We start from the raw sequence: 64,624 nt of genomic DNA, 5'->3' as shown, positions 1-64,624 counted from the left end.
TTTTACAAATTTGAAAATACTGTAAGAATGTCACTTTTATAGAATTGGCTTCTTTATTTTATAATGTATGATTAATGTCTACATCAACAAATGTTAACCATAGAATTGTATCGAATCGTATCGTTCCTACACTGTATCGAATCGTTCTGTATTAAAAATATATCGTTTTTGAATCGTATCGTAACCTGTGTATCTAGATACGTATCAAATCGTCTATCACAGAGAGATTCCCAACCCTAGTTAACAGCCAGTCGACGCTCCAATTTCAGACCGTTCATATCCGATGATATTTATTTTTAGTTGAAGACCTTTTTCTAATACGTTTCCGAGAATAATTTATTATTCTGCTCTCTTCTCGTCTTACTTTGAATGTTCGATAGTCCAACACTAACATTTTCATCCAGTCTCGGCTCGTTAACAAAAATGAAGTACAGATTTTGTCATACTTTTTATTATCAAAATCTATTTTTTCATTCTTCGTCATAGTTTTTGTTCAGGAAATTAACACTCAACTGTAAGGGAATTTTTTTTTTCTGAGAGCAAGCCTTCTAAAGTTTAGGGGAGATTTGTTGGTACCTATAGAACCCAGTTTCATTCAGATAGCGACCCCTTTAAAAATAGTCATGCCAATATTTCGCCTAAATTTGGAGTGTTACAGTATGCCTGAGGTTGACTAAGTTTACAAGACAGCACCACCTTTGCTCATTAAAATATGAGCATGTCATAGACTCTTAAAGACAGCACTGTCAGGCTCAAATTATTTTTGTTAGGGGTGGCCACTGGGTGGCCGCAGCCCACCCTGCCCCCACCTTTGAGGGTGCCATTGAGCCAAAGATAAAAGGATTATATGTCAGAATCTCAGAAAAACTGCAGCTACATTCCTCTTTTCCTTAATTTAAAACTGAAATGTGCAGAACCCCATGCATCCTAACAAGAAGATATCTGAGAGGCAGAAGGCATGAGTCTATCCTGTCAATCACTCCTAGCCTATTAGCTACCCAGCGGGGGGCTGGGAGGTGTAGGAAGCGTACCATTTCTTGTGTTGGTTTGAATTTCTGTAAATTGAAATTCCTTTCCCCCAAACATTCCTTAAGCAGCTTTGAGATGGAAAAAACGATTAAAAGATGGAATCCAAGGGTTAAATCTAGTCAAATCCATCCTTTCTTAATAGCAGGAGCTCTTTTTGTCCTATTATATCAACTTTAATGCCATATAAATTGGAGCATGTCAGATTTGTTTTAAAAGGGCAGGAAAATGCTGGCATTCTTTCAAGTGCTGGGTGTGGCTGGAACAGCTTGTCAGTCTGAAAAGGTCAAAATGACTTTTGTTATGCATCATGGATATTAAACCTACAGTGACTGTGGTTTTTAAAACAACCCTAATTAGCTTTTCAAAGAGAGCAAAAGTGCTTTGCAAAGTGTGAGTAAAGAAAATAATTGTGTTTACACATGTAACTACGTCTCAATGCACAAATGGACCACATGTGCAAGTTTGTGTATGCCTACATGCACGCATGCTGTGTGCACACACTGAGCAAAGTCTTTAAATGACCCAGAGTTAGTCATGCCTGGCACTGGTCCCCCAGTATGAGGGAAATACAATCCTCCTTCCTCTCTAACTTTAAAGCTTAATAAAGGAAAATTGCAGTGCCCCTGTAGGAAAAGTCTTTATGAAAACAGGTCCTGTTCAGTGCCTCACTCTGGAGTGTGTAATCACAGGTTACAGGGGACAAGCAAAATGACATTTCATACACCAGTAGGTACAGCTTGGAGATTTTTTTATCCTTGTGTGTCACTTCTTACTCAAACTCAGCTCATGGTGTGTGGAGAGAAATGTGTCTCCTTTAGACACAAGTTTATAACCATCATTACACATCAACATCAAATAAAATAGAAAATGATGAACTGAAGTCTGTAAAACTAAATGTTAGTGATGGTAGTTAAATATAATCTACTTGACTCTAAAAATGAGACTAGAGGACTTTGAGAGGGTAGTTTTATTACAGTTTTAGTGGCACAGCTTTATGGATAGAATCAGTGTGACTTAGATGATCCCAACTTTCCCTTTTGTGCCACCATGAGGCTGACATTTGTTTATTTAGGAAAATATCTCATCGTTATTTGATTGATTGCAATGAAATGTGATACTGGCATTCATGTTCCCCTCAGAATGAATAACAACTTTGGTAATCATTTAACTTTCACTTTCATGTCATATTCAGGACAAAATTCCAATTTGCCTAAAACTTCGATTAATAACCACATTTATAACATTCCCATCAGCCCTGTGGCCCTTTGCTGCATGCCATGCCCTTCTCTCCCACCTTTCCTAATAAAGGCAAAAAAAACCCAAAATAATAATGAAAAAAGAGGTTTGATTTGGGACTTGGGATTGGATTTCGGATTGGTGAGATTTCAAGATAGCTACCTCACATCCGTTACCAAAACAACATGTATGGACCAGTCTGAAGAAAGGCTAGCGAAGCAAGTAAGAACATCCTCACTTTTATGATCCCTCCTCTAGAGATTATATATATTAATTTAAAAAAAAAAAATCATAATTCCTGGAAGGAGAGGGCAGAGGAGATGGAGAGTGTACCCAAAAATGAAAGCTTCTATGTCTTCTATACAGTGCTGTCCCGGCTTCTCCCTTTCATCAAGCAAATGGGAGCGGAGGGCAATGGAGCTGCAGTGGAAGTAAGTTGTGCAAATGTCAATAGCAAGTCCCAACGCATGACTGAAATTACAAAACACTATATGTGAAATATATTTCAAATATATGTGAAATGGACATGACCTCTTAATAACCTCCTAATGTTATATGTGATATATGGGAGCACAGTGATACAGTGGTTAGCACTGTTGCCTCACAGCAAAAGGGTTCCTGGTTCAGAGAAGAAAGTTCAAACCCCAAGGTGGGGGAACCCTTCTGTGTGGAGTTTGCATGTTCTCCCAGTGTCAGCGTAGGTTTTCTCCGAGTACTCCAGCTTCCTCTCACAGTCCAAAGACATGCAGGTTAATCGCTGACTCTAAATTGGCCGTAGGTGTAAATGTGAACATGAATGGTTGTCTGTCTCTGTGTCAGCCCTGTGATAGTCTGGCAACCTGTCCAGGGTGTATCCCGCCTCTCGCCCACTGCCAGCTGGGAATGGCTCCAGCCCCAACGCAACCCCTAACAGGATAAGCGGTTATGGAAAATGAATGAATGAATGAATAAACACGAAAACAACTCCAATTCAAAGTCTGCTACAAACAGTGACTGTTTAGTTAGATTTAGCGAACAAAAAACAAGATTGTGGTTTCAGTCAGAGTAAGTACGTAGGTTACAGTAAATATGTAATGTAAACTTAAATACTTTTCATAGTTAGATTAAGTCCATACAGTCACTTAACTACGTTTAATTGGTTTCACACAAGACAAGAACAGCGGTCTCCTGGTTGAAAGTCCATGTTTGTTTGACCCGCCCACCCTACGCGGACTTTGTCACTCTTTATACTTAATTTGTGTGACGTTGCATTAGCATTGGTTTTATGATGTCAGCATGTAGTTTTAACACATTTAATGCCTAGGACCACATAATGGATTGTTAAGGGTTCATACACATGCTATGAGACTGGGCTGAAAATAACACGCTATGCCCAATCACAGAGTGATTATGTGCTATGGCTGGCACAAATGAGAGATGCCCGCAACAGCCTCCACAGAATACATCGACGTACAGCTGCAGAAGTATAAACTACATTTTTGCATGCTGTTGTTAGCATTTAGCTCAAAGCACCACACACAGAGCAGCTTGCATGGGTCAATCTTGTAAATTAATATTCTATTGGTTTTACTGTATTTTTTTATTACTTTATTTGTCAGAAGTGCCATAATTTGAGATTTCTATGACACTTAGTAGCTTTAACCATGTTCTGACAGCATGGATGCCTGAACCAAATCCTCTCAAATGAGCCACTGTGTGTACGCACATCTATTCAGGGATCATCTCACAGACATTACGCATTTCATAGTCCTTATATTTGCTTATTGTGACGTTTATCTGTATCTACTCTAAAGTGGTGACACGTTCAAGCAGCTGTTGTGAGGGTCTCAGATCCAGAGGACAAGACATTGTCATGAAACACACTCGACTCAAGTGATAAGAGGAGACAGAAAGATAAGGGTTTAGACAACCAACAAACACACTCAATCAGACATCTTGAAACTGTCATACCACTACAGAGACGCTGCTGATTTTACAGACGTCCGTGTCTGCTTCATATCATTCAGAAAGATGAAAGACAGGATTGCCCCTCTTTGCAATCAAGATGCACACCAAGATTTAAAATATGTAACCTTTATGTCTCCAGGGGGGAAGTGAACTAAGCAGAGAGGTTCAATCAGCTTGGACTGTGATGAGATCATGAGTAAAAGATATGTATCTTTTGTTTTGTCTTATCGTGATGAAAACAAACATTTTGAGTGAATGCATCGGACAAGTTCTCATTTTGGATGGACGGCTCTGGGAGATGCTGGATCCAATTTACTCAAGTCTGTTTTTCACAATGGCAACAAGAGCAGCAAGAGGCACATGAGCTGCTCAGCATCACCCACACATATCACATATTACACAAAAGAGGTCATTTATGCATGAACTCTAAAAATATTTTGACGTTATTATACTTGTGTTCACATAATGCAGTTTAAGATGCCACCATGATGACATTACAGTACAACGTCATGGTTGGCTTCCATGAGGTCAGTGACATAATGTGCTTACTATGTCACATTGTTGGTGGACATAGAAATCAAAGCGAGAACCACAATGTGATTACAGAGACACAGGTACTGCTTCAACGTTCAAAACTTCTTTTATAGAGTCTATTGAGTGGGTGGTCTTTTGAAAGACATCATCATAATGCCTTGTTGTATTATGTCATTTTCACTGCTTAAGGCCACAGGTGGCAGGAATGCTACAGTTTGCACTTATACATGGTAGTTAAGAAGGCCCACTGGCACCAAAGGCCCCACATGAAGCCAGTCACAAAGAACAAGGCACCTCCAGCATGTAATGTAACTCTTAAGTATTAACAATGATCCCATGGCGGGTGATGGATGTACAGTAAGCAGTCACATGTCAGTATAGTATGAGGGAAGAATTAGTGCCCCGAGGTCAGATCACCCACTTTCTTTCAGCAGCAAGCTCAGCTGAAATAGCTGGAAACTCTTATAATTATTGGCTCATGTTACATGGAAAGATGCAGTGAAAGATTTCAGCAGCCTTAAAAGTGGGTACAGATAGATCTGAATCTTGTAGTTCAAACATATGAGGCTGTGTTACAGTCAGGTTAAATGCAGATGATACATAAAGACGTGTTAATGCAATTCAATAGCCAGAATAAATGTTGTCATTGTTCGTTTCTACAAACCATGGATAGACCTATGTTACATTTGTATGTTACTGTGTAGTAGTTCAAACTTTAGATTTCTTTACATTTCATCAACGCTGTGGAGTTAGGTTAGGCACAAAAGCCACTTGATTATGGTTTGGAAAGTTTATGTGTCGGCTTAAAATGCCTGTTCCTTGTGGCACTGTCCTGACTGGAAATGCAGCATTGTCCCGGTAAAAGACAGATACTTTTCATGGCACTATTCTTGGTGGAAAAGTGCTTTTAAAAAAAGTGCATGTTTGGTGCCTAACAAGCCGCTTGTAAAACAGCTGCAGGTCCCTAAACACATTTGGTGCCTAAGGGCGCTAACACACCAAGACGATGGTCGGCTGTTGGTCAATGCTGGGCCACAGTTGAGCATCTGCCACCCTTGTTTTTGCAGCGTGTCCTACACCATTGACGTTAGTCGGCCCTTGTCTGCTTTTATCGGCTGATTCAGCTGAGTTGACGTCACAGACAGCGGAGTCCATCAGTGAGTGACATCACTCTGAGAAATGTAAGTGAGGAAAGTTAATAAACAACTAAAGTCAAGAGGGCATGAGATTGAAACAAAATTTGTCAGATTAGACAAGATTAGAATAGAATAGATTACTACTATTCTAATCTTTTGTCTGATCTTTTGTGTTCTTGTTCACTAGTGCACAGTAAATATGCTTTGTTCTTTCAATATAGGTCTGTGTTTTTAATATGCTAACTGGCTAGCTAGTGTCTTGAATTCATCCTCTCGGTCTTCCAGTTTGCCTTTTTGAATGACAATACAGACTACAGTTATTTCCTCTCACAGAGGGGCAGAATCCAAGTGCTAGCTGGCTGTTGGCTGTCATCTTTGTGGTGTGTTCAAGTGCAACTTTTTGGCCAAGACACAGGCAACATAAGGTGACAGTTGGTTTCTGATGTCAGTTTGGTGTGTCTGGCCCTTTAAAAGCTGCTGGAAAAAAAGAACAGGTCACTAAAACACAACCAGTATTGTTGTAACTGTAACATAGGCCTATTTGTGGTTTGCAGAAACGTACAATATTGACATTTTCTTCCGGTGACTGGGCTGGTTAACTCCAAATAAAGTGATTCAGATACAGTAATGTGGTTGAACTTGTGTACAACCTGGTTGTCTGGCCCCTTTTCTTTCTCTGTTGGACTTTGTTGTAGCAATATCACCGTGTCCTCAGATAACGGCATTTTCTTTTCTGTGGTGAACACAACTGACTGAAGTGATGTCCAAAATAAGACTAAAGTTGCAAAAGAGCTTAGATTCTCTGCCCGAACCCGACCCGGACCCGACCTGATCCGTGGGCCGGGTCCCCCCTTGACGGCGCCACTGGCCGCGCGCATGTGAGTTGTCGACAGTGGAAACATGTGTGTCAGCTTCGTCGAGTGTACCAAGTGCAGCATGATGCTGGTATATGACAGCAAAAAGACGGGGACCTCGACACTTAAGAGGCACATGACGAAGGCTTGCCATGGAAAGAAAGACGAGAGTCAGCCTTCAATGTCCACGTTTGTATCCTTAAAAAAAATGTCAGGTTTAAACCGGGCTTGGCCTCATAATTACAGTTCAGGGGACAGGGTGGGCTGGGCTCGGACAGAGCATGCACAGGCTTGGGTGGGGTCGGGCTGGATTTTTTGGGCCCGATCTAAACTCTAAATTACAATCAACTTTCACCAGTAAATGTATACTGTCTCCAGATAACATGAAGCTCTTTTGTTTCTAAAGAAGTCAATAAGTGCATTTTATCCACCTGTTTTTATCCACATTTTCAATCTGTAAAAAAAAAAAAAAATCTGAGTGAATACGGGAAATTCCAAACCATTCTTATTCCCAGGTCATCAAATAGGCTACTGACACTTTGTCACACCCCTCAGCATCTGATGGTGACGCACAGGGCACCCATTAGCATCTCTATGTGACACACAGCTGATACACATTGTAACACGTGGGTAATGTTGTGAGTCGCAGTTAGGTTTAGGCAACAAAACTACTTCATTGGGTTTGGAAAAAGAGATCATGTTTTGGGTTAAAATAAGTATGTTTGCTTTGTAATGTGACATGAATCCATCACCTGAGTGACAACGACCGTACATAAATTACTTAACCTTACATTAAAACAGCACTGACTTTTGGTTTCACATGGGATACAAACTGCGGTCTAGTAAATGCATTTTTTTTTTTTTCAGAAATTATGTTGAAATGTGCATTTCATTGGGATGAAAACTGGACCAATGAGATAAAATCCATATGAATTAATGTTTAAGTTTCATGTTTTAGGTTGTGCTGCCTTGACTATCTGCTACGGACATATTTTACTTTTTTTCCCAATATTGTAAATATTGTCTTCCAGTTAAATCAGAATATGGTACATCCATCCTGTGAGCTCTTGCAAACTGCACAACTGTCATGGACTGAATGTTAGATATTAGCATTAACAGGGGAATACTAGAGTGACAAACAACTGTGCTCCTGAGACATGAGAAAAGACTGACCTCTCATGACCAAGCTGACTGACTGGTAGCCACACAGAAACATACACACTCACGCAATTTCTTAGTTCATGCAGCCACAGCATGCTGTGCTCCCTCTTTCTCTCCATCTCTGGACAATCTATTACTCACCTCTCCACCAGCACACATTCACTACCACGGCTGACATGCGTCTGGACCCCAGATCACAACCTCTGTCTTATTTATGCTCGACAGTGCTGCGAGGCCACGTGCCTGTTCAAGTTGTTTATGTGGAGGCTGCTGACAGGGCATTAGAGCTTTGACACTTAACTCTAAGTTTCACTGAACTGTGAGGTTCTGCATGGTGCAAATAAAAATTCGTTTCAGAAAAAAAGTCTGTTTTGAAAGTCTTCCAGGACAGAATGTGGAGGCCAAGTCTAATTTTTGGGTCCAGGTTGTATTGTGCTGCACAGAGACAAACTGAGGTGATGTTACTGACATTTATTAGTAAGGGAGGTGAGGACCTGCAGCATTTTAAAAGATTTCAAAGGATCCTTCCAGGGAGGAGAGAGAACAGGTCTGGAGAAACGCAGTGAGGCACTCTCATACTGCACTATAACTAATGGATGGTAGTTCTTCATGAGGCACATATCACAACTGTCATACATATCTCTGTTTTAAATCTGACTCCTGGGCGCGTAACTTTCTCTCCTTTGCTGTCTCATACTGTCTTTTCAAGAGCAATAATTGCCCCCAACAGCTGTTGAAAAACTTGGAAGATAATTTCGTGGAAAAAAATTCCCATTTTTGACGTAATTACCTGTAAACAGAGAGCAACTGGGAACCCCTTTGAGACTCACATGCTACACTTGCTGCATGAGCAAACAAGCTGTTTCTAAAAGTGCTATGTGGAGGATTTTGGCATTGAGCTGCAACACTGAGGAAGGGAGAGTGAAAAGAAAGTGACGTTAACTTTTCAATGAGTGATGTCAAAGTGAAGGATGGAAACTTAAAGGGACAGTTCATCCCTAAATCAAAAATACATTATTTACCTCTTACCTGTGGTGCTTTTTATCAGTCTGGGCTATTTTGGTGTGAGTATTGGAGATATCAGCTGTAGAGATGTCTGACTTCTCTCCAGTACTGTATAATGGACCTAGATGTCACTCGGCTTGTAGGGCTCAAAGCACCAAAAAAATACCCAGTTACTCAAGATAATCCACAGACCTTGTTGTGAGCAGTTTAATACAGGAACTATTTTCTTTTTACCAAACTACACCAACCAATTGTATCACCATGCATAAGGAGGCATGCAACTACTCATACATGAGAGGCTTGTGCTCATGACAGTGTGAGATGTAAACATTAAAGAAGCCCTCCTCGGCTGAGCTGTAATGTTAGCTAGCTCAGTGGTGCTAGGTGAGCTAGCAGTGCACGCATGCGTCCTTCGGCGCAGTAATACAGCTGGCTTTTTTTTTTCTTTTCTTCACACCAACTCACACCAAACACTCTAAATAGATAAATAGCACTAGCCTATAAAGCTGGGAATACACTGTACAATTTGAGGCAGTTTTAGAAATGTTATTGTTTAAATGCAACTCCAACTTTACGAATAAATCATCTGCGATGTAAAGCTAAACCTCATGATTTATGTGCTTGCATCATTAAGTCATGACCTGGGTGCTCACACTGCCAATTTTGACAGTTATTTTAGATATATTTTCCACTTACATTTTAGGAAGAAGCAGAAAAATAATTAAAACCTGAATTCTTTCGTAATCTGCAACATGTTAGTCTGGAGATTTAAAGGCGTGTCCTCTCAGAGTTGGTAATAAAACTAGCTCTGTCAAAGAAAACTTTGCAGAGTTTAGACTGTTTACTTACAGCACAGTTACACTCACAGATAACTGAGCCTCCTACTTGCTGTCAAACAGCATCAGACTGTAAACTGTAAAGTTTAATGCTACAGGAGGTATGGTTCACAATAATGGAGACAGAGATGTCCCAGAAAGAGCTTAAAAGTTAATTTCTGCAAAAGTACAGTAGGTCACTCCAAGTTTTGGTTTCTCTCTCTCTCTCTCTTTCTATCTCTCACACACACACACACACACACACACACACACAGTCAACGAGTTAGCAGCACCAGAAAACTAGCTGTATATTGGCTTGAATAACAAAAAAAAACACTGACCTTGGGAAATCAACTCATGGCTCTGCTTCAACTGTGGGAGATAGCCGCTGACCAAATTTTTGACATGTCAGAAATTCACTTGAACATCCAACAGCTGGTTAGGAGCAGCTGATCGGACTATGATCAGTCCTTGCTCACCCCCATACACTGCACACCCGACAAAGCTGAAATGTGGTCTGACTCTAAAATTAGACGTGCGGCTCAAAAATTGGGTAAGAAACGGGCTCAAATCGTTTTGTGGATGACCAGTCTGTGAGTAAAAATGTATATTTTTGATTTGGGGGTGAAGTATCACTTCAAATAGCGTTCAAATTAGCCTTATTTCATTTTCTTTCGTAATGCCTGATAAGCTTGGCAGAATAAAAATGACATAAACAACACATTTTTTGGACTTCTGTGACTTTCATATAGCGTACACAACAATTCACTGCTGTACACTGCTGTTTCTTTGTTAGTTTTATACCTCTTAGGAGTGACACACTGAGCTGCTGGTGACCAGGAGGATCCATCACGACTCTCGATTTAGCACCGAGTCAAGCGCCACCCTCTGTCCTTACGCACATGCATAAAGAGTGATGATATTTTCATAACCCGGTTATGGTGAGGTAATAGGCTATAAAGGAAGGCCTCCACCAACAGCTGCAGTGAGGATGACATTGGCCCCAGACCATGGGATCTAAAATGGACTGCACCCTTTTCCTCACACCTAGGCCCTGAAATCCATTTGATTTACACTGAAACCACAGAACAGGAACACAATGAAAAGGTGCCGTTCTGAAGCCAGAACATTGTAAGTATTAAAAGGTTGGATTGTCTTAAAAGGATTTCTACACACAGGATAAATATCTATCATTTGTCACCAGTCTTTTAGGTATAGTTTAGATCTAGTCCAGTGGGTGTAGCACCTGCCCATGATTACAAGTTTAAAAAGGCACAATGTCAAAAGTTGACAATTTTAAAAAAGCAGGAAAGAAGGTGTGGTGGCTCAGAACATTTGTTTTCATTTCCTCCTTAGTAATACTTTCCAGAAAGTTCCATACATGGAAAACAGCAGAGATGACAGAAAAATTAAGTACAGATTAATTATTTATTAGACTTGGGAATGGCTTTGAACTGGAAAAACAGCTGGAACAATTAACCAATGATACAGCCATAATTGAATCTGACAAACAGTGTAATGACACACTTAAGAGACTGAGAAAATAAATAACAAGACTGCTGAGGAAATCCTGCTTTAGTCTCGAGTCAGTCTTCTAAATATACATTACACGCTAGCAACGTTACAATCAGCCATCATGCATAAAATAAACACGGTTCGCCATCTTTATTTTGAAAAGTAAATGGAAACAATTAACTTGGAGCTTCACTGGCCGGAGGTTCAGCCAACATCTGTATGTTGTCGCAGCTGTCCACATGAAACATGATGAGCGCGTTTGTGTGTTTATGTAAGTGTGGAGGGGAGGAGGAGGGTGACACCAGTCATTCAGGTATTTTCCTGCCACAGATAACTTTTGCAGCAGAAGTTAAGTTAAGTAAACTTTAAATGCTTCAGTTTTTAATTTAAATAATGGGTTTTATCACTGCTGACTTAGAAAGGAGGTCTCTTTTTGTTTGGTTTATGTAAATGGTTTTCTGTTGGAAGCCTGTCTGACTGCAATGAAATACTTATTTCGAGTGACAAACTACAAATGGCGGTACATTGTGGACCACAGTGGTGTGTTTGTTGTGCTTTGCCATTCCTCTCAGTGTGTAACTGTGGTGGCTGTGGTCAGAGTGGGGGTCCTTGGGGACATTCGGGGCACTCATCCCAGACCAGAAGAGAACAGGTGGCTATTCCTGTAACCAGGCCTTTTTCTAATACCAGTGTGCAGAGTAAGCATGGTGTTAACACTTTTACAGCTCCCCTGGGCAACGTAAGACCCATGGCAGGCTTGTGTAAAAGCCTGTGGTGACAGGTCACCTTGGCAGAGGGTGGTACTGTCTGCCTGGGCGCTCCAGCAGGTCACACGGGTCAGATCTGTGGACAGACACGCAGCCACAGCATCAAGATGCTGCGAACAAACAGGTGGTGTGTGTCTTGTTATGCTTCACACAAAGGACTGCATTCTCATTATACAGATTTCCTAGCATCAAAATGACAATATTATTAATGTTTACAGAACAAAAATGCCAGAAGGTTGGCTCCTTGTTGCGAAAAACAAAAATATTCCACCATTTCAGTAAAAACAATTGTAATTTTTTGAAGACGTACAAAAGACACAATAAAAGAAATGAAGGTAACTCTTTATAATAACCATAATTAATAAATGGTAAATTAACTGTTAACTAAACTTTAGCTAATAGTTATTTTACTGTTAACAAATGATAGTTTGATAACTACTAGCAATGTTATAATTTATGGAATTTTAATTTTTTACTGTTGTACACTATATAATATTTTATATATTAAGTGTTTAGTAATGGTTAATAATTAGTTTGTAAGCTGTCTATAAATGTTACTTGGATGCTATTATAAAGTTGCAACTGCTGATTATAATAACTCTACGTACTACTATGTAGTTCATTTATCCGGTCCGTCACCACATAGCAATTTTTTTAATAGCACCCAAATAAGTTTATAGATGATTAATACACTAATTATTTACCATTAACAAATACTTAATATAAGATATAAATGTTAAACTGTTAAAATACCATAACTTATAGCATTACTTTTTTCATCTATTCATTGTTTGTCAAGGGCAAAATAACCACTAACTTAAGTTTGATTAAACATTCATTTACTATTAATTACTATTAATTATTTAATTATTAATGATGGTAATTATAATGTATTGTGAAATGAAAATCTCTATTGAGAGTCAAACATTCCCCCCAGCACTTTCCTACATGGCTGCCAATTCCTTTGTATCATAACATCTCAAGTCAAACCTTTTGTTAATATTAAACTACACATGATCTTCCAGTGCAAGGACTGTCTACATATTGATTTTCCATTTCTTCACACTAAAATGATTACGGGATGCAAACAAAATATGAGATTTTGTGTTGACTCACTGGCTCTGATTAAGATCAATATTGTGTCTCTGTTGGCTGAATGACAGCAGAGAGCCACTAAACCTTAACATATGAAAGAGCCCCAGGCAAAGGGATGAACACTTTGACCCCTCACAGCTTGATAAAGAAAATATTTCAATAAAGAACTTTGTGTTTCTGGTCAATAGAAACCTTGTGACAACTGTCCAGTGGAAAACTTATGAATCCTAAACACAAAGAATTATTACTGAGAAATACACTGAAAGACACATTACTGTGTACTTTATTGGAGGTTGTAGATAATCACCAGTAATTATACCCAGTTACATTTGGGAAAAATGGTGGATTACTACTCAGATTTCAGTTTTAAGTGTGCAGTTGATAAACGTGAATTTATTCTGTAATTGTTGTATCAAGTACCAGTGACAGCACCGTACCTTTACGATGATTCACTGTGAGTATGGCTGGGTATCATTAAAAAAAATATATGGTAGCTACCGTTTTGGTAGGTCTATATACAGATGACCCCGGCCCAAAGCCAATAGGGGCCCATGAAAAGCTCTGTGGTTGACTCTTAAATGGGATCAAGTGCAGCATTTTACTTAAATCATCAGCTATACAAGGTATATGCATATTTATATACATTTATTTACATAATAAATAAATATAATTTTATAATTAAAACACATCTTAACGTGCCATCTGATACTCCCATGTTATGTTATCTTGTCGGAAAGGGGGCCAAATAATGCTCCAAAGTTACACTAAATTTTGGCAAGGGGAAACCCCCCCACCGTAGGGTTTGGATGAGGGGCCCAATTTTGAAAATGTTGTTCCCCTGCCTGTATTTCCGGTTGGCCCACATTTTGGTACAACGTATCCTCATACAACGGTTCGTATGATATCCTCCAAAAATGCACACACAACAATTTATATGATATCCTACAAATTAGTGCCCCACGAATGATGTTACCTAAAGTAAGATGATTAACGTAATGTTATAGAGGTTAGGTTTAGGGCCAAGAAACATGGTGATGACGCACTTTAAAATGACTCAAAGTTCTGGGTTGTGGCTGCTGCTGCCAGATACAGTTGTACACATACAGTCACTGGACTATCTTTTAGCATCACACGGCTAATAATTACCTAACAGTTATAAATGGATTTAACACCAGAGTCAATGTGTTTTGATGTTAGTGTGAGTTTGTCGGGTCAGTTTAATGGCTTAGTGTTGGATGTTGGCTCCTGCTGCCCATATAAGCTTGTGCTAACCAAGTAAACGTTAAACTAGCCATTCGTCCAGGAGAGTGACTCTTGAGATGGCAGCAACAGCCAGTTTGTTGGGACCATTTAATGGCTCAGTGATGGATGTTAGCCACTACTTCTGTGTTAGCTCATGCTAACCAAACAGATGTTGAACTGACCATTCACCGAGGAAAATGGCTCCAGAGTTGGCAGCAACAGAAAGTTTGCTGATCCAGCAAGGAGTCAGGATGGTCCGTGATCAGACCCTGGTGTAAAAAGGATCAAATGCAGGTATCTTTTGACTGGAAATGTTTTGATTCTTGGTACTGGAGCTATTTTGGTAAATACCTGAAAGGTATCAGGTACGGATACCCAGCCCTTAGTGTAAGGCAGTGTAAAACAGTAAAAAATAACATCATCTTCACAGTTTCTTACCTTACCTTAGAACACATGCAGACCCCCTACGACCCAGCCCCGGATAAGCACATGAAACTGGATGGATGGACATGCAGATACTTAAAAGCTTGACCTTAGCAGCAGAATGAGGTAAGGTAAATTAATTTTAACGTAGCTACTTTCATGTGTGGCTCCTATATTTCAGCCAAAAACTCATCACCTCAAGGTGATACATGTGTGTCCCTCATCATGAAGTTTGTATTAGGTGAGACATCAAAGGCATTGCAGCCTTATAAGTACTTTGCCCATACCATTAATCCAGTAACCTTTTAGCTCATCAGGACTGTGTTGCTTTCACAAGATAAAACAATCTTTGATTTATGTATCAGCTATAATAAGGAAAGTCTAGGATTTCACAGGGGAAAAAAATGTAAGGACAGGTTGATGCTAAGAACATCCTAGTTAATGTTGCAGGTCAAGAAATGGGCCTGCAGTGAATAATATGTGCTGTCGACAGACATTACAAGTAACATTCTCCTGGCTCAACAGGCTGGCTTGGATTAGTTTTTTAAGTGCTTCATTTGTTCTACCAAAGCTGAGCCTAGCTTGACAGTACAGCCTTACAGAACTAGCAAGGCCTTTGACTTTTAGTCTTCTTCTTATGTAAGTTAAATTTTTCAAAAACTAATTTGACTATAACTGAAATTTAAGTGCAGTTTCTGAGGGCAAATTAATACCATATGCCCCATATCAATAAATAAGTTATTAAAGGATTTTTTACTCTTCACTTGCCTTACATTTGTTTTTGATTTCCCAGAGCTAATATGTCCTGTGCGCCCTGAGGCAGCAGTGACACAGCAGCTTATTGAGAAACTAGCCAGTCGATCAAAATTATGAGCAATATCGACCCACAGAAGAGAGATGTCATACATCAGCGGGGTGTATTTCTCTTTCATAAGTTCAACAAATGTGTATTGTCTCCAAACAAATTCCATCATCTAACACAATACCAAGTTTCACAGAGTCATCACAGCAACAATTACAGGGAACAAACTGGTGCAATACAGCTATTGAGAATGGTTATATAAACTGTAGGCTCATGGCCAAGCTGTCTACATCTGTTACCTTTTTTTTTTTACCTGCTCAGTGATATTTTTAATCTGAAGGTCTGGAGCAGTACAACAAATAGGAAAGGAATGATGAAAAATTAGATCACTTTCCTAAATACAGTATTTTTGTATAGCGGTCATACAGGACTATAAGAGCTTTGTTTGGAGTGTTTCTCACACAAATTTACAGAAGGTTGATCATTCCTTCCCACAGGAGCCTTTGCTCACTCTTCCCAAATATCCCTGGCCCCGACTCTAGAGGGGGAGGACATAAATCTCAGCTCTTAAGAGATTACACACTATTAAAGGCATATGATCCAGGTTAGATGGAAAGCAGAGCTGTGGAGGGGGCTACAGGAAAGACTCCAGCTTGCCTGGAATGACTCTGGCTGACACACTGGCCCCGTTCTGGGCCCCATTCTCAGTTTATTACTGGAGTCCTGCCGGTATATTTGATTGCTGATGTTCAAAATCCAATCTAGTGTTGTATATCAAATTTAAGGGAAGGGTCATAGTGTATCTATAAATGCATGATAACGTAATGGCCCAGTGACCCACATAGTCAAACAGGACTGGACATGAGAAGCAATTTTTGTATTAATGCTGTCAGATGTTCACACATCAAGTTAGATTGCGGCAGTTGATTAAGCTGCAACACACTGTCAGTCTGGCACATTTTAGGGAATGGTCAGACAGGTAGCTAGATACAACACATACATATATATATATATATATATGTACAAAGGCATTTCTTACATTCATCAACTCTCGGGTGGACAACATAATAGGAACACCTCTCAGTATAATGTAGTCCAGTTCAACACACCACTGCAGACTACAACCTCAATAATAAACTTTAATGGTTTGGTGTGTGGGATTTAGTGGCATCTATTTCTTATGCACTGTTAGTGTGTTTTCCTATGAAAAGTAATGCACCACGTAATGAGCCAGCAATTTGTATGTAACCCATGTATTTTGGAAGGCTGTGATCACATAACCAGTGTGCTGACATGAATAAAGAAGGAAGCAGACCCAAGCAGTCCAGTGTTTCACAATGTTTCTTTTCCTAAACCTAACCTCCATAACTTTACATCAGTTCAGTCAGGAACACTTTTGTCAAAGAAAACTTTATTTCTTTACGTTCTTTATTACGTTCTGTTTTCCCAGACCCCCCTGTGTTTATGTTCCAGAGAGCACCTACTTTGGGGGATAGACTTACCCGAAGCTACCTTCCTGCTGTGAAGGAACCACTTACATGGCTGCCTAAGGTGCCCCATGGCACCTTCCCATGTGGTCACTGTAAGCAATGCGATACAGGTGTAGTGGTTAAATCTAGAGGTTTTACACATCCTATTTCTAAGAAGGTTTTCACAAATAACCACTTTATTAATTGTAAAACCATGCACATTATATATATTCTTCGTTGTTCCTTTTGCGATGCCTTCTATGTGGGTCGTACTAAACAGCGTTTGCAAGATCGGGTAGCTGAACATCTCTATGCAGGCCGAAGGAATGATCTTGATTATGCTATAGTTAAACACTTCCACGAGATGCATAATGGCAGATCTGTGTCTTTTACAGCTTTTGGCATTGATCACATCCCTTTAACAGCCTGCAGAGGGGATAGAGAGAAAGTCCTCAACCAAAAGGAGAGTCATTGGATTTCCACACTTGGGGCTTTGACATCCCCAGGCTTGAATGACTCAGTGGATTTTGTGTCATTTCTGTGATGTGTATGTATGTACGTATATGGTGTTCTTACTGGGATTTGAACCCTGGTCTCCCGGTTGGGAAACCAAACCTTAGCTACTGAGCTAGTTGTATGCTCTTCCTTACAGGCGTTTGTTTACTTATGTACTTATGTATTCATTTACCTTTTTGTTTTCTGTACTGCCATCTACTGGTTTTGCTAATTTGTTTCTCATCCTTTCTTCAGGATCTACTCTATGGGGTTTTTCCAGAGCTTTATTAGTGCCACAGGTGTGGCTGATCCATGTAATGATCTTCACCTATGTATATATATACATGCCCTGTTACTTGTTCTTATCCTATTTGCCCTGACGAAGGCCGACTGAGGCCGAAACATGTAGGTAACTTTTTATCTGTTCTCCATGAACTAGCCTCTTTAATAAAGCTTTTTAATTGCCAGAGTGCCTTGGATCGCATTTTCTTCTTTTTCCTCATTATGCTTCCTCGCCAAGGACCAAAGAGCACCTGCAGTTTTTAACACCTTTTACCTTTTTGAACGCTGCAGCCCTCCTTTCTTTGTCTTTTTTTGAAAACTTTATTTCCATTTGTATTATTAAATTTGCAGTATGGCTCTGACCTGAGGCCTCTCTGCCTTTCCTCGGGCATACGCAGAAAGCGGGCCTACGCAGGAAGACTCATCCACGGGCCTACGTGGAAAGCATATGGCAAAGAGAGCACACCTCTCCGCCTTTCCATGCGCCTACATGCCTGTGTGGAAAGTCATAAAGCAGAGACAGCACACCTGTCTGTCCTTCCATGTCCAAATGAGGAAAGCCTGAGGCAGAGAGAGCAAACCTCCCTGCCCTTCCATGCACCTACATGGTAAGCCTAAGGCAGGGAGAGCAGCAGCAAAGATGTTTGGTTTGTCCATTCTGGGCTACTGCAGAAACAATATGGCGAACTCTGTGGAAGAGGACCCACTCCATATACAGCTCATTCTAAGGTAACAAAAACACAATAATTTGAACTATGTTTTTTTTAGTGTGTCATCACTATTATTACACTGTTATTATGCACCATTTCTGTCATATATATCCCCCTAAATCTTACACATTGGACCTTTAATACTTTTTGACAAAACTGAACTTTTTTTTTGGAATGGCAGAATTTATGGCAAAGTTGTTGTATTGGATCATATTAGCTCGTATAAATGTGCCTAATGAAGTGGCCGGTGAGTATGTATATTTATTTATACTAGTCCATACCCACTGAGTGCACAGTTGCCCACATACAGTTTCACATGGTGTGTGTTTGGGATACAGGTCATAGGAAATTGCAGATTAAATAGTCAACTGAACCCATTAAGAAGAGCAATGTATTCAGACAGAGTTTTTGTGAATTTGATAGTACGATTGCAGCCACAGCGATCGGTCGCATTTTAGCCATTTTTCTGTTGTTATAGCGCCACCCAGTTGCCAATTAGAGTTAAATTTCTCCAGTCATCTTGCGGCGTCCTGTTCTACATCTACCAAGTTTAGTAAATATCGATATGGCGGTTCGGCCTAGATAAGAAATTAGCTCTCTAGCGCCCCCATTTTGTTTGATCGGGTCAATAATGGAGGGGNCCCCCCTTTGGCCAATTGATGTAATATTGCTTCATTCTCATCCTCCCATGACCCTCTACCACTGTGCCAAACTTCACATGGAATGACCAAGTCAGTGAGGAGAAAAACATGGAACAGACACACACACAGAGTTTTTGTCATTATATAGTAAGATAAGATGGATATTTAGTAAAAAACAGAACACACATAGGATACAGTGTTGTAAGGTCCAGACAGACCCACAGACAATGTACACTCACGAGCAAATGTGTTTGACTAGTAGCACAATGATAACCTGGCTGGTCAAAAGACAAGTGACAAAGTGAAACTCATTGACTTTTTTTTCACCTGTGTAGCAGACCTGGTCAACTGTGCAGGGTGCGCAGAGAATACAAAATGTCCAAAAACACTGGCAAGCTTTTGCAAGCCATGCTCACAGATGCTGTGTTCACTGTTGGTAGTTGACATGTAGATGTAAACCAGTATTAAACAGGGGGATCAGTGACCATCCAGGGTGTTCTGGAATGGGTTAAACACTGACTATTAAGGAGAGTAAATTAGCTTTCTTTCAGCTTTTGGAAGCATTAGATTAATGATCATCACAAATATTGGGGGGGTTACACTTTTCATAGTCTCGCTCACCAGACCTTTCTCAAGAAAAGAAAGGTCTGGCTGGGCCGACTCTCACTTTAAGATTGGAGAATAAAAACGCCCCGGCTGCTTGTATTTCTTTCAACCAATCACAATCGTTCTTGGCAGTGCCACAGCAACGGTGCGCTTGCAAAAATATTGCCGGAGGGAAACAGGTTTTGGTGTAACACACCCACAAAAATATCGCCCACAGGACGCGAACCATGGTAGAAAAATGGCTACATCCCCGCAAGATCAAACACCGCAAAAGTTAGTAAAGGACGTGTTGAAAACTGCAACCGGAGGTGTTAGGGCGGGACTTTCAGCGGGTGGCTCGTTCCGCCCAATGAGAGGCTGATCTTTGCAGCGAACTTCCACCCACTCAGACTACACTTTTCATATCCCCCCCCACACGTACTCATGCATACTTCAAAAATCTGTAGCAAAAAAATGTCTGTCTTTCCGATTACACTTCACCAGGCACAAACACTCTCAAACAACCTGCAGTCACTGTTTGTTCTCTTAACATGGAAGCCTCTTGTGGAAATGATTCTGACTGCGCTCTTATGAGCTGACATCTGGATGAAAAATGCTGAGTGGTCTTAACGAGTCCCTGTTGTCTCAGTTTTGATGGTCACAATCAGCATTACTGCAAAGTACTGACGATTGCTGAGCTGCTGTCTCCCAGGAAAACAGCACTATGAAAGACAAAGCTGTGTTTTTTACCCTTATTCTTCACACATCCGGATAAAAACAAGACGACTGCTGTGTCCAGAATCACTCTTTCATTCACTCATTCACAACTCCGTATTTAATAGGCCCACAACAGTAAGTATCTAATGATGAGAGATTTTCAAACACTTCACAGATATAATCATTTTGCTCTATTGCTGACAGGTGAAGCATCATGCAACTGTCTTTATTGTGTCTTCACAATGCGACTGTGGGAGTGTTAGCAAACTATCGTACATGGTATGGACACTGCTTTATTAGTTAATTGTGGGAAGTTGTGAATGCAATGTTGTATGTGCAATGTGGGCACATGGGCATCAAAAGGAAGCAGTCAGTGCTCCATCAAAAATTGATGCGCTTCTGCACTACCTCGTGTCCAATGTGAACTTGGCGTGACCATCTACAGCCACACTAGCAGCTCTATGAGGCTGTTCTCAGTCACAGTAGTGTTTTGAGCTAGCTGCTAACGACAGCATGCTAACATGCTAATGTTTTAGTTTTAATTTTTTACCTCGCACAGATCAGGCTGAGAGGACTCATTAGTTTTGCAGGTTTTGGGCCATAAACCAAAGTACAGACAAATCCAAAAGTAGAGACAAAATCGAAGTGCCGGAATTAATTTGCCATTGCTATGGTGGCATTTCCATGGATTACTCGCACTTTTGAATGCAAGCTTCCCTAAGAAGAAGCCTATACAATTTTGGACATTTCCCATGTCACTTTTGACAACCTGGGGAAGAAACTGTGCAGTTCTCAGCTGCGCCAACAGTTATGGCAAACTTCTAAACTGATTTCAAACTGATTGTGAAACAAGTAACTTCAGCTACGTTAACACCCCTTAGCTAAGGTAGCTAATGTTAGTGGGCTGATGTTACAGTCAAGATTAATGAGTTAATGATTGACCGCATTAACTGGTGACTCAGCTGAATGCGTCGTGGTTTCTCCCAGTGACAGCAGCTAAACACAAACAGAACATGTAGGTGTCCTCGTAAAAGCCTTCAGTTTTACTATAATCAATTCTGAACACATAAGCCTAGTTCTCTGTTTATTATGTAGCCTATGCCAACCATTCACGGATATTACTATGAGTAACCATGTATGAATTCAGCTGAAAGTCACCAATTAATATGGTTGTTAACCCAAACACTGGCAGCTCTATGCTTAGTAGGAGGAATTGTTTTTAACCATGGAACACTTTTATTTTGATAGTCATAATGTCTACATGCTGTCACTTTCAGCCGGCAGCAGCATACACTGTGACTTGCCACTGCAGTAATACAGAATACACAGAGCGGTCACTGGAATTATGCATTGGCATTCTGTTCCCACAAATGTTATGTATGCTTTTCTTACAAAAAGCAATGAACCCAAAGTTGTACTTATCCCACAAAGGCTGCTATCAGGTGACCAATGTGCTGATGGCAGTAAACAAAAAAGCAGTCCTGAGTGCTTGGAAGGAGTCAGGTTAGGGTGGTGGATGGGCCACAAAAAAAATATTTTCGCCCTGGACTTTCCCTTTGAGTCGCGTATTCGGATCTATGTGAACTTAGTCATTTAAAGGTACATCCTCAACATCTTTCTTTTCCTAAACCTAACCTTAGTAACATTACTTGCCTAAACCTAAAGACATTCAACCATGTTAAACCTAACCACAGTAACTTTTATCGCCTAAACCAAACCTCCGTAACTTGACATAAATTACGTAGCTGTACATTAAGGAAGTAACGTAATTCGTGGGCCGCAAATTCGTAGGATACCATACAAACTGTTGTGCATGCATTTGTTGTGGATATCATATGAACCGTTTTTAGAGAATACATTGGTATTGGACGAATTTTAAAAATTACCTAATTATGTTATTGTCTGGGGTTCAGCAAAGTTATTACAATTCATCCTGAGGGAGACATGAATTTGTGTACCAAACAAACATGAGGTATTCCATGGAAAACCACAAATATCAACCTCAGGGTGGTGGTATGAGAAGTCAAGAGAGAGTCATTTGTAATCATCTTCCAAAGACAATGTCAGTCTGTTACAAGACATTTAATTACTGTTAAGGGTTAGTGGGTTCAGTCTGGACCGAAGTGATGGACCAAACAATCCACTGTCATTGCAGTCCCCTAAGCCACGCTGCTAACATGATAGACACATGCAGTTTGATAGACACATGCAGTTTAGCTTCTTTAATCTAATTATATGGCTAAGCCTGGTTTAGGTTGAGGAGACACAATCTTGAAAATAGATTAATTAAATCATAGTTTGTTCACGGATCCATCTTTAAAGTGTTACCCCACAGGGTGTTGTATTTTATTGACTGAGAGAGGAGTCAGAGGTGAGATCTGGTGATGATAATCTCTGTCTGATCTTTGAACCTCTGGCACATCCTAAAAGCCATCCTGAGGTTAACCCTTTTAATTTAATGATGCTTATTAAATACAGACTGACACATACACACTCAAAATCCCATAATTTCTTGATTGATGATACCCATGGAAACAGTATGAAACACACGTCTAACTGTGTCTATATAAAAATAAAATAAATGAACACATGCCGCGTGTTTGTGGTTACTAAACACACTCTGACACACTGTGAAGCGCTCCTTTTCTGACAGTTGAACAAAAGCTGCTCTGTTTGAAACAAAACATCAGAATGTGCAAGAGGCCCCAGACTTCACTTGGCTTCCCCCCAAGCTCTCCAATGGCTCATCAAAGTGAGAATAAGGAAGGAACTCCACTGTGGTTTCATGGCAAGCTCAAACATGGGCTCAGCCTTTGAGACGATGTTTGAGAAATTGCCATCTTTTTCCTTTTTTTCATTTAGGGTTTGAAGTGTGAACACTAGATAAAGAAACATATCAGCAGTGCTATTAAAAAGTGTTTGAAAATCATGTTTCTTGAGCCTACAAGATGAAGAAGAGACGCCATGAGTGGATGTCTTGTGAAATTGCATCAGACGTCATTTATCCACGCTTAAGGCCTGTCTATATCTAAAATAAGAACATCCACACCTCATCTGGAGTTAATACCACTTGGCAAAAGAGAGGCTCTTACAACAGGCTGCCTAACACTCAAGGGTGGAGCTGATGAATCAAGACAAGTTTGTTAATGTATCTGTCCCTGGGTGGGTGGGAGGCAGGCGTCTGGCCAGTCAAGCAGGCAGGCAGGCAGACCAAGGTCCCTGGATGGCAACATGACAGACAGGAGGGGGGAACGGCTGGACGAGGTGCCTGGGAACCTTGCTCTAACAGGATGACAGCTCTATAAGTCAGGCTCTGATAAAGCAGTCAGGAGTGACAATCTCTGGGCCCCAGCCAACGCAGCGTCCGTCCTATTCAGATAAAGTCAGACAGGCCATCCATCAGTCCGGAGACAGAACTGGACCCATGCTCTCCCGCCTCAATGGAAACGACTCAATGACCAGCCGCTGCTGGAATGCACGGAGCCTCTTGCTCTCGAGAGGCAGCGTTGGGAAGAACAAAGATGGCTGTGAACCCTCTCTGGGGGAATCATGCATAGAGATTAGTGGGAGTGTGTGACGCGTAGCCTGTTAAGAGGTAGAGGTGCCATGTCTCTGGGTAAAAGGGTAGAGATTGTGGTTGACAATAGCGAGGACACGGCACGTCTCCAGCTAAGAGGACCACCACGGCTGCAGACGGCAGGCCAACACTAGAGAACCTTCATACCATAATGAGAAAGCAATAAGCCATGGAAAACTGCAAATGTCACACAATACATTCCACACATCAAGCCTGCACGAGGGCAGACAAAGCCAGTGTCACGAGGAAATGAAAGAAAATACCATCTCCAAGTCCCGTCTGAAAAGGATGTGTGGATACAACATGTTACATTTTCAGGCAGAAAAGGAGATCTGATTTCAGATGAAAGCCACAGGATTGGATGTGCGCAAAAAATGAAATGTAAGATTGCCACGAACCTTGTGAATACACAGTCCTGTAAATTTAATTATTCAGTGCAAACATCTTCACCTGGAAAAGCCTCTTCACTGCCTCCTTTGTATGGACAACCTCTCTTGCTTTCTGCTCTGTCTGTACCCACCCTGCTTTGTATTGTGGTCTCAAGCCAGGAACTTGTCTGTGAATTGCTCCAAAGAAAATATAACCAATTTCACGGGAACAAACAATGATTTCCCTCTCCTGTTTACTCAGAATTAGCCTCTTGGAGTTGCACATGACAGGATTGGACCACGTCTGTATTGGTTAGGGAGCTAAATATGGTTTGCTTCTGTTGGAGGATAATATTTTTTCCAAGCGTTAAATTGATTTGCATGCATAACATACATTTATTCAAATACACCACAAGCAACTTTTTTTTTTAACCCAGAGAGGAAGTGAGCTCATTGTTTGTCTCAGTGTTTGCAGTGGCTGCTTAAAGGGGAACACCTAAATTAAGAATTCCAATATGTTATTTCCATGGCCTAGGAAAGTTCAATCAATATTTGTGAACATGAGCTACTCTCTTCAAGCCAGCAACCAAAGACATGTTAAACGTATGATGTCATGAAGTGTCTGGAGCTGCTCTGTAGTCAATGAATGGGAGCCTGATGTGGACCCACAGAGTGTCTGTTGTTTTTTTTATACCCCAATAATTAGCTTGAATGATCTAAGCGTAAAGATGTAAAACAGGAAGAAAAAGTTAGCCAGGTAATATCACATAGCTCACTAAATAGCACAATGTATCTTTTTGTTTAATCCATACAAAAACTGAAGTGTGATAATGACAAGTTGTGGTTGAATGAGGGGATTATGCCAGTTGTACTTCCTTCCTGCCTTGTAAAACCATAAATTAGCTGTGTCTCAATTAAGGGTGGTAGCCTTCGAAGGACATGATTTTTGCGGTCTACGTCGGCCATGTCCTTTTAAGATCGCATGCCATTTTTACACTTCTCTTTCTATATGAAACCGTTAACTGATTGTTAACCATAGAGAAAACCATAGAGGCGCCGATAGATGAATTCTGTTATGACAGAGACAAGCTAGTTGATCATCTGTCTCCAACATGGATTCATAAAGAACTGGATACAGCATTAGAGGTGGGCCCCTGGCATATCTAAAAGTGAATGTTGCACAATGGTGCAAGAACCCAGAAAGGTATATCTTGTGAAATTACCCAGATCTTCCATATCATGGGGTCCATAGAGCAATCACACTAAAAACTTTGCGAACCAAGCTGCTGTATTCCACTGGCCGAGCAGCTAACTTCCACTTTAGCCCTCTGTTAACTTGAATGGGGATAAAAATCATTAAATTGTCTTGGATCAATAAAGGCTTAAGACTTTCAAAATGTTATCACACTTAACAGATTGAATCCAGAGGGTGAAATAGGTAATTTCACAGGGGTTGTGACACTCAAAAAAAAATGTATCCACTGATTTACAGACTTCTCTTTCCCAGTGTAAGCCTATAGTAAAAACTCTTTTGGGCCCAATGACATTATGTGAATGGACTCAGAAGTTGTAGTTACACGCTTTGGCCACTATGCCAAATTGGCTTTGAAGTCTGGTTCACTTCCTGTTGGCCTGGTTTCCAGTCTCTATGCTATGCTAAGCTAAGCTAAGCTAACCGTCTTTGGGTTGTAGCTTCATATTTGACAGGCAGTTATCGTAGGGGTATCAAGCTTCTCATCTAGCTCCTGCCATGAAAGCAAATAAGCGTAATTCCGAAAAAGTCAAACTAGTCCTTTACCAATAATATCAGCCAGTGTGATAACTCCTCTGTGGCTGTGGAGTTTCACTGACATCAGTGCTTTCTATTGAGTCCCAGCCTTGCATATCCTAGGACACCAGGTTATTGTTTGCCACCAACCTCTATGACGTGTCACCTTCAGAGGGAAATGTGCTCATTGTAGCCTGGTACAATGACTTGAAGTCTTACACCACCAGAAATAGCAACTTGTCCCCATTTCTGAGTCAAATGGCAACTGCAAGGAAAGAGCATTCCTGTAAAACAATAGCATTCCAGCCTTGCTTCATCATGCGTCTTGACAGAGGGACTCTCTGCTCAAAGACATGCACACGCTGAGCTCAAATGTTGTTCTATAAGCAAACTTTAATCATGCTCTCAGAAATGCTTTTAACTTGGCAGCAGAGTGAGTGTGAAGAACATGCTATGTCAAAGAATGTAATTCTTTCTTCAGCTGTGATTGCCATGCCTCATCTCCGCTCCTGTGTATCCAAACGCTTTTCCTCATCAGAATGGGTTCAAACACTTCTTTAATTACAGCATAACACATACAGAGGTGGTTGGACTGGCAATCCCTCACACAAAACATGGCAACGGAATTAATGACTGGAAAGTTTGCTTTGGAAATGTCTCAACATCAACATGCTAAAGCAAAACTGCCACTTGGAAACCATTGCAGGCAAGTCAGTGAAATTAAAATGGACAATCCATTAAACTCTCACACACAGAGAATACAGTGTGGAAAACATGAACATGTTATAGGAAGGAAAAAGGGCGTCATAGTGAAACTCAGTATCTAATATGTATTAGTCTGACTTTGCTGTCATGCAGCGCACTTTTCTGTGTTCATCTCTGCACGCTGCTTGTAGCTGAAAAGAGTGTATGTTCAGGCAGGTGGTTAAAAGTTGCCAAAGTTCTATTTTTCCTATTCCTGTGACTGAGGTAGCTTAGACAACAGCTGTTTCTCATTAGAAAAACTTAGGCCTTTTCGCAATTTATAATGGAGTGCAACCCCAAAGGGAAGACTGTTGCTTCTACTGAATGAGCATGAGTAAATCATGTTGCTCAAGGGATATTTCCCATCATGTAATAAAAAAAAAATGAACGAGAAAAATTTAAGCAAATGTAGTCAAGAGGATTAAGCCAGGAGAAGAGCAACAGATCACGACCTGTCTCTCAAAATGACATCATGTACTGGAGGCCTCTTCACAAATCACTTTTCATCTGGAGCTATGCTAACTCCATCATTCCTGCACAACCAATGTGATGTGTGGCAAGGATGAATGCATGATCATCCTGTGTCTGCTCTGACCCTGGGAAAGTTGCAGAAGGTGTCCTGGCAGGGGATCAGACAAAGGTAAAGGCTGTTCTTCCATCTGATTGGCTTCACGATGTCTGCCAAGGCCAGGTATCTGCAGAGGAAAGGGTATGCTAATATCAAAGGCAGGTTACCTGGTCTGAATCCAGCTGTCACCGGGCTTCCAGTTCATCTGGCCCGAGGGAACATCTGTCCCTTCCACTGAACTGAATCCAAAGTCTCATTAAGGCCTTATTTAGAGGAGTAGGGGTGGTGGGGATGGTGCTTAACTCTCTCTGGCACCCAGGCTCATAGAAGTAAAATTTTCTCCAGTGTAAAACAAAACTACACCTATAAGTTTGAGTTTGAAATACCAAAACCTTACATACTGAGAGTGGCATTCGATGCTGAGCCTTTACATACACTGTTTGCACTACTTTATTTTACCACTATTGTTAATCTTTTTTCCCCTCAACATTCCAGCCTGCAGTGCACCATTTGTCCTGGTATTCAAAGCCCACAGGGTTTCCAGCCATTGTCATCCTGAAGCCACAGTGACTAGAGGATAAAGGCCCCTGTAAAGTCCTTTTAACACACTCATACCTGATGCTGCACACAAACAAAGAGCAGCAGATTCCTCAAACTTCCAGCCAGGAAGGCTGTGAGCTCACAGTGAGAACATCCTTTTTAAGGATTTGGACATTTATCAGAAAAGACACATTTTAGTGATGTTTCTTTCCCTCATTTTACAATTGCCTTGTATAGTGTAAAGACCACCTAGGGTCCAGTATGTTAATGAATAATCCAGTCTAATTAAACTCAGTTTGAGGCTCAGTTTTAGAGAACAATGAACGAGTTACACTAATAAATCAATCAAGCAATCACGTTTATTGTCATTATACCACACATGTCTGTGCAAGGCAGAATGAGAGAGCATTTCTCTGGGATCAAGGTGCATTATAAATAACATTATATACAAGATCACAAACATTAATACAACACAGTCTTTGAACCTACATACCTAATGTATGCTAGTATGCATGTTTAAAAAGTGCAACTTAAAATGGCTGACAACAAGTCACTTTGTGAAACATAAGAAGACAAAAACTGTGTGCATAGAGAAATTAACATACAGTGAGTGCCTTTTATAAACAATACTGTCATGGTTCTAATTGGATACACTTTATTCTAGCACAGTGGTTCTTAACCAGGGGTCCAGGGTTTTTCTGGACCCCCAGGGTGACTATTAAATTCACTATAGAAGTGAGCCCAGTGTGAGTAAGAGTCATAAGAGTGACTCTTCTCATCACAGGTTTCATTTCATTCATGGTTATCTCATCAACTGTAGTTGTCAACTATAGAGTTCTGGTCTTAATCATTTTCAATAACCAAAATCTTTTCAGATGGAGGCATCACATCTTATCACATGGAAGTCTGTGACCTGATGGAGATGAGTTTAGGGGTCTCTGTCAGGAAAAAGTTAGAGAACCACTGATCTAGCGGACAAAAAAAAAAAAAATCTGACATTTTCGGCGAAATACACTCATTCTCACCAAGAGTTAGATGAGACGATTGATGTTGCTCTGATGTTTTTTCCATGAAATATGAATCGACTGCCAGCAGCCACTTATCTTAGCTTAGCATACCAGAAATAAGGAGAAACTGCTAGCCTGGCTCTGTTCAAAGGTAACATAATTAACATATCAGCGCCTAAAAAGCTAATTGACACTTTACATTTCATTTGTTTAATCTTAACAGCAAGTGTTAAAAATAGCATTTACTCAAGGTTAGTCTATTTCTTGGCCAGTGCAGCGACTGTCTTAATCACTGTGAGGTTGCTGGGCAACCACTGGAGATTCTAGGAAGTTGTTGTTTTTGTGCTAGTATGCAGATTTTGTTACCTTTAGGTGCTGTGTCCACCAAAGCATTTTTGGGGGGGAGTGTATTTTTTAAATTCTTTGCAATAGCTGCATCATAACTCTATGCTGTGCTACAAACACCAGCAGCATGACGAGACACTGGGTGTCAATTCTGTGCTTAGCACTGCTGGTTGAGCAGATTTTTCTGAGCGCTGAGAGTTGAAACATGTTCAACTTTGGGTAAAATGCAGCACTCGTCACTGTCACTTCAGCTGTTCAGTCACAGTGGAGGAGGGACAAATACTGCAAAGACAAACTGTCACATCTTACATGTACAAGTGCTGAAGAACACCAATGGAAGAGAAATCTGTTAATAAACTATATATAAAAATGTCTGTTTCCCGTCATGAACCCACACAGACTGGCAGGTCAATCCTCTCTCCCTGCATGCTTCAGCCTTCCCCACATCCAAAGCAAGTACTCTACCTTGTGCCAACATGTTTACTTTCATGGATATTCTGTATTATAGCACCAGACGCAACCAAAGCATCTCGGCTAAAAAAGAATGCTGTGCCTCTAAAGCGTTCTCAAACACTCCCAGCTGGGTGTTTCTTACTGAGTGCCTGAGCTGAGTAAGAAAAACGCTTTGGTGGACAGGAGGCCTTAGACAGAGCCAAAGTAGCTGTTTCCCCATATTCCCAGTCTTTATGCTAAGCTAAGCTAACCACCTCCTGCCTGTAGCATACTTGACAGAAAGATGAGAGAGTGGTATCATTGCTGTCATCTTGAAAGGAAATGAGTGTATTTCCCAAAATGTCAAACTATTTTTTTACTCTGCTAATGCTAGTAACTGGACTCTAGCTGTGTGGTTGGCATCCCAGTGGAAGAGAGATGACAGGGAACCAGAGGGAATATGGATCATATTTAACCTGCTCCAGCTTGTATGACTTGTGTGTTGTGGCTAATGACCTAAGTCACTTCCATTTGCTTTTACAGCAGGATAAAGAAACAGAAGATTGATATGTCATGTGCTACCTGTTGTTGGTGGAACAAAGCAGTTACTGAGAGGTGCAAACGGCACTATAGTATTAAAAAAACTGACCAAATCGGACCAACATTTGAAGACTTACAAGTTCAGTTGTTCACAGCCCCTGCATTACTATTCACCCCACATACCAAGTATACTCCCTTGTTCAAAGAATTACACTTCCTACATCAACTTTTCATTAAATATACATAAATCCAACATGGTTTAATAAAGTGGACTACAGTGAATCTGCCTTAAAATGCAGAATGATAAATACTCAATCTATATGTAAATATGAGGTACATTGTGAAAAAAAATCAAAACGCAGGAAAAATGCATTAGCCGCCCTATTTGATCAGAGCCCCAGGAGCTGAAGTTATGATTTTTAATGGAATCTGGGGAGGGGAGAGTGTCAGAGCCGAGGCAGGGAGGTGAGAGTATGAAAGCGTTCACAGGAGAGCTGGCTATCTGAGAGGACGCCGGATAACAGAATGGACCTGAAAGATTACTCGAACTGAGTGGAAATGGATTTATTGCATTTGGACATCTCAGCAGCTTTTCTGCACTCCCACAATCACAAAAAAAGAAGAGAAAGTCATGGTTTACGTCAAATAAAAAATAACTTTCTCTTCTGACACTCAAACAGTGGTTTTCTGTTATGGCTCACAGCCACTCAAACTAAAGCAACGCCTCCTGAAAACCTCAGTGTTCCAACTATAAACCATGAAAGATGGCTAAGTTTTCAATGCTTTAAAGGCTTATTGATCAAAAACACCAAAAAAACAGATAATGATTATATCTATGAAACACTATGCTTATCTTTTTATCATCTACATGAGCTGTACAATGGAATGGCAGTGCTTTCCTAAATGCTAACATCAGCAGGCTAATATACTCACAACAACAACAATGCTAAAATGCTGCTGTTTACTGGGTATATTTGCCATGGTAAAGTTATAGATGTATTATGAGATCTGTATTGACATACAGATACACATACACTGCAAATTATTTCCAGAGAGTTACAATATGTAACTGTGATATTTCACAATAAATTACATTATTGTCACCTTAAAGGCTACAATTGTGATATATAACCGCATACAGAATTTTATTGTGAAATTCTTGCAGGTAAATATAATAAATATAATATAACATAACATGACATGACAACATATAACATGACAACACTGATATGTGTCGGAGTGAGAATGTGTTGGTTATATACGTATATATGCCCTCAAAAATACTACAATGGAATAAAAACTTATTGTCCATAGTTTGGACTTTCTGCTAACATCCCACAATGGCATTTTATAGATGAGAAAATGACTGTTGATGATGCAAAATGATGAATTGTAAGAGTTCAAAACTCAATTTACTCCTTACTATTGGATCAACTATTTAGTGTCTGTTACATAACCTGGCAAATGTCAAATTAAAAAGCAAGGGAGTGGTTTTGAACACAGCTTCATTCTGGAACCTAAGTGGTGGACCAACCAACAGATCTTTATCCAAAATGCCATTCTACTGACAGGACTACTACTGATCTGCTGCTGCTCTAAGCTACTGTATATTTCCAGGTATTATTATTTATGTTAAAGGTCCAGTGTGTAGGATTTAGTGGCATCTAGTGTTGAGGTTGCAGACTGCAACCAACTAAAACTTCTCCTGTGTGCCAAGCATGTGGCGAATGGCCCTATCTAGAGTCAGTGTTTGGTCTGTCTATTCTGGGCTACTGAAGAAACAACATGGCGGATTTTGTGGAAGAGAAGCTGCTTGCAAATTTTCTCTTGCTAGTATGGCAAAGGCATGACTCCCTGTACTCGCCCTCTGATTGACTAGTACTCCTTGCCTTTGTTGGTCAGGTTGGTTAGGTTTAGGCAAGAGGAGTGAGGTTGGGTAGGATTACAGTGAGAATGTTAGATAAGCCAATCAAAGACACAGCGGATCATGCCTTCAGAATCCTAGGAAAAACAAACGTGTGACCTGCTCCATTTGTAAATATGAATGGTTCATTCTAAGGTAACAAAAACACATTGCTTAGTTTCAGGTGATCATACACTAATTAAAACAGATATGAATGATATATTCAATTTCTGCTAATATATCCCCCCTAAATCCTACACACTGGACCTTTAAAAAGAAATACATGCATGTTAAGAAATAAGCATTCAAATGTGATGGGGGAAAAAGCAAAATCAAATCAGATTGTGTAAAAACAGCTGAACTGAATATCACACGAGGTCAAACACTCTCACTGTTGTTGTATCTGCACCAAAAACATCAATAAAGGACTGGTGTAAGCCAGCTAAGTGGAGGAATGTATTCGTCTCTATGGAGTCTTAAGCTGGTCTATTACAGGGGTGTGTGTGCATGTCAGCATCTGCCTTTTACAGGGTGTAGAGCAGTAAGGGATGGTGATATGTGCCATGCAGCCTTGTATGAATCATGTGACATTCCACACATAGTGATTAGTGCCAAATTATGGTCCACACGGGGACCTGAATGAAGTGTTTGCAGATGCCTGTTGGTGCTTGGGCTTCAAACCTCTAATCCCCAAACTATAGTTTAACAACTTTGGAACAACTTATTTATGTGTCGTAAAACAGATGCTTTTAGATCCCGGGACAAATTACCCCACAGTTAGCTCAGCTCAAGACAGTGGAGCTCTGATGTCATCGCTGTCACACGAACAAAGAGAGCTTAATGGCGAACAGCAGTAAATAAACAACTGACTGCCCGGGTCGATGTGAAATCATGTCTTTGATATGGATGACTGTTTTAATGCCACACATATTGAAAAACTGAGCAAAACATATTTTAAAAAGAGGAAATCACCTAAAGCTTCATGTCAGATTCCACCAAGTGAGGCTGCGTTCGCTTTGTAATTCTCTGCTGAATTTTAGATTTAATATCTTGCTGTTTAAAAGTCAGACTGATACTGAAGCTGTATATCAGACATGAAATGACCTTCACCTTGAAAGCTCCATGTTCTCAGCTTGGGGATTTAGTGAGACGCTCTGTGGGTGCTCTGTAAATGCTGTACATCATAAACATCGTGATCTCAAAGTTTAAATGCTGCAAGTGGACTAAATGTTAATACAGGTCTGTCTGGAAGATATAAAAACAGTTTGTAATGGCAGGGTTCCTACGCCGTATGGAAATATATGGAATTTGATTTTATTGCATTTCAGGGTGGATAAGTACGCAAAAAAGAAAAGGGAGTTTGGAAAAATATTTGAATGAATACCTGAATGAAGTAATAATACTTTGTTACAGCACTAAAGTATTTTTTGAGTATCCATTTACTTGAGTTTTCATGTTTCTGTCAACTTTTACTTTAACTGAACTACATTTCATTAATAAAATGTATACTTTTACTCTAATACATTTCTATGTATTTACTCCAGTATCTATGTATTTCTATGTCCTAAACATTCTCATGAATCAGTGGTCTCAGCTTACAAGTTATCACATAGGGAAGGGGTAGGCAACCTGTGTACTTTATAATCCTCAGAATTCTGAGCATTTGCTTTTTTCATTACCAGCATTTACTTGTACTTTTTCTTTTATTACTTAATTTTATTCAGTATAATAAAATTACTTTTGATTCTAAAGTACAGTGAATATCAGATACTTTAAGACTTTTACTAAAGTGATATTCTAATATCTAATGACTTCAACTTCTACCAAAGTCACTTTCTGTAAAGATACAGTACCTGTAGTTTTTACTCAAGTTTGGCTCTCGGGTACATCATCCACCACCGCCTCTTTTTTGTTTTCTAAAAAAATGAAATTCGGATTTTTTAAAAGTCAACTGATCATACAAGCAAAGTTTTTTTCATGGCGTTTGGAGCAGGCAGCAAGTGCAGCCAAAATGTACTGTGCGAGAAAGCCAGAGCGAGCTTGCTGTCGTAGAAGGCAAAGTCTTTATACAGTGTGTTACTGGGAAAATAATACGAATATAGGTAGCACTAATTTGTCTGTCTCTTTTGCTGGAGGTGAACTTGAAATGTGAAAAATTCACATTTAATTAAAAATGTTGCCATTTATATGCCTTCTAAAAGGTAAACCCATCTACATCATGGGTTCCTTTTCTTGTGAAATAAACAAAATACGTTAGAAAATATTGAATTAATGTGTACTCTACATAAACTCTAAATAAGGTTTAAAAGACTATTACATTAAACGAATAATTCCTTATTTTCTATGGTATTTTTTTCCTATACACAATGATTTCTGGGTGATATGTATGTTGGTGTTATCCAATGTCAAGTCTCTATTTGATCATGTCATCGCTAGTTGAGGTGCATAACAAGTAACTAGCATAATAGTCATAATAGGGTGCACAAGGGCTCGTCGTAACTACTTCTAACCCTGTAATGACACAGGAGTTTAGAGAGAGGACGAAGTAAATGGGGATGCTACAGCCTTGATAGAGATAGCACAGTAGTTACTAATGCTTTCAGTTTATTTGCGTGTGCGCACACACACACACACACACACACCAGCAGAGAAAAAAAGTCCAATGAAAGGATGTTTGATTGGACAGACAATAAAGACTTTCTCACTGTAAAAAAAAGTCCTGGTGACTTCCACAGATAACGAACCTCTCTCTTTGCACATTGCTGCACAGGATGTGTTAAAGAAATGATTATGAGACTGCATAAACTGGGTGTAATGTGTTGGCTTTTTACAGCACTGTCAGATGATTTAGCAAAAGTAAAGTGTGGCCTTCCTAAACTGAGTGTTGAGTGAGGCTGTCCAGAGCTGTTTGCTGGAAAGACAGGAGTGGAACCAGTTTAAAGTAAGAGACAGCAGCTTCAATCATGAACCATTAATGTGCATTAGACAGGCAGGTATTCCCCAGACTGGAGGCTAAATAGATGATGTCACCCATTATTGTAGAGTTATTATAGTTTTGTATGTTTCATTTGTTTTTTGTTTTTTATCAATTTTTGTTTCCACAGCGGCTTTGCTTGTTAAAATTAAGTTTTTATTATTTAAAATGTTTTGTTTTAGTTTTGTCTTTATTAGTTCAGTATTAGTTTAATTTTTTTTTTTAATTATAATACAGGGGGTATGTGTCAGGAGTAAAATTTAATTCATTTGGAATGGATATTACGAATAAACACAACACTTTGTGAAGCGACCCAAAGTCATGTAGCCATCCCAGTCTCTACAAAAACCTCCACATGCTTGTGTTGACAAAAACTGAGGACATTTTCCTGCATATTTTTATTTGATTTTAGTTATCATTGTAAGTACACAATATGGTGTCAGTTAGTTTTTGTTTTTTTCTTAAGTTCAGTTGGGTTTTTTTTTAGGTACCTTAAATGTTTTTCAGTCCTAGTTTAAATATTTAGTTTAGTTTTAGTTAAAAAAAAATGTGGTTTCAGGTTGTGAGGATACTATATAAACTCAAACTTGTCCACAGTGGATTATAATACAGTGGACTATCCACAGTGCTATGCAGATGTGTCCCTGATTATATCATTATGAGCAGCCCTGTTGAAAGTTTAGTTACATTCTCATAATCTATGACATCCATCAAGGTTTTAGAGAGGATTTATTAAGCTCAGGGCTGTAGCAATTAAGTAGAGTGAAAACTATGAGGGAGTGAATCACGTCTGGACGAATATTCCATAATTCAGTTTATAGCATGTAATTTCGGTGATGAATGGTCATTCATAAGACTGACCAACGCGTTTGGACACTTAAGGAATGCAAATAGCACAGTTGTGACAGGTGGTAGGTGCAAAACATGTTGTATTACCTAACAAGCCCATTGGTAATGGAGTGTAACTATATTAATAGTGTGTCACGCCTTTGGGTCTTCTCCGTGACCTCCTCACATAAATCCCTTTGGCAGGCTTGTAACCACTGTTTAATCCCATGCGGTCGTTGCAAATGTAAACCACACACATGCATACAAATATGAAGTTCCCATGTGGACACACACGCCATGGTCTCCACTGACCCATGGAATTCATCAGATAACACCTAGATCCGTCCACACGCTCTAACTCCAGCCCAGGTACACAATAAATGGCAGCAGCTGTTCAATAAAAGGTGTGTTTAAGAAATGAGATTAATTAAGGTGTTCTTGCTTTAACAGCACAGGCCTCCTCTCTGCGACGGCTCTGTGCAGCTCCAGCTGTGAGAACACGGCCTGCTTTATTGCCCCCTAGTTTGTGACACACTCCCTGCGCTTCTCTTAACATTCTGCTAAACACAGTGTTACATTTCTCTGCATAATAGCCGCTTTTCTGCCAAGAAACACTGAGGAGGTGTTAATCATCTATTATGGGATCTGAAAGTAACAATAGCTGCTTAATGGAAAATACAGAACCATATCTTTCCACTAAGGTAGCACAGAGTGAAGCCTGCATACGGGAATTATCCAGGGAATTGTGGGTGCAGGCGAGCTGCCTGGTGAGCTCCTCCTTATGAAATGATTTGTGGATGAATGTGCTGTGAAGTTTCAAGTAAGAACTTGTGTGACAATAGTTGAGCTGCAATCAGTCATTCCACCAGAGGTGTGGACTCAAGTCACATGACTTGGACTCGAGTTGGACTCAAGTCAAAAATTTGATGGTTGAATCCAAATAGACTCAAGCCCTCGCAGACTTTAGTTGTACATCCAGTGATATGTTCACTGTCATCACATTAACTCTGTGAGGGCAGAGACTGCAAGCCGCTTGATAGACAGGCCTCAAGTCTGTTTCACTCATTGCTATGGAAACGTTCAAGCAACAACTACAGTCATGTACAAGGCGATCGCTGCTGTCATATTCTTCATGCAAGGTGATGAGTAGTGTCTGCTCATCTGTCCCTGCAGATAACAAGATATAAATCCCATGTATGGCTAACAAGATGATATTCATACATCTCTATATAACAGGCCACACACGTTCAAAAACAGAAATGTCTAAATAAGCTCATTCTGTACGTCATGTCCGTATTACAATTAATTGTGGGTCTGGGAAGTCTGAAGTCTGCACCCCAAGCAGATTCTCTGGAAGCCTACAGTAGGTCTGCTTGAGGACCCTTGTGAACTTGATGAATTGCGGATTTGGACAACCCTCAATACTCCTGGACTTTCTGGGAACACACCCACGAATTCCATGAGTCTGCAAGTGTGGTGAATTCCAGACATTTGGAGTCAGCCGGTGACTTTAGACTCGACAAAATCAAAATAGACTTGCAACTCAACTTGAACTTAAACACCAGAGACTTGTGACTTCACTTGGACTTGAGCCTTGAGAATACCTGATACCTTCCCCCAAACCCAAATTTTAAAAAGTATGTTATTTAAGTATGTGCCAGGAATCAGTTCATTTCCTGAATCAGCTAACATTAACACTGTTCATTCCCAGCCAGTCGACACTTAACTCCCCAGATCCACTCTGTTTGAACTTATCAGACAGCATCCAATCAAGTTGCAGGAGAGAATAAAGACGTTACATTACTTATTGCTAGTTGACAAAAATAATAAAAGATAACTGCGTATAAAAACTACAAAAAAGACAAAGTGCAGTATGCAAAACATGCAGGTCAAAACTTAAAGGTAGAGATGCAACAATTTGAAATAACTTGTTTTAACAAATAAGTAAAAACAATTAAAAAGTATTCATGATTTTTTACATGTCATATATTACTCTGTTATTAAAATAGCATTTCGTTTGGTGAAGAGCACATTATGAATTGTAACGGACTCAGATCTAAAAGTTCAGGACTCAGGACTTCACTTGGACTTGGAACTTGAGACTTGTCACATCCCACTCATATACACAGTGCAATTCTAAATCTCTTAAGACTGATATCTGCCCTATGATAATCACTATATGCATAAAGAGGAAAGCAGGTTTATGATGCACCAACTTCAGGTAACTGCAGTTTCCGGCCTGTCGAGACTCTGCGCTCCCCTCTGTTCCCAGAATCCTCCCAAAGTCCCCTGCTTCCACCTAGTGGTGACAAACTGACATGACTGGTTCCCAAAGAATTTCAATGCCACACTTGAAAATCCTTAAAAATAAAAACAAATTTATTAGCAATCACAGGGAAACAATGCATGACATCTACAGGAGCTCGTTTGTTGGAATAAAAATGCTAATCTTATTTACAAAGTCTGCAATTGAATGTGAATAAGTTCAGCACATGCACATACAAATTGCAAATAGGCTATATTATTACACAGGTAACAAAGCTTTCCCCAAATTACCCACACAGTCACCCAAATATATATTTTTTTTTACAGCCCCTCACTGCTGCTGTGGTCCCAACAATCGACACTTAGGGTTACGACGATCACCAACAGACACAGAACAACGTGTGAGATGACAAGAGCGTGTGGTGGATCTGTAGAAAACATTACAGTGAAATGCAGAAGCCATGTGGGCCTACATACAGCATTGAAGCAGCAGGGTTAACTCACCCCGATCCAGCAACACTCACACACACACAGAAAAAAAGCAATTGATCAAGATGCACTGGCCAAGCAAGGGGCAGATTAATATACAGTGATCAAACCTGTGCGAAATCATTGTCTTGTCGCTGAAAGGAAATCAATCAATACATCGTTTTAAGAGACAGCATTGTCCTTAGGTTGCTAAGGCTTCCACAAAAAGACATCAGGGTTCAGACAAGGGTGTGGCAAAGGCATGGGTGACATCAAACACCCAACGCTTTGAACTAAAGGAGTCTTCTGTTCTCCGTAAGCTCCGTCATCATGACTAACACTGGCTTTCTGTTATCCAACCCGAACAAAATAGGGATTATGAAACAGATACTTGGGCGCACCCATACTGTGTTAAATAAAAAAAAAACGACAGAAAAATCCTTTAACAACCTGAGAACTGCAAGAAAAAGTTAGCCCACATTTCAAGCTACATTAAAGTGTCGCAGGCTACAGGTGAGACAGCATTCAAATTACCCGTCAACCAAACCAAATGTAACATTCTCTTATTGACCTTGCATCATCCGTCATTATTCGTTTTTCATCGTGAGCACAGTAATGTCTTTTCTCAGACATCGTAATGTGTTTATGAGATTACAGAACATAAAATGGGATTGTCGAGGGGTGGTGTTAAGTGTAATCAAGGGATTTATGCTGCGTCTGTACCAAGTGTTTATTTATAATAGTGGGTTAGGAGTCGCATTGGGCAATATCTGTCTGATTGGAACACTCACTGAGCCAAAGGCACTTAAATCTCTGCTGAGCTATCTCAGGATTTTGCCTCAGACACAACAACCACTCACAGTCTCACCCTCTATTCATCATTACATCATGTGTAAACTTTGACTTAAGTCACTTAATAAAATAGATACTTTAATACACCAGCAAATTAAATGCAGGCTACATTGTGAAGATTTGATCAAGAATTGAAGGTATTAGCACAAGCTACCATCGTCATTTGGCAAATAACTGTTAAAAACTACAATCACGACCTTGTCACGTAAACACCAAATGTTGACAAGCCACAGCACGGTTGTTTAAATGTGGGATTAGAGGAGGTCCATCCTGGTGCAGCTGGGGAAAAGCACACATCATTAGATGCTTGTCGAGGGGAACAAAAGCTATTTGAAAAGAGGAGGGGAAAAAAGGAAAAAACTCAAACACAGAGCATGTCCATTATGATTGGCAATAAGGCATGATGGGTATGGACAATCCTTCTTCTAGCACAGTACTGAAACAAATTTTCAAGACTCCAGATAGTTGGGAGGGTGGTAGTGCTGTACAGGGGCTGCACATCTATGGTAGTGTACTGGGTGGTGCAGGTGGTGACAGTAGTGAGCAGATAGCTGGATTACTTCACAGAGGCAGTGGAAAGGATGGCTGTCGAGGTCCCATGACCATTAGGGGGCTGAGGCCAGAGCTGCGACTGGGGCGGGGGGCTTCATTTTCAGCTTCTCCGTGACTTTGAATGCTGGATGAGCCACTGCAGCGTGATATCTGCGGAGGGGGAAATATTATGACTTTTTATGACTTCAGCAGGGCCACATATTATTAAACATTTGCATCTATGCTATTGGAGGTAGAATCATTTATGTTCTGATCCGCTCTTTACCTATATTGTCTTTCTCTTTGCAGGAGACAGAATAGCAGCAGATCTCTCGGTCCTGGATGGCAGATAGATTCCTGAGAAAAGGAAAGCAGGAAATGTGAAACCTCTAAGGACTTTTGAAAGTCTTTTGTTCCGCTGATCCAATACTTCCATCAAAACATCTGTCATTCCAACCAGCAAAGTGCTAGTCAGCACTGACTAAAAATGAGAAGCTGCTACCTCAATGTTGTGTACGTTAATATTTGCTAATTAAAAAGAGTGACGAGATAACAGATTTGTTAGTGTTAGTGTAGTGTTTCTTGTTCTCGTCTTGACGTTCAAATAAAATCAAACATGTTCAATGATGTGATAATTGTCAGCAAGCAATAGCTGTGCTCTCTCCAGCAGTGAGTGAATTTGCAAATCCCAGGATAGCCAAGGAATGGCCCTTCCCCTAACCAATCCCACTTCTCTTGCCTAAACCTAGCCAATCCAACAAACCAACGAGGGCAAAAAGTACTAGCCAATCATAGGGAGAGTAGGGCAGGATTTGCAAATCTACAAACAGTAAACATGGAAGGGTCTCTGGGGAGGTGCCACAACGTAAACAAGTCTTGGTTTTCTTGTACTGTGGAACAGGAGGACAAACTGGTGGGGTTGTGGAGTGAACAAGAGTCCCTGTTAAATTATTTGTGTATCTGGTCCACCAAGTAGCACTTAGTTTAGTGAGAAATCTTGATTTCTGAAACTGTTTGCCTCACATTCCCACAGTCTCCTCCCACTAAATCAGCGGAGCTAATCAACGGAGACTGGTAGCAAAGTAAGGTGACAACATCCAAAATGTAAAGTTTGTATGAAAACACAGTTTTTCTTCATGGTTTATAATGGGTGCGGTTACATGATGGCTTCTCATTCAGAATGAAATAAATCCGAATGAAATAATTCGGAATTAAAGTTTTTCCAGGTAGTTTACATGGGAAATATTCATTCTGAATGAGGGTTTACATGGTAGATCAGTTTAATCACCTTTATTTGGGTCTGCGCAAGGTTTGGGGCAGGGAAGGTTTCTGATTGGATAGGGGGCGGGGCGGGGCGGATGTTACGTGTTTACGTTTACCAGAAGAAAACACTGTAGTCCTCGCTCTGGCTAACAAGATGCTTGATGACGCCATTCTTAGTGCCTTTTTCGGGCTTGTTTTGCTTATATTCTTGAAGCAGCAGTACGACAACAACCTTGTTCTGCTAATGCTTCGTCTGTTGAGGAGGAGAAGAGAGGTAGAAGGTCGAAGAAGGGAGATAGAAGACCGTGCTTTGGCGAATGGAAACCTGTGAGTGCAACGAGGCCGACTGCTCTATCTCAGCCCGTTGCTATGCGCGCTGTATATGTCATCGCGCCAGAAGGGCAAGGAAATGAGCATGCACAGAAAGACCGGAATGGCTGGAATCGGGTAGGAGGTGTATACAAGACAGAAAACTTCTTCCATTCAGGTTCTGAAAAGGAATATTCCACCCCTGTGCACCCGATTAGATTTTCTTTCGGGTTGAGGTGTTTACAAGGAGCATTTCTATTCGGGTAGGGCTTCCAACCCGAATGCAAAACGAATACATGACTCCATGTAAACGCACGTATCCCCAGTCTTTGCAAAATCTTTAAGTGTGTGACTCAAAACTCACACTGTCTTTAGATGTGAGTGTCAGACTTCAGTCTTTGAGAAGGCCTCTAGTGTATGGTAGGCATTAGTGAATCTGTATATTCTGACAAACTCGATGTTGGCTCTACATTTTCACTCGCACATACAGTGAAATGCTTGCACTGTAGGCTGTCGCAAAGGGAAGCAGTTCTGCAGTAAGCAGAAGAGAGTATTTCAGCTCATACCAGTCTATTAAATATACCCAGGATCTGCCCACAATTGAAACTTAGGACAACTCAGCACATCTCTACCTACCAATAATCGCTGCATTCTAAACATCTGTGTCCAGTTAAATTGGAGTATCCCCAAGTTGAGACCATTTTCCTGATGATTCATCTACACCGTATGGCCAGAAGTCTGTGGTCTGTGATGACATGTAACTGTTGATCATCTTATTCCAAAATGAGAGGCTGATACCAACAGCGTCCCTTCCTCTGAGGAGGCTATTCACAGGAGTTATGAATTGAGTATCTTAGATTTAACACAGGTATGTGGACACCCATGACCACATCCTTTTGGTCATACAGTGTATAATTCAACATATTGTAAATGTCTGACATCATCACTGTTGGATCACCACTTGGAAAGATTCACATAATACTTTGATGCAATGATTAATCATGCACCAGTTATGACTATAGGATACTTTAGTCAGAAGTAAGTCCTCAAGTTTGTGCAGGATTATCAACAAGAATTCTGTAAGTCTCAAGCGCCTCACATTTTTTCAATGAGCTGCTTCTCATCAAGTGCGTTGGGTAGGTCTCGTTTGTTGCCCAGTACTAGAACCTGAAAAAAAGAAAAAGAGCTGATCAGTATCAAACACAGCAATGTATCAGCATTATCCCACAGTGTGGTCAGACAGTTTAAAGGATTTCTCTCAGCTATGTGCTTCACCCATCACAGAATCGTTACTGTTAGGAAAAAACAAACTGTGTGTGTGTGTGGTGTCAAGTCACATCAGCTGGAAGCCTATCGATTTAGCACATCGAGCCCTGTCAAGTCAATCATCCTGTCCGCTTAGATATTTAAAAAAAACTCATTTAAAAAATCCTGGCTTCTGCTCAAAAGACCACTTTGTGTTTCATCAAGCCTGAGTCACTGCGGCCCATCAGCTGCAGTGATTACTAATTATGAGCCTCATTCCTGCTTGTGATCAGAGTCACTAGTTCCTCAGAAATCAATGTGATGACCCAAGGTGAGGCTGTAACATCAGGAGCTTTTGGGCCAAACACCACAAGTGTCTTCTTACAGGAATTCCTTGTAGCTGTGGTTTGTCTAAAAGGTTGTGCAGTTCATTTCTGGAAGCTTCTATCTTCTCTCGGTCTGCTGCATCCACCATGTAACTGCAAGGGGGGGGAGAAATACTACTTAGAGAGTTTGGAAGCACTAAAATACCTGTATCACTAAATCATAAGTGAAAACCAAATGTTTACTTCTTACTACAAGATTAACTTTCTAAGAACACATGTAAATGAAGAGATACCACGCCAAATGTAAACACATTGCCTAAGCATTGTGTTGTATTAGTATGTATAAATAATTCACTTTCAGTTTCTCAGCGACCTTAGGAAGACAAATAGTACATTCTGCTCACAAAGGCACCTGCTGTACTTTGTAGTGTCCACAAACTTACACAATAGCATTGACTCCTCGACAGTAGCGCTCCCACATGCTTCTGAAGCGAGGCTGTCCACCTATGTCCCATATCTGAGGCGAGAAAGCATAGAATCAAAAACACAGTCTTAAGCAGGGCAAAAGCCTCTGCGCCATTTTGCTCCCTTTATAAACCAATCATTGCACCATTACTGCTCTACAGTGCAGACTAAACGGCTCTATGCTGGCACTTGTCCAGTGTAAAATGGAATAGAGTTGAACAGTAAAAGCATCCCGCTGGAAATGTTGGCTTATTAGCCTACCTTTATTGTCACATTGCCTTTAGTGACCTTCCGCATGTTGAAACCAACTGTGGGAATCATGTCTTCACTGAACTGGCCTGACTGCACAAGACAAATGTAAGACAAAAGGAAGCATGTTAGTGAAATCTCAACTAGCATGTGAAATATATAGTGTTGAAAAGGTATTACAAAAACTCACAAGCACCTAGTTTGTCTCTTTTCAATCTTGGTGCTATTTAATTTCTACCATTTGTGTAAAGACATTCAGTACTATGTTATTGTCTCTACATCAGTATCACCGAATAAAAACATGTCTTCATGTAATTAAGTCAGTATGGTTTAATTTAATTAAGTCACATGAAAAGCTAAGCGGATGTGAATCATTTCTGTGCATGGGGTCAGAATAAATTGAGAAATCATATGATTACAAGTTTTCTTTTAGCTGCCTGAAGCCTCAAATTGAACAGTTGTCATTTTACTCCATGAATCATGTTAAGATGATGGCATCTCTGCATCAGCATACATTCGCTTCCGATCAAGCTTCCTGCAACCAGACAGTGCTTTGTAACCAAACATTCCACAAGCGTAAAAGTGCCATACAAAGCATTTAACCTAAAAGTAGGGCCACCCACTAAAACCAGCGCAACCTGCTTTGATAGAAACAGATATGAAAGAAATTCAGATACGCAGGATGGCTTTAATAGCTGTGATTGTGTCGCTCATATACAGCCTGGTTTCAGTCCGGCAGTCTTGAAAGTGAAGGCAGCTTTGTGCAAATCTAATCACAGATCACCTCACATGACCACAACAGACCCGGAAAAACTGTGAGCTCTTGAGATGAATCCAAGGGAGGGGGAGCCTAGAGTACTGTGGCCTTCAACTTGACTTCTTAAAACTGCAGTGTGCTCTATCACCTAGAAACACAGACATAAACAACACTGGACTACAGAATATAACCCCACACCCACTCAAGGCTGTGGCACGATAAACAAGCGAGACACACAAACAAACAAAGATATCATAAAATTTTAATACTGGCAGTGCTAGCTATGTGACAACGTGCCATAAATCTGGACTCAACAACAAGGGAATATTTTTTATGGGAGGGAGAACGCACAGGAGCCGACGGCCATAATGAATTCAGTTTTGCTGGCTTGCCTTACAGCAGGATACACAAAGCAAATGTAGCTCTCCACCTATATAACCTATTCTAGTAACACAGACAGCTGGCAGCCTGCGGGTATGATGGCTCCGGGCCTCGTCCGCTTCACTTCACCCTGGCTAGATGACGTAGACAAGACGGGCTGTTTACAAAGTTGACGAGTGGCCCGTGTAGGAAACATGCAGTTGATGTTGACACACCGGCAGCTATTACAAAGCAATGACAACTCCGTTCACATGACCGCTTTCATAAGTAAGCGCACAGTCATACCAAGAACTTCGTCACTCTAGCTTAGTTAGCCAAACAACAACTGAGTCACACCGCTGCTAGTGTTCGTACCTCAGCGATATATGACATTTAAAAGGCACCAACACATTCCTGTGCATGTTATGGAACAATAACCTATGAATGTTGTGGTCATTACATACAGTTATATCATATATATCGCCCACAGCCTCTCCCAGGTATTAGCCGGGGCCCACACTGACAGTGCTTGTTTGCTAGCTACTTACTGCAATCACATTGACGAATGTGGTCTTTCCGGAGTACTGAAGTCCCACCAACGTCAGCTCCATCTCTTCCTTCCAAAAGAGGGACCTGAACCAGTCCAACAGCCTGTTTATGAGGGCCAGCATCTTGGATGACACGGTAGTCGCAGTCTCTGCAGCCGTCTAGATGTGAATTGGCTATCAGTCTACACAGGAAGCAGCTAGCTGCTTTGTCATATCATGTGATCCACTGACAAGTGTTGCTGTCCCCGCGTGCCTGCCAGGAAGTGCATGAGTCTCACGAGAGCGCGCACAATGAAAGCGGAACCTGACGTAGGATCACTTTACACTTCTGGGAGCTATAAAATCACGATTAAACATAAGTAATAATCACAGACTGTATACAGATAAGAGGAGGAGGAAGAAGAGGAATAAAAAAAATGTTATCAATAATGAATTATTAATGTTATGATTATCATTATTATGATTAGTATAATGCAAACCTTTTGAGCCAAGCACTACTCAAAAGTCTAAACAATTAAGAAAAACAGAGAAATCTATCCTAAAATCTCAACCTCAAGAATTAGTTCAATAATAATAATAATAATAATAATAATAATAAGGGGAACAAAGTGCTTTGCAATGCAGAACAACATAAAACACACAGATAACACTAAACTAAAGCACAAGTGTTATAAATAAATGACCAAACAACAATTAAAGATGAAAAAAAAGAAGAAAGCCCATCAGGTGAACCACTTACAAAACTGAAAATGTAGTAAGTGGCAACATTCAGTGGTGGATGAAGTACCTGAAAGGCATTAAATCACAGATATGTTACCAGAAAAAGACTGGTAGAAGTTAAAGTCACCTATTAGAATATTACCTGAGTCTTAATCTCAAGTCTCAAATCTGATATTTAATGAACATCAATAACAAAAAAATATTTAAAAAAAAATATATATATTAATAAATAATATCAAAAAACTTAAATGTAATGAAGTAATTGAAAGTAAAAGTACAAGTAAATGCTGTTAATTAAAAAGCAAGCAGTCAGAATTCCATGGATTATAAAGTTTATTTCTTCTAAATATGTCACCAGCTTAAAAATGGAGCTTACATTACACTTGATGAAAAATGACGTCCTCGTCACAACTTAAAGGATTTTATTCAAAAAAAAGTTAACTTTTACACCAATACGTAGATACGTAGTGGAGTAAAAGTATACATTTCATTTGGGAGATGTAGTGCAGTAAAAGTGAAAGTTGACAGAAATATAAAAAGTACAAATACTTTACTAAAGTATTGTAACAAAATATTATTACTTTGTTAGATCACACTACTGGCTTTATCATAACCTTAACATCTTCTCCATTTAATTCAGATTTTGCAGTTTGGTTCATAAACAAAAGATTACGTAATGCATTAAGAAGAGATCCTGGTTTGAGCTCAAATGACCACTTTGTGTTTCATCAAGCCTGAGTCACTGCAGCCTATCAGTTGCAGTGATTACTAATTATGAGTCTATTCCTCATGTGCATTATATGGAATAATGCCTTAAGTCTCTAGCTACTTTTTCAAAATTTACTTTTAAAAGGTCTATGATATTACTATACAGTCAACAAATAATCTGTATTATCAGCATCTCTCCTGTTCAATATAAAATGGTGAGGGATAAATAATAATAAAGAGAAATGTTATAGTATATTATAGTGTTATATTTGTTTATTCTTACATGATCTTGTCAACTTTTTATTGCTCTAGAGTTTGCAGGTCTATATGTAGTGAGAAACTGCTGCTGGCCATCCACAACTGTAGAGCTCTGTGGCACCAGGACAACATCCAGTTGTAGACAACACAACTGAGTCAGTTATGGGTCGCTGGTTTGACCCCTAAAATCATGCAACTTAGAGGGTTTATAAGAATATGTTACGTATGACACTGATAATTTAAAATGTGAGCTATGCATGGCTTCAAATTTGATCTAATTATTGTTTTTCTTGAGAGGCCACTATGTTTTAATAGTTATTGTTGTTTTATTGTGGGTTCATTATATGTTGTATTTGCTGCAATTGAATGTGTTTTGATTGGCTGCTACCTTGGCCAGGCCTCTCTTGTGAAGGAGATTTTCATTCTCAATGGGACTTCCTGGTTAAATAAAAGTAAAGAGGAATCAGTCCATATGACAGCAGGAGTGTTTTTTAAAAAAATCGTATTTATTTCCCTGCTTTAAAACTGAACGTTTACATGCACAGTTAGTTAAATGAATATCTAAATGACAGTAATAGTACAACAGCTCAGAGGTATAGGCAGAGCCATTCATGTTGACTTTGATCTATTAGTTGTAGCACGTTAAAAGCTAATGACAATAAAAAATAAGTTTACGCGAACATTTTAAAAGTCTTGTTTGTCAACCAGCATGTAATTCAGTATATGAAAACTGTAAGGAATTAATTTCGGTAATCCATATTTCAGTTGGCAGTCTTCTACTTTACATTTTAGTATTACACTCTGTGGATGGAAATGGAAAAGTTTTTAAGAAGAAATTTAAGGGGCTTTATCGTGGGTCAGGTCTATAGAAAAATCCTTGTCTAATTTACAAGATTGCCCATACCAAGTATCTCTCAAAAGATAAAATAACCTATACACACACAATACCTCCATTCTTCCTGGCTGTATAAACTTCTGTAGCTCACAGCTATCTACTGTTGCTCATGTGCTCCTCATTTGTGATAACAATGGCTGTATAACCTGCATGGCAGATGTATTTATTTATCCAACCCTTTTAGTCTATTAATGGTGTATCATTGGCTGGTTACATAAAATATACTCTACAAATACAGTACCTGTTAACAGTGTCCAAAAGGCAGACTGTGAATTTGGTGCCCACTCAGGGGAATGACTGAAACAAAAGTGCAAATGTGAAGCCCAAGTGAAGAAAAAAAAAAAGTAAGTGACTCAAATAAGTTAACCAGACAAGTGGTTTATCTCAGAGACATTTCACTTTAGGCACAATTACCATAGAACTTGTCCTGGTGTCAGATAGAAGGGCTTTTCCATCCATGTTTATATTAACCTATACTGTATATCAGTGTCATTCAGAATTCTGTCACTCAGCCCCTCTTCAGCTGACTCCACATAATCACAATCATTAAAGCTACAGCAGATAACTTTGATTTTAAACAAATACTTACATGTCATAGTTGCTGAAACTGTCACTATATATATTAGCAGCAGTACATGAGATAGACAATTGAAAAAAAAAATCTGGTTCCTCTGACCCCTCCTAGTGCTCCTAATGGCATTTGCAAGAATCAGCTGTGCCAGAATCAGAGCCAGGGGGAGTCTCTAACGCAGCTTTCAATAACTTCTTGTGCACACGCTGCACAGCCACCTCCCCTGTGCATGCTCTGTACAGTAAAGCGATCCATTGTCCCACTCACGACTTTCTCCTTTTAAATGTTACCATTCCGCACACTGGCTGCCAATCAGGGCTTTTTATGTGTCACACACTTGTAATTCCCACATGCTAATGGCAACAAAAAGGTTCCCCGTGAAGGTTTTTTTAAAATTAAATTTAGTTACATTTTTTAACTAGAGTTTGCCTCTTAATTAAAAAATGGGTGCTCACAACATACTGATACAGTAAATTAAAAATTCATTCATAACTTTTTGTATAGGCCCAGATGAATATTGCCGTAATAATGTGTGGTTATTACAAAATCCCTGAATCCCTGAAGGTTGTTGTGTGTTGTGTGTCTGTGCGTTATCAAATTCAGTGTGTTTTCATTCACATACCTACAATGTATCCTGTTTTGCTTTTGCATCCTAAAGCTGCCTGAAAGCTGCTCAGATAAGGAGCTGGCCTCCTGTTTGATTTTTCTACATCACAATGATCGGCACATCTGGGTGATGTTAGTATATATTGAATGTGTTTCCAATCATAGCCTCGACAGCTGCAGATCAGCCCTGGCACACAGTCCTGTTCTTACGCACAAGTGTTCAGTGTATTAAACTCATCATAGCAACTTACTTGCACGCCACTCCATTTGTTGTGCTAACCTCAACGTTTGTTTAGGCTATTGAATTTCATATCATATGTATCATATCTCATAATTATCAGACTTTGATCCTCTGCCTGACCCTCCCTGTGTCTATTCATTTATTTTAAAAGGTTTAGGCTATTTCATTGTTGTATATTATTGCGCTATTACTAACACAAAGTGGTAACCACGCAGTTGAAATGAACTGTAATAAACTGGAGCTTCTGTGCTTTGATCACCAGCTGTGAAACAACATGACCTTCATCTATTTAAAATGCCTATTAGTTCCTCTGAGCTCATTTTGGTTAAAGTAACACAAAAGTAATGTAATAAGTAACCTATTACTCTACTTCAGCAACTTAACTTTCAAATGAAGGAAACTTTTAATATGTGATATACTACATTTTGAGAGTAACTTGCAACTTGTAACTTGTAACTTGAACACTGTTGAGGAGAGGCGCAGCGATTGCATGAGCAGTGATTGACTTGATTGAAAGCTGCGTTAGAGTCTCCTCCTGGCTCTGATAGGTTGTTCCTGCTCAGGATTCTTGTGAATACCATTAGTAGCACCGGGGGGAGGCAGAGGAACACAATATTTTTTTCACAGATTATTTGTCTCATGTACTTAATGAGTTACTTAATGAACCTTTAAAGTAATCATTTTTATTAAGCTAGACATATAAACTGCAAGTACATAAGGCAACAAAATGTATTAATTTTTTTTTTAGTAGAGGCAGAAAAGCGCTGTTACCCTAAAAAAGCTTGAGTCCGATTCCCCTCTAATGTCATTGATTATGTAATCTCCACATGATCATAATCAGCATGTAACCATGATTTTAAATTCAGGCACGCAAGGACGCTCTGCAGCAGCAGTGTTGAATGCTCCAGGCCTGTCACGACGGTTGGCAGCCCTTGAAAGAGATGGAGAGAGATGAGTGAGAGAGGGTGTCATCTTCAATGACATTTCACCCCTTCACTGAGTATCATTTTATGTGCATTTAAGATTTAATAGATGTAATTACCTGTGGCCTTACAACTGTGTTGTACTGCTCTGGGGTTGCTGCACTCATTATTGTCGTGTAAACAGTTATTCTGGGGATTATCAACACAGACAATAGATACTATCAAATGTTATTCAAAGCATAAACCTTTAACACAAGCTATATAAAGGTTTCTTAAAACTATAACTATAAATAACAAGCATATTATCAAAATGTTAAACTTCCAATGGTTTGACTGAGACTCAGCTATGTGCTAAGGTGTCAAACAAAGGCCAGTTGACATTATTGCTGAGGTGGGGTGAGGGGAACAGGAACTGGTATGCAGCGGCCTCATTTTGGCTACGTGAAGAGACATGTGATTCCTTAAAACACAAATAAGTGCATAATGAACAGATAACATTCTCCTTACCCGTTACACACTGGAGGCAGCGACAGAACCTGTAGGAACAGACTCTGTTAGATATCCATACACTGTCTCTGACTTTCAAAATATGCTGTGCACACTCTGTCTCAGTATCACGTGCACTTTGGTCCCCTGAAATGCTGATTTATGAGTCCATGCTTGCCTGATAAAGTGTCTCCATGTTGATGTGATCTTGGCCAGTAGCATTTAGTGCTTTGTTGGCTGCCTCTCTACAAAATTAACACATAACAACAGTGTAATAACAGTAACAGCAACGATATTGTGGAATAATCATCATGTGAGATGACTCACCTCCTATGATCCCTGGCTGGAGGAGGAAGCCAGTGGTCAAAGTTTGTCTCCACTCTGAACCATCTAAAACAGAAACACACAATTTTAGGTTTGGGTCCAGTTGTGCAATCACACTCAACAAACACCTTAGTACACCAGATTCTCCTCAGATCTTTAATTTCACCTACTCTCCATTCAAGGGATCCAGTGGCCAGATATCAGCGGGGCCCGTTCGGTCTCTGGTGATGACGGCCCCTTCCCCTGCTCGCACCCCACCAGCGATGTAATACACCCCAGTGATTATGGGAATTTTGGAGAGACGCATCACAGCATCCTGGAAGTTTTCTGCTTCCTCCAGTGTCTGTTGGTTGCATACAGTAAGTAAAAGTTTCACTTCCTCATACTGTAAATATCCTCATTATAATAACTTCCATAACACCCACCTCCCTAACCAGCCAACTGACTGGGGACCTCCGAAAGAGGAAGGCAGACACCACATTCTTCCACCAGTTCCACCAGTGTTCAGTGCCTAATGAGCACAAACACACGTACAACATGAAAACAATCAATAAAATCAGAGTAATGCAACATTTCTGTAAAAACTTGACTGCAGAGGAGAAGGGTGGTCTCACCTCGCTGGTCGCCAGAGACGGTAAACTTTTTAGGACTCTGTCCCGTCCACAGGCCGACGTAGCCTGCGAATGAAGTTCCACTGTACGCCACCTGAATAGATGTGTCACATTAACAACTACAAAATGGTTTCCTCGGCCATCATTATGCAAGGAATTTTAATTTTGTACCTACTAAAATTTACCTACTGATTCTGGATTTAAAAAATATGGGTGTGTAGCTACAGGAGTTATGACATTTAGTTTTTTAAATGCCATGAATAGATACTGTACCTCTCCATTCTTGAGGAAATTTATGTTGATGGTCAGATTCCTCAGAACAGGATGTGGATAATCAAGGTTCCTGCCATGGTACACGTGCCCATTTTTGTCCTGAGCTACGATGCTAGTGCAAAATCTAGGAACGCATAAAGTTTGTTTGCATGCATGAGAGGGCTTTCACCTTAATCCTGCACACTTGTGTGCCTCTGCATTGTACACAGGTTTCTATTATAGATGTGTAACTGTATCTAAAATCATACATACGCAGATACTTCATAGGCAAAGTTGAGTATGATGACGTCTGCGATGCTTCCTCCCAAGTGCGAGGCCATGCCACGGATCTCACCTGCATATGGCTGAGGGACATACTTTGCCAAGGCTGTCACAACAGGTGCCAATGCATGATGCACCCATTTTGGGACTGTAGAGCTAAGACACAAAAGAAAGGACAGAAAACAGAAAACATGTCTGCCTCAGCACAACCACTGTGAGATACATGTAAGAATTCTAATTAACCCAGATGTTAGTTTACCTGCCGATTCAAGGCTGACATAATACATCAATATTAAGTTAACACTAGTTTAACACAACTATTATTTTGTAGCTATTTGTGGTATTGTTCCTGATGATTACAGTTCACTCTCTTCTTTGTTTGTACCACCCCTGATAAAGTAGCAAATAGAAAGTGAAAACATGCCATCTGTGGCCTGATAGTTACCTAACAATGTCTATATTTCGATCCTGACAATCCTATTTTCAATAGCCTATGTATGAATCACTTCTAAACATGTTAGCTTTACACTACTCCTAACTAACGTTAATGGCTAACTTCTGCAACATCTGGTTAACGTAGCATTACACCGCAATGACGAGTTTCTAGAAATAGGAACTGTACAATATTTATGTATAGTTATTCATGTATAGTTCATGTTGTTAAATATGACAAATAAACAGCGATAAAGAGGCTGTGGAGAACTCACTCAATGACCTCTGCGGCAGCTTTCTTCAGGTAGTCCACGTCAAAGGCTTTGGTAAGAGGCAACCATCGCAGCTCTGGATCCTCGTCCAGGCTGATATTCAGTGTGGGGGGAGCGACCACCTGAGCCCGGCACGACACTACGAGTCCGAGCCATCCGAGCAGCAGCACCGCAGCCCGCACCATCACCACCGCCCCAGTTCGAGCAAGCCACTGGCTGGCACTGACACCGGAGGGCTTGTGATTTCAGGCTACGACAACAACGAGACTTCCGATCTGAGCTTTTCAGAATAAAAGTTGGTTTAAAAGGAGTGACAATAATAGACACAGGAAAAACTACGGAAGTAAAACTACCGCATAAAAGCAACAAACTGTACCTAAACTAATAAAAGTACTCGTTCCGACCAAGCAATTTGATTGGACAGGAGGCATTCCAAGAGTGTGGACTGGGACTTTTAACCATGCATGTATCACTCCGCTCACAGGTGTTCTGAGCCGTTAATTACGTTAACCGTAAATTAGTCGACATTAACAGTTGTCAGAACAAACAGCACCGAAACGAGAAACATATTTCCTAAAATAACAGATTCATATAATGAATGGTCATGAGAAAAGGACGAGGGACGAAAGAAGCCTGAATACTTGACTGTAAATCTCCAGGTATGTGCATATGACACCAAAACACGACGCAACGTGCTGATGAAGCTGTTAACTCATGGGCATCACACATATGGCACCAAAGCGACTGTCAACTGACTCTAATTTCACACACATATGAAGCTTACATGATACAAAGTAGCTGGTCTGCAGACATTTAGACTTACACAAAGTAACAAGCTTGTAATGCAGCAGTCCAATCCCAGTCAGTTGCAGAACCAGTTGTGTTGGCTAAGCTAAATAAATCATGAAATAAATACACTAATAATATCCTGTTGCTGCTTTTTACTGTAAATAAATGGCACTTAGTAGAACTGTTGTACAATAGTAATATCACACTCGAGGTTGTGCTATTGTACTGAATATCAGCATGGCTGTTATTCGGTCGTAGGTACGAGGCCGCTGGCCGAGATGTACAGTATAACAGCACTCCCTCTCCTATACTACTGCTTAAATAGCATGGCCACCCTGAAACAATCTCTGGGTCCCCCACTGGCCCCCTCTGGAGAAAATAATTGGAGGTCAACAGTACTGCATTTTTAAGACTAGACTAAGGAATCCATTGGTACCAATCATGTCAGCATACCTTATGCAAGGAGGCTAAGTAAGACTCCAGAGTTAGGGTAAATTTTGGTGAGGGAGCAGCTGGCAGGGTCATTTTTAAAGGGGCCCCTTGAACTCTCACCTTAAGATATCCAAATGAAAACTGGTTAAACTTGAGAGAATTTGTTCCCAGTAGGCCTAAGTGTTTCGTTCCCTATAATCAATATAGTCCTTCAAATTAAAGCTGTTTGTCTTTTTAAGGAAAAGGACAACCAGTCTATTAAAAGAACAATGGATGGCCTAACACATGTATAGATACATAACATTACTAAAAGCAGAATAGTGGTGGAACACAACTGTACCAGTATAAGTCTATGCACATCAGATAATTAATAGCCAAGTAATAACTGTAAAATAAGAAACCAGAGTACATCAGTGTGCAGTTCCTGAACTCTCCACATTGATATAGTTTTCAGCAGGAACAATGCTTTGTGTACTTAAAGCTATAGTGCGTAACTTCTACAGGTCCGTAAATGTCCGTTTCACCCAACCCACTACTAGAGGAGATGACACAATGCTGATTAAGCCGATCGGCTCCTCTAACATCTCGCGGTATTTTTCAATATATATCATTTTTAGTTTGCGTGTCGACCTGCGACATTCCCACGCTGGCGCACAGGAAATGCTTCCTCACAACAAGAAGGGAGGGGGAGGACGAGCGGAGAGTGTCATAGCAAAAGGTAGAGCGCAGGTAGAAAGAGAAAGCAACATGGCGGAGAAGCGGCTGAGACACGGTTCAGAAGTGGATCCTACCACAAAGAAAAAGCCTGGACATTCAGCTGAAGGTCTATTAGCAAAGAAGGAAAGTGACCGACGGAGAAGGCAAACAAGGATTTGTATTGGCGTCGCTTTTCCTCGGTGAAGAGCCCTGAAGGAAGAAATTGGGCTGAGGGCAGACACGGATGTTGCCTTGCTGCTGTTGGATAAGTAAGTGACTTGGTTTATAATTATATTATGAGTAGTATGTGTTGCTGTTACATGTAGGCCTACTGGACCTAGTACTTTATTATTTTCTTGGAAATGGTGCTATGAACGTAATGTAATGTTAGCAACCTGGTGTTCGCCGCGTTGTGTACACGGTGTGAAGCGAGTGTTACTCTGTGTACGGTGTGTGGCGACTGGCGAGTGTTACTCTGTGTATGGTGTGTGGCGACTGCCGAGTGTTACTGTGTATGGTGTGTGGCGACTGCCGAGTGTTACTGTGTATGGTGTGTGGCGACTGGCGAGTGTTACTGTGTATGGTGTGTGGCGACTGGCGAGTGTTACTCTGTGTACGGTGTGTGGCGAGTGTTACTCTGTGTACATGGAAGTGCCGCCGGTTTATTAGTTGTAATAACGCATTATCCGCTGGGAGGCGACAGAAGTTACGCACTATAGCTTTAAAGCTCCAGTAGGCGACATTTTTTTGGTATAATTGAGTAAAAAATTTTATAATATCCTCTAAGCATAATGTAAATCAAGTTGTCTGAGCTGCTGCGCGGTGAGGGAGAGCGAGGCTCAGGAGTATGTGCAGGGCCGCGAGGGAGGGATGGGGAGGGCTGCGGCGCGGTGAGGCTCCCAGAGAGGGAGAAATATTACCAAGTAGGATAAAATACTCGCGTGCTCGTCTGATAGGAGGGGCTCACGGCGGAGATGAACGAAACCTAACTCAGATGAGACTCAAAAATCAACCGTTTTCAGGACCTAACTCAGATGAGACTCAAAAATCAACCGTTTTCAGGCTTTCTACCTACTGCAGCTTTAAGAATGCCTATGAATATATCTGCATTTTGAAATATACGTCATATTATTTTTGTTGTTGTTGTTGTTGTTGTTGTTGTTGTAGTAACACATGGAAGTTTTCCAGATGGACTTGTAATTTGGCCAAGATACACTTTTATTTTGAAAAAATTCCGATCGGAAATCTGATTGTTTTCGGCAGTGGAATGCAGCCATGCTAATCTTACCAAACAGAATTTTTGTCTTCACTAAATGAGCTTTGTTGATGTTTGACCAAATTATTCATCACCATTTCAATTAAGCTAAAATGTAAAGCAGCAGGAAAAAGTTTTTAGATCGATGTGTCTTAATTTTGTGACACTTCAATGTCAACTTAGCCTACAGTTTAATGGAAACATTATGAATAAGCTTAACCACTTTATTTTAAATGCATTACATCAAAACCTTCCTCACTCCAGTTTGAAAAGATATAGGCTAAAGAGTGAAAGAGAATGCTCACTCAACCAAGAGTCAAAACAGTGATTGTAAACTTCAAAAAACATTTTGGCATAAATAGTCCTGTTTATATTTATATATGCATTGCATACAGAAACACATGTTCTGAGCTTTTTGTCAAGAATTTCTTGCTTTATGAGTCAATACTTCTGGGTCAATACCCGCTACAATGATGAATGGTTGGTTAAATAGTACTTGTTTTTAGCTTCTTGCAGCAAAAGCACACAAAGGTAAAGCTAATAAGAAAGAGAGATATTTTATGTCTTGACTGCATCATGCTGGATGGCTGTAAACAGGGACAAGTAACTGTCATTTCCTGCTGTCGAGACTGAATCTACCTAACCACACCCAATGAGTAACTGTGAAAACCACCAGCAGCATAAATAAAATGCAGTTGAGCTTGTTTTATAGCCAGTTATATGTGTTAAAGTTCCACTGGCTGTTGACAGTTGGCTTGAATGCCAGCAAGAAAAAAAAATCTATCTACAGTATTTAATAATAACAGTTTTCCACAAGCACCTCAGCATTCAGATATCATAACTCCTCTACATGGTATGTTACTAAATCTACTAGAGTTCTGTGATCCAGAAAAAAAAAGCTGCTGCTCCTCTTCATGAGAAGACACACACACACACACAGACACAGACACAGACACAGAGAGAGAGAGAGAGAGAGAGAGAGAGAGAGAGAGAGAGAGAGAGAGAGAGAGAGAGAGAGAGTGTAAGGCATTGGAATTAAACACAAAAATCCCCCAAATATTTTTTTTTGTAACACAAATACTATACTACTATTAGCTACAATAATTTCCCTCTTTTTCAAATCGTAAGAAGAGGGAAGCTGTAGGTAGCACAAGCTGCTGTTTTACTTGATGTATAAAGTTAAAACATAACCTTTAACCTTTCAAAAGAAATACATCAAGATACTGTGCACTCCACTGACTAAATGTGATAAGCATGAGGTTTTCTGTATGTCTTGTCATATTTGGATAACATAAAAAGTATTTATTAAAAAGCATTTGCAATTTTTTGAGCTGTAAACTGTTTTATAACAGAATCAAACAGCGCCATGTGAAGGATTTTTAAATTTAAAGAGTAACAGTGTTATTTTTCAACCTTGACCCAATTTTCCCATGTTTGTGTGTCTAAGTGAGTAAAAGAGACAACAGTTTTTGAAATTTGTCAAGTATTGAGTGAGATTAATCACTTTGAGTATTTGTGCACAGTCAGTGTACGTCCATTTAAAGTGTTTGTTTTTGCCATTGACAGGCTCAGATTGTTATTCAAAGTGTCATTATGAAAAGTAGCCTATCCCTACAGAGACAGACCCTTTTGGTTTAACCAATCCAATTTTGGATTATTGCATAGACAAAATCTCTGTGGCAAACAGTCATGATACTTATATTTTTTGTTTAGCAAGATAATCTTCAAAATTAGCACCACTTTTATGATTTTTGAAGCCTAAGTGCAGTCGCCAGAAGTTAAAAGCACCACAGCCGCATGACTTCAACGTGGCCACCACAGCGAGGCTGTAAAGCTGAGTTTGGCACAAATGTGTTCTGTAGTCACATTTAGCCACTTAGCAACGGCCTTATTTTAGACACATTAAAGCTTCAGAATTCACAAGTTGGGTATTTACTGACGTACTTTATGACGTAGAACAAAATGTGATAGTCTCTTATGCTTGTGTTGAAAACAGATAGCATCTAACCAAAAACTCATTAAAAAAAAACACTGACTTTGAGACGAAGGAACCAGGAGTGCTAAAATGCTAACTCATTTCTGGGTTATGTGACTCATTCCTGGGGCACTATTGTCTCTGTACTGTGTAGTTTTATAGCGTTGTCGAGCTTCTGATTCAGGATCTTTTGAAAGCTGTGGTTTGATGAATGGAGTTTTTTCCATTTCAAGGTCATCATGTTCTTTGATGAGTGCTCACTAAGTGCTCTGTAGACCTCAACACACTGCGAATAGATGTAACACAACATCTTCACAAAGTCAACACATGCACAGCATTGAGAATCATTCACAATCTTAAGTTGATGTTTGCATGTTTTGTCAAACTGATGTTTTTGTGTCAAGTTGGCGATTGTTTTCTAAATGCTGCACGTGTTGTTTTAAGTTGGTGGAGATGTTTCTTCATGTGCTTGTGATGTGTCTATTTGAAGTGTTGAGCTGAGCCTAATCAGAAATCAGCCTCTCAGCCATGCCAATTCTCCTTGCTTCTTGAATCACAGTGCACACTCTGTTCTCAGCAACAATAACCATGGAGGCCACTTCCTCTCACTTCAGCTCCACAGTCACCCAGCATTTTTCCTTTGTGACACCAAGTTTCAAAATCTGACATTTATCAGCCAGCACCTCAATAACAATTTCTTTGGTTTATCTCATTATAATATTTCCCACTGCCAAGTGCCACACTGGTGTCAGTGTTTTTTGCAGCAGCCATTAGGGTTAGCATTTAAGGCAGTGAGGCTGCAGAGAGGCCACATTCTACCTGGGCTCAATGATTCCTCTTTCAGCCAGTAAAAGATTCATTCATTCAGGCAAGACTGTGAACCAACTGAAGATGACTGAAATCAAACAATATTAATAAAGGTACTGATTTAAGGTGCATGTAGCTTAATGGTGAGACTCGCCACAATGGTTTTGATTAGTTACATGTGCTTTGCATCATGAGAAGCACCCAGACTCTTATGTGGATGTAGCTGCCATTCGTCCACTGTGTCAGTAGTCTGAGTGGGTGGAAGTTCGCTGCAAAGATCAGCCTCTCATTGGGCGGAATGAGCCACCTGCTGAAGTCCCGCCCTACCACCTCCGGTTGCAGTTTTCAACACGTCCTTTACTAACTTTTGCGGTGTTTGATCTTGCGGGGATGTAGCCATTTTTCAGCAGATACAAGCTGTAAACAACATTGTCATGTTTTTTTAACCACACAGGCTACACTGTAATGTTGATAGGATGAACTTGTGAGCTAACAGCTGATAATTTATATCTACAGGTAAGATTACAATACATTTCTCAATTAGCTCTGGCCTGATTGCATTAACTCCTGAGAAAAGAATCTGGCTCCTTAACTGCTAAATGCTCCACTATGGTCACCAGCTAACTGCTTTTTTTTTTTTTTTTTTTTTACTGTTTGCTGCTGAGGAGGTAGTGTACAGGAAAGCTGTGGGTGGTAAAATGCACCATAACAATGAACTGAAATATGCGGAACCATTCCCCAGAGCTGAGGGGAACTACAGTTGGTTAATATTCTGTGGTTCTGTGTTGTCACTAATAACCTCTTAGATAACAAGAAGTGATTTGATCCATTGTTTGGCTGTAAAAAAAAAAAAAATTAAATAAAAATTACACACACATATATATACACACACACACACACACACACACACATACATGTGAACACTATGATTTCAGTTAGTATTTTTTTTTTCTTAAGTCTAGTTTTTATTTTTATTTCAGTTTTTTTTCACATCTAGGTTTAGTTTATAGGTTAGTTTTAGTTCACTATAATAACCCTGGTTCAAAGAGAACAGATCTGTATATATATATATATATATATATAGAGTGAGAGTGAGAGTGAGAGTGAGATAGAGAGATAGATAGATAGATAGATAGATCTGTTCTCTTTGAACCAGGGTTATTATAGTCAACTAAAACTAACCTATAAACTAAACCTAGATGTGAAAAAAAACTGAAATAAAAATAAAAACTAGACTTAAGAAAAAAAAATACTAACTGAAATTATAGTGTTAGAATTCTCTTTGGTTTTATTAGTACAACAAACATGAAGAGGCATTGATGCATATTTTGAGAAAGGGATGTCTTCATGACTGTTGTGTCTGTATTGTAATACCCATATTGAATGTCTGAAATCTTGCCCCTGACAAAAACCTCTCCTTATAATTAAAAAAAAATAAAATAAAAACCCAGTTAAACATTTTTAAACAGTCAAAACGATACTTGAACAAACACACCCAATCGGCAAAACTAACTGAAACTAAACCAATTGAAAACAAAAAAATGCAAATGAAAAACTAAAATTGAACTGAATTGAATTATCCAGGTTTCACACAGCATCCCAACAGGGTTGTATTTTTCATTAGTGTTAAACACACTATAGTTCCGTGTATCAAACTTCTTCTAAAACGACTTAAAAGGACTCTCTTTTTTCGAATTAATGTTTAAACATGTTTATTTTAAATGCACATGCAGAAATGCCAGCTTCAGGGTTTCTGTAACGTTTATTTGTTCACTTTTATGAGCAGGCTACTGACCCCCTATAGACTTCAATTGTATTCGCTAAGCTAAGCCGCAATGCTAACCGCTGAGACCCAGCCACTGGACGTACAGACACAAAAAAAAGATATCGATCATGTTGTCTCAATATGAAAATGATAGAGAAAGGGCATAACTCCCAAATCGTCGGAGTATTCCTTTAATAGACAAAAGGCATGACAAAAAAAAAGAAACAAAAAAACATATCACTATACATCAACAACATACAGTGTGAAAAAACAAGACAAAAACACCAACGACAACAACAGAGGCGTTTCCTCTGGCTTGATCAATGGATATAAGTGTATATTCTGCATAACAATGGAAATTTATGGAGTGATTTCTAATGATGTTACCTAAGGGAAGCATATATAGTGCAGACCCTTTAAGGCCAATTAAATGTTCCAGTCTCTGAAACAAATTTGATGGTCAGTTGTGTCAAAGGCAGCACTAAGATCTAATAAAACAAGTAGCTACAGAGACACGTCCTTTGTCTGAAGCAATCAGAAGATCATTTGTAATTTTAACTAGTGCTAGTCTCTCAGAAATCCTCAAACTATTATCGTGGATAAAGTCACAGCTGGTTTGCGCCTACTTTCTCAAGGATGAAAGAAATGGAAGCTTAGATATGGGTCTATTGTTGGCCGACACCTCTGGATCCAAGGTATGGGTCTATTGTTGGCCGACACCTCTGGATCCAAGGTGGGCTTTTTTTTTTTTTTAGAGGAGGTTTAATTACAGGAACCTTAAAGGACTGTGGTATATTGGCTGTTAAAAACACATTGATCACATCTAATATAGAAGTGTTAACTAAACGGTAAAACTTCTTTGAGTAGCCTAGTTGGAATGGGGTCTAAAAGTGTGTTCACACCGGACCTGTTTTTTTTTTCCGCTAGAGACGAGTTTATATACAAAGTCAATGCAAACGGGCGATTGAGCGTATATTCGCCCTGGAGAAAAATCGCTCGGGCTCCGAGCGACAGCGACAGAGCGAGAGAGCGAAATTTCGTTCGTCGCTTGAGATGAGAAATCCCAGCTGGAGCTGTATTTCGCTGGGTCCTGTCGCTTGCAGCTCAACGCTGATTGGCTGCCGTAATCCCGTAATCCCGGGGGGGCGCTTGACTGTCATGACATGTCAGCTTCATTATATAGCTGCAAATTAAAAGCAACAATAGATGTAAAAACACACAGACACAATGCATCTGTGATCAGTTCCCTAATTTAATTTTAACAATTTTTTCAATCTTCTCCAATTTCTCGTTTTATTTTATGGAAGTGATCAATGTAAGTGCACTTGTCCTAGAGCCGCCAAGACAGTTTTTATAATGCAAATAACTCTGTTTAGATAAAACCTACAAGCTTCTCTTCCTATGACTTTTCTTAAAAATGTGTCTTGTATGTTTTCTGAAGCCTTTAAGTTACAAAAATGAAACACACTACACTTCTGAGCATTTATACCACTGACCGAAATTATACATTTTGATACATACAGGACATATTGCAAAACTCTGTAAAAGTACACCAAAGCATACATTTTCGTTTCCAAATATTTATTTGAAAACGAAACCATTGATACGGTCAATAAAAATTTTTTTGTTAATGATAAAAAAACAAATGTAATCTCAACAGTGACCGTGCCAGCCAGCGGGACTGCGGCGCTTGGAGGGGCGCTGTAATCCTGGTGGTCCTAGTGTAAAGCACCACGGACAGCGCCAATGCATCTGTCGCTGTAGCTCAGAGGCTCTGATGCCTGAGTCAGAGCATGTGAGCGGAGTTGGAGCTGGAGCTGCCTCAACCATAGGTTATTGGTAGGAAGAAAAATGGCTGCTGAAAAAACTGTCACGGTCAACTGCCTTCAAGCGCCGCAACGATCTGCCAGACCATCATATGTAACTTCATTGTTTATGCTGCCCGTGTGCTCAGAAGCACACAATGAATGCATTTTTGAGTAGCCTAATTTCCGAGAAGTTATGATAAAATAAAATAAAAATATTACAGACTATAGAATAGGACTGACAACNCACACACACACACACACTGAACACGCGACTGAATGAATGAATGAACATCGCGGTTCAGCCGCAGTCCCGCTGGCTGGCGCGGTCACTGTTGAGATTACATTCGTTTTTTATTATTAACAAAATGGTTTTTTATTGACCGTATGAATGGTTTTGTTTTCAAATAAATATATGGAAACGAAAATGTATGCTTTGGTGTACTTTTACAGAGTTTTGCAATATGTATAGCCACCTGTATGTATCAAAATTTTCAGCTGCTGCCGCGGTCGGAGGTATAAATGCTCAGACAGATGCATTGTGTCTGTGTGTTTTTACATCTATTGTTGCTTTTAATTTGCAGCTATACATTTAATGAAGCTGACATGTCATGACAGTCAAGCAACCCCACCCCCACCCCCAAAATACACTGATTGCTTCAATGACGTCACCAAAGCGAAAAAGCGAGTCTGTTGATTTCTGCCACATTGACGAGCGATTGCAAGTGAGCGATGAAGCGATATCAAAGGGGCGAACCGAGCGACAGCGAACAAAAAACCAGGTCCGGTGTGAACACACCTTAAGAGACACATTGACGATTTAGATGGGGAAAATCACTGGACGTGAGTCGTTGATTTAAACAGAATCAAAGTTAACTATTGTCAATTCTGCCATATGTACAGGACATAGACGGGATTGAAATAACGTTTTTCACAGACCCTTGGTGTAAACATACACAAACAAGAAAAAAAAAAGTAAAAATTGACGTACTGAAAACAATAGTTAAAAAAAAAACATTTGAAAAAACATACAAGCAGTGACTTAAGGGAGTGAACAATTACCAAGTATGCAATGAATGATTATTGTGCAAATGGAATCAATAGTGCAAAATGCACTGATTTGCAAACCTGTTTACATATATTCAATTGAATACAGTACAAAGATATTTAAAAAACAACAACAAATATTCACTCATTCTGAATTTGACATATGAAATGCTCAAAAACACCTATTTGGAACATTCCACAGGCAAATATATAGGCAAAACGGGAACTTGGGCAGATAAAGAGACACAAGTAACAGTTTGTTCTTCCAGCTGAGCCACTCAGTCTCTGGGGTTCAGGCTCGAGGGTCGAACCCAGAAACAGGGCTGTGAGCCCAGGGGCCAACACAGTTCAGTCTAATGGGGGGTAACAGTACCTGAGAGGGGGAGGCAGGGTACGTGGAAAACGAGGCAGGAGGTTCAGAACCAGTTGGCGGATAAAGCAGAAGCACCGGGAGCGAAACCAGGGCCAGGCAGAGGATTTAGAACCCAGGGGCGGCTGGCCAATAGAGGGCGATAGGGCGCCGCCCCTCCTCGAGCCACAAAAGAAAAGAAAGATGATAATAAATGTATGTAGCCTGGCTCCAGACCATAGACCCCGCCCACTCAACTGAGTAGGCTTGCATCTCTGGTCTGGCATACTTCAATGAATTTGCGATTTATCTCGTCCAAACGATGGACGGACCAATGAACGCCGGGGGTCTAGCGATTAGCCAATCAGCGCCACGCTGATGTCAAGCTGTACGCCGGTGGGTAACTGGTGAGGATAGCAACAATGGCGACC

At 40.0% G+C, this 64,624-nt stretch overlaps 2 protein-coding genes across 2 annotated transcripts; both read right to left on the bottom strand.

Moving 5' to 3' along the window:
- Positions 1–38,412: 38,412 nt before the first annotated feature.
- On the bottom strand, positions 38,413–45,937 carry LOC126386780 (ADP-ribosylation factor-like protein 8B). The gene is made up of 7 exons (XM_050039360.1): positions 45,693–45,937; positions 44,040–44,120; positions 43,757–43,830; positions 43,373–43,466; positions 42,842–42,909; positions 40,457–40,527; positions 38,413–40,341 (listed from the first exon to the last, which is right to left on the bottom strand). The coding sequence occupies exons 1-7, from the start codon at positions 45,813–45,815 to the stop codon at positions 40,292–40,294; spliced, it is 561 nt and encodes a 186-aa protein (XP_049895317.1). The 5' UTR covers positions 45,816–45,937; the 3' UTR covers positions 38,413–40,291.
- Positions 45,938–48,467: 2,530 nt separating this feature from the next.
- Positions 48,468–53,540, bottom strand: LOC126386774 (N-acylethanolamine-hydrolyzing acid amidase-like). The gene is made up of 11 exons (XM_050039350.1): positions 53,277–53,540; positions 52,561–52,725; positions 52,309–52,432; positions 52,039–52,129; positions 51,850–51,935; positions 51,595–51,767; positions 51,428–51,490; positions 51,279–51,345; positions 51,122–51,150; positions 50,734–50,803; positions 48,468–50,622 (listed from the first exon to the last, which is right to left on the bottom strand). The coding sequence occupies exons 1-11, from the start codon at positions 53,456–53,458 to the stop codon at positions 50,605–50,607; spliced, it is 1,068 nt and encodes a 355-aa protein (XP_049895307.1). The 5' UTR covers positions 53,459–53,540; the 3' UTR covers positions 48,468–50,604.
- Between the last annotated feature and the right edge of the window lie 11,084 nt (positions 53,541–64,624).

This window comes from Epinephelus moara, chromosome 24 (assembly GCF_006386435.1).
Source record: "Epinephelus moara isolate mb chromosome 24, YSFRI_EMoa_1.0, whole genome shotgun sequence".
Classification (NCBI taxonomy): Eukaryota; Metazoa; Chordata; class Actinopteri; order Perciformes; family Serranidae; genus Epinephelus; species Epinephelus moara.
Note: the sequence above shows the minus strand (reverse complement) of the source record. Positions and strands in the feature narration are given on the sequence as shown.

What these genes read in the sequence shown, in the direction of transcription:
- LOC126386774 (XM_050039350.1), bottom strand. Translation starts at nt 53,458, where the DNA reads ATGGTGCGGGCTGCGGTGCTGCTGCTCGGATGGCTCGGACTCGTAGTG. An exon ending in CGTCTCTGGCGACCAGCGAG is followed by an intron (nt 51,936 to 52,038) that starts GTGAGACCACCC and finishes TGTGCTCATTAG; the next exon opens with GCACTGAACACTGGTGGAAC. An exon ending in ACATGGAGACACTTTATCAG is followed by an intron (nt 51,151 to 51,278) that starts GCAAGCATGGAC and finishes CTGTTCCTACAG; the next exon opens with GTTCTGTCGCTGCCTCCAGT.
- LOC126386780 (XM_050039360.1), bottom strand. Translation starts at nt 45,815, where the DNA reads ATGCTGGCCCTCATAAACAGGCTGTTGGACTGGTTCAGGTCCCTCTTT. An exon ending in CATTCGTCAATGTGATTGCA is followed by an intron (nt 44,121 to 45,692) that starts GTAAGTAGCTAG and finishes TGTCTTGTGCAG; the next exon opens with TCAGGCCAGTTCAGTGAAGA. An exon ending in CAAAGAGAAAGACAATATAG is followed by an intron (nt 40,342 to 40,456) that starts GTAAAGAGCGGA and finishes CCCCCTCCGCAG; the next exon opens with ATATCACGCTGCAGTGGCTC.